Raw genomic sequence first — 53,144 nt, forward strand, 5'->3', positions numbered from 1 at the left:
AGAATCTGACGTTACCAGCAGACAAAATGCAGCTGTTATGGATTCTAATTTTTCACACAGGGAATATTATTATTTTGCTGAATGTTATGATCTTAACCACACTGCTATTTGCCCCATAGAGACTATGTCTGCTCCACGACCAATTAAACTTTTTAAACCAACAATGAACACAAGGGGAGTTAATCATAAAAATCTAATACAAGTTAAGACTACTGCTCATACTGAACCAAAACCCAAAACTTTCAAATGTGGATTATTAAATATCAGATCTCTCTCTTCTAAATCTCTGTTAGTAAATTACTTGATAAATGATCATCAATTAGATTTATTTTGTCTCACTGAAACCTGGTTGCAGCAGGAAGAATATGTCAGTTTAAATGAGTCATATTAATTATCATGTTCCTAGAAGCACAGGCCGAGGTGGAGGAGTAGCAGCAATCTTCCATTGTAGCTTATCAATAAATCCTAGACCTAAACATAGTTATAACTCATTTGAGAGTCTTACTCTTAACCTTTCACATCCAAATTGGAAAACTCAAAAACCACTATTATTTGTTATCATGTACCGTCCTCCAGTCCCTTATTCAGAGTTTTCTGATTTTCTATCTGATTTAGTGCTTAGTGTCGTGGCAAAAACTATAAGGCAAGTTAGGAGGCAAAAAGGCAACTTACAAGTGAAGGATAGCGGTGAATTTAATCAGCAAATAGAGAAACATGCAGAGCAGAACAGAGCTACACTCTAGAGTGGGTCAATCTGATTGACCAAGATGTGTAGGTTGTTCAGCCTTTTATACATACAACTCAACAGCTGGGTTCACACAAAGAACAAAGGGATGAGTCAATGCAAATCAACCTTCATACAATGTGGTCAGGAGTCTTAATTAACAAGTTCATGTTACTTTGTCCTTTTGTCTTCATAGTCTTTTAAGTTCTTGAGATCGATGATTTGTGCTGGTTCCCGTGGGCTCCCTTCTGGAAAGCAAATGTTCAGGTGTAGGTAGTTTTATAGTTGATATCTACCTAATCACTTCTTTGTGTGGCCAGAGACAGGATGTCTTGCTGGGGAGCAAAAGGTGAGGAGACACTGGTGTAAGCAGGTTTGATAGTGGGTCTGTGAGAAGTGTGAAAACAGTGAAACAGTGTTACCTAAATTTTGAAATTTCCCTCACACATCCCCCCTTTTATCATTTTATGATAATTACATGATCAGGATTTAATAAAGCTAAGCAACAGTAGGGACAGTTCATCAGAAATGTTAATTCACAAAGATTTTCAAAACATTTCATCATTATGTTCCCAGATTAGGCCAAATCAATTTAACTCAATGCTATCAGTTTCATTATATGGAGGTTCCCAGTTGGGGATGTGGAAGGACTCAAGGGTAGCACTGTCTCTAAGTAAAGGCATACTTTGTATAGTCATTTGGTGTGAGATGGAATGGTCAATTGCACGCATTATTAGCCCACGTGCACACGGAATAAGGCAACACCCACACAGGGTTAGGGCAGTGATGCCTATAACGACACCTGTGAAAAGGGACAAGATGAAGGCCTTCCATTTTCCAAACATGACATCAAACCAGCCCCAGGGGCTGGTGTCATCATAGCCAGAATGTCTTTTTAGTTCTTCTCGAAGTGACCTCAGTCCCTCTAGTGCCTTTGTTACAGATCCATCTGGAGCTGTGTTGTTTGGGATGTAGGTGCAACACGAGTCTCCAAACATGGTGCAGACTCCTCCTTTGTCTGCAAGCAACATGTCAGTTGCCATTCTGTTCTCCCATGACATCTGCGATGTTGCTGCCAACTGCTCAGCTATACCTCCAACGGCATCATGTGTTTGATTGATGAATCTCTGTTGGTTGTAATACAAGTAGTTGATCCAATCAACATTCTTGTTGGTTGTGCACCACCAGCAAAGGGAGGACTCAAATCCTGCTGCAATCTGGTTGCGAGCCTTGTATTCATTTGGGATTCCCCGTGGTACTCCGATGTCATCAATGTATACTTCGGTGTCAAATGAGCCTAGAGGTTTCTGGAGTGCTCGTCTCATGCGATGATGTGGTGTAGTAGCCCAGTATGCAATGTCTGAGGCCCCTGCTGGGAGTATGTGTATCTCTTGGGCCAACATGACAAGGGCACACACTCCTGTCCAGTTAGCTGGGAGAGATCTAGTTGGCTTGCCACACATCCAGTACACATCTGGCATAGGATTTATTCCTGCATCAAAAGCATCTCTTTTGTAGTGCCTGCCATAAACTCCATCTTCAATAGTTTCCTTGGCGACTTCAGAGCTCTGTGAATGTCCAGGTTTAAGTGGTGGGTAGAGAGTATGTGTTTTTGTACAGTTCAGTGGTGTGATGCCTACTGACACGTTTCCATAGGTCCGATTGAAGCAGACAAACTTAGCTTGCAATGCAGGCTTGATGTGGTTTAGTGTGGAGAGAAGAGGAGGAATGGATATTGCATTGCGATGTGGTGGGCATTTTTTGGAATAAAATGCCATTCGTGTCCCAGGTCGTCTGTCTGGAGGCTCGAGTGATGATACAATCAACCAGACAAACTTTATTAACATTGTCCGTTGTACAATATGGATCCTCAGGAAGTCCCACCAATGATAATTTGGTCTTGTATCCCTGGCAGACAAGACACGAGGAGGTGAATGTGGTCCTCACAGTGTAGTTGATGTATTGTATCCACAGGTTTTCCATCATCCATGACGGAGACCGTGTGGAAGAGTATGGGTCAAGTAAACGTGCAGTCTCTGCCACACTTCTTGTCATCCTGAATGTGTTAGTGAGCTGCTGGGTGATCAGTTCACTTTGCCAACATTCATGGATCATCCACAGGATTGTTGCAGCCACGGTGAAGAGGAGGAAAATGCAGGACTTGATCTTCCACTCTTTTGTTCTGAGTGGGTACAGCTGTGTAGGATTTTCCATCGTTGGGCACCAGATGTCGCCTTTGTCACCTTCCTGTATTCACCCTTCTTGACGTTTGTTGGAGCTTGAAGTGCGGGTTGAGCCCGATCTGCACTTCTCCCCCCTCACCGGGGTGAACAATTCAGGGGACAAATTTGACTGTCTGTACCTTGCTGGTCGTCTTCCACGGCGGTTGTTTCCTTGTCTAGCCGGTGTTCTCCTGGGTGTAGTTCCTTTTCTGGTTCAGGTGTGAGGATCTTCTTGCAGTGGCTGGTGTGGACCCACGTGGCGCGTCCCTCTACTTTCACTGCTGTGCTGGAAGTCAGCAGTACTTGATGTGGTCCTGTGAAACGTCTCTGCCTCCAGTGTTTCCTCCGGTGGTCCTTATGAGCACCCAGTCACCTGGTTTGAGATCATGCAGGGTGGTGTCTGCGGGGGTGGACAGGGCTGCTTTCACCTGGGGACGAAGAACTGAGAGAGAGGCAGAAAGTTTTGCACAGTAATCCAGCATCATGTCTTCATGACGCCCAGTCATCAGACTTTGTTTGATGGGATTAAGCCCTATACTAGGAGGTTTTCCAAATATGATTTCAAATGGACTTAACCCATGTGTTGTTCTTGCTCTCGTACGCATATAGAACAGTACCAATTGTAATGCTTCAACCCATGTCAAACCTGTTTCTTCACAGCATTTTGTTAGTTTTGTCTTGAGGATGACATTTTGTCGCTCTATTGCACCTGCACTCTGAGGGTGATAAGAACAATTATATTTGAATTCAAATCCCAAATAATTTGACAAATCCTTCAACACTTTGTTGGCAAACCCAGGACCATTGTCGCTACTGATCTTTTTTGGAATACCCCAGCGAACAATGATGTCTTTTATTAGCGCTTTTACCACTGTGGATGCATCCTGTTTGGAAGAAGAAAAAACCTCTACCCACTTGCTAAACATGCAAACCATGGTCAAGCAATATCTTTTGTTTTGGCATGGTGACAATTCAATGAAGTCAATCATCCAAATTTCAAAAGGCCCATCAGGTGGGGGGTGACCTTGCAATGGCATTTTAATGGCACCAGAGGGATTGTTTGCGGCACAGATTACACATTTTCTGCAGTATTCAGCTGCATATGTTGAAAAACACATCCCCCTTGCAAGCATGATCTTTACCATGAGCTAATTTTGCATACAAATGGAAATAAGCCTTAGGTAAGCAAGGTTTATCATCGAGGCCAAGCCATACCCCATTTTGTAGTGTTGCACCTGATTTTTCCATAGAGTTTTTTGAGATATGCTTGCCAATGACTGCATGGTTGACAGGTCAGCCTGTGGGTTGAGTTCCTGTGGAAGAGAAAGCAGAGTTAGGTGAAACATTTGTCCCGTCCTGGCTGCTGCTTTTGCTGCGGCATCTGCTGCTGAATTTCCTGTAGAAATGGGATCTGTTTTGTTAGTATGAGTATCAAATTTTATTACTGATATTTGTTTAGGCAACAGGATTGCATTTAAAAGTGCTGCAACCAGAGTGTGGTGTGCAATGGGTGTTCATAAAACACCTGATGTCATAAAACCCCTTTGTCTCCAGAGACAACCAAAATCATGGACGACACCAAATGCATAACGTGAGTCAGTGTAAATATTGACAGTTTTTCCTTCAGCCAATTTACAAGCTTCCGTAAGGGCTATCAGCTCAGCTGCCTGAGCAGACAGGTGAGATGGTAGTGTACCACTGGAAATGACATTATGTTTGGTGACAACAGCCAATCCAACTAGGTTTCTACCCATTTTGACATATCGGGAAGCAGACCCATCAACAATTAACTCAGCATTCAAGATTGGTGTGTCTGTGAGATCAGGTCTGGAATTACATATGGTTTCCAGAACCTCTGTGCAGTTATGAGGATCTCCATCCTCCACTGTAGGAAGAAGAGTAGCAGGATTCAACACATTACATCTTTTCACAGTGATGTTAGGCATTTCCAACAATACTGTGTGGTATCTCAACCAACGCTGAGTTGACAGATGTGCAGTTTTCTGTGTGTGTAATATGTGTGTAACAGCGTGCGGAACCATAAGTATCAAATCAGAATAGCCAACCAAATCACGTGACGCCAAAACAGCTTTTTCTGCTGCAGCAACTGCTCTCAGACAGAGGGGAAGACCTGCTGCTACTGGATCCAGCTTTGATAAAAAAAAAAAAATAAGCAACAGTCACTTTACCCCTGTGAGGTTGGCGTAACACAGAGGTCAACAAACTGAGTAAAAAGCATGTTAGGATTAGGCAGACCCAGAGTGGGAGCTGCAGTGAGTGCTGCCTTAAGATCACTAAACGCTTTTTCTCCTTCAATAGTCCATTTAATTTTATCACGCGCTGAAAGTTGTTTACCATGCACCATAGCAGACAGGGAAGCTTCGCGCAAAGAGTAATTTGGGATCCACTGTCTGCAGAATGATGTCATGCTCATCATCTGTTTTTTTGTAACAGGCTTAGGAATATTTTGAATTGCAAGAATTCGTTTTGGTGACAGTGTTTTGCCCTCTGGGGTGATCACATGGCCCAGATATGTCACCTTTTGCTGCACAAATTGCATTTTTGTGAGACTTATTTTGTGGCCATTATCTGCAAGATGTTTTAAAAGGTGCACCGTATCAATTTTGCATGCGTCTTCAGTTGGACTACAAATCAGCAGATCATCTACATATTGTGAGATCGCTGAGCCGGCCGGCAAATTAAGATCTTGGAGGTTTCTGTTGAGAGCTTGATGAAAGTAACCTGGACTTTCAGAATAGCCCTGAGGACAACGGGTCCAAGTATAAACCTTCCCTTCAAATGAAAAAGCAAACCAGTACTGGCTGTCCTTGTGTACAGAGAAGAAGGCATTGGCCAGATCTATTACTGAGAAGTAAGTTGAATTTGGTGGTACCAGAGACAAAATGGTTTGGGGATTACTTACTTCTGGCGCCCGGGGGTGAACGGCTGCGTTCACCGCCTGCAAATCTTGCACAAAGCGCCACTCAGTTGGTTGACCTTGGTCTCTAATTTTTTTAAACAGGGAATATGGGAGTGTGCACTGGGGAATTGCTACATGGAATTATTACACCTGCTTTTAGCAGAGAATTGAACACAGGCCTTATGCCATCGATGGCTTCCTGCTTTAAAGGATATTGCTTCTGACATGGCCTGTACTCTGATTTTGGATGTACTGTCAGAGGTTCTGCATCTCTCATAAGACCTACATCATATTTATGGGCTGCCCAGAGAGATTTTGGAATTTGCTCGAGCTCTGGTGGTAAACTAGTTTCTGTGATGGTATAGGCTGCAGCCTGTGCGGTGTCATGGCCATTAATGAGCTCAACTGTTCTAAAAGCTTGCACAATTGATTTAAATTGTGTACGATGTACATCACCCTTCCTACTGTATTCCGTCCTAGGATCTGATGCTGTTGGTTGGAAATCCTCGAGGAGCAGCCGGCTCTGCAACCATGGGCCCAGTTCTTGCCAACTCCAGTCAGAAGGTTTAGCCAATGGGATATGTGGAGTGTCCCCCTTAAATAGTACTTCCTGTTTAGAGGAGAGTGAGACAGAGGCAACCGCAGCAGTCATTGTCCAATACACATTTGTCAAACACATCACTTCCGATTCACCATTTTCAACATACCACTGACTTTCATATTCAACATACTATTGACTTTCATATTCAACATACTATTGACTTTCATATTCACCTTCTGGTCCTACATTTACGTGTGCTGTGCAGTGTAGTGTAGTGACTTATGTTGGAATGTTTCTGCTTGTGTGTGTGTGTGTGTGTGTGTGTGTGTGTGTGTGTGTGTGTGTGTGTGCAAAATCTGCAAGCTGCTGTGCAACAGGTGTGTTGTCAACAAGTTGCCATTTATATGCATCATATCTGGGTTTTGTCTTTGTGTGTGTGAATGTGTAGATGCGGGTCACCTGATCTGATTTCTGCTCCTGTATGGGTGTCACCTGATCCAGCGTCTGCTCCCCCTGCTCTCCCACTCAGTCAGCCAATTTCTGGTTTCATCCTGTTTAGAAATGCATCCTTAAGATGGTCCTCATAGGCACTCATGGGGTTCCTTCCCAGTCCATCTTCTGGTGGAACATGACCACTGTGTATGTCATATGCCTCAGTTAACCGTGCGAGAAATGCTCCCACAGACTCGTTTGGCTCCTGCTGTATGGCACTGATCACACTCATGTCTTGCTTAAGTGGAAACTTTGCTTGCACACCCTGCACCAGTAGTGTTACAGCGTTCCTGTATAAAGCATTGTCCTCATGTTCCAAGTCTTGCTGCTTCAGACGAAGCCTGAGATTAGAGTTGGTAAACAAGTGTGTGACCTTGTGAAAATCACATCGCAGCTGTCGTTTAAACAGGTGTTCCAGTTCCTGAAATGTCGGTTTGTAGTCTTGCACCATGTTCTGGAAGTCCTCTCCCCACTTGTTAGCATTTCTTTTGGGTGAGTGACTTTCTCAATTTCTTCTTTAATGTCCAATTCTGTCCAGGAGCGGAAAACAAGTTGGTGGCCATGAACTCCTCCCACCTCAATCATAGGGAAAGTTAGGACATGCATACCATCTCCTATCTGTTCTTCAAGATTGGGGGGAAAGTTCTGTCCTTATGATCTGGTGTGCATGGAGTGTCCTTTCACACTTCCAGGGCTGGGTTCCAGGAGTGATTCCTCAGAGGTGTTGCCCCTTTGTGCCCCTTCTGTGGCTGCTGCATTTTCTGATGGGGGAGGGCTGGCTTGGATTTCCCCCTGCTGTGCTGCTTGACTCTGGTATGGTGGGAGAGGCAGTAGAGGAGCAGAGACCAGATCTGGATCCACCTTGTGAAACTCAGACAATACAGGATACAGAGGTTCAGTGTCAGAACAATCTTTTGTATTCCATAAACTATATGTTCTAGTTCTATTTGTTTGAGCCTTTCATGTACATTTGTATTCTGTCTTCTAAACATTCTACTCTCCCTCACGTGACATTCATCTTTCCACATGCTAAATACCTTCCAGTCAGGTTGGAACACCTTATGCTTTCTTTTACTTTGTTTGGACAAGGACTTGTGATGCTCTGCACTCTCCCTTTCTTTCCTTTCCAGTTTATCTTTTAACTGAGTTAACTGTCTGCTACTCAGACTACCCTCTTTAGAAAACCCCAATTCCCACCATTCAGTCAATTGATTACAACTACCCTTGTATTTTTTTGACATTTCTTCACATAATGGTGACAAATCAGTTGGCAGACTGTGCCCAGGCCAGGTGCTCATTTCTCTAGTACCCAGTACTATACCCATTCCTCTAGTTGCCGTTCCCTAGCGCTACCTTTCCTCGTGCGACTCAGAATTTACTGCGCTGCATACAACAGTAGTCAATAGCACAACGGTTCAACTAAGACAACGTCTTGTCAACTACCCAACCAGTAGTGAGTTTTGTAGAGCTCTCTTACCAAGTTCTGGTCTGCTCGCGTTTTTCTCCGTTGCTGTTTCACCGCCGTATTACGGTCCGTATCGCTTCTGGATTGGATCGGCGGGTGGGCTCCTCAGGAGAAGAGCTTCTCAACCATAGGGAGGAATCAACTGTTACTTGTGTACACTGCTACTGTTCATCCATCAGAGTCCAGACCACGCGTCCAATCCCACTTTTCTGACACCAATTCTGTCGTGGCAAAAACTATAAGGCAAGTTAGGAGGCAAAAAGGCAACTTACAAGTGAATGATAACGGTGAATTTAATCAGCAAATAGAGAAACATGCAGAACAGAACAGAGCTACACTCTAGAGTGGGTCAATCTGATTGACCAAGATGTGTAGGTTGTTCAGCCTTTTATACATACAACTCAACAGCTGGGTTCACACAAAGAACAAAGGGATGAGTCAATGCAAATCAACCTTCATACAATGTGGTCAGGAGTCTTAATTAACAAGTTCATGTTACTTTGTCCTTTTGTCTTCATAGTCTTTTAAGTTCTTGAGATCGATGATTTGTGCTGGTTCCCGTGGGCTCCCTTCTGGGAAGCAAATGTTCAGGTGTAGGTAGTTTTATAGTTGATATCTACCTAATCACTTCTTTGTGTGGCCAGAGACAGGATGTCTTGCTGGGGAGCAAAAGGTGAGGAGACACTGGTGTAAGCAGGTTTGATAGTGGGTCTGTGAGAAGTGTGAAAACAGTGAAACAGTGTTACCTAGATTTTGAAATTTCCCTCACACAGTTCACATCTGGGATCAGACTTATCCCCATGATCCTTGTGGTGTCAGCAAATCCCCTACATAGTTACTAACATGACACTATTTCAAATCATTAAAATGAGATTTAGGTTTATTTGAAAGTGAAAATAATCATGAATTTATCAAAGTCAAAAACAAGGTTTGATTTTTTTTCCCACAGCTTCTTGGCGACAGAAGAGAAACATCCCACTGGGTTTTCATATGCAGCATGTTGTGATCGACACGGAAGATGGAGAAGTGAACATTATTATCAGTATAAAAACTGGATCTGTGAGAAGAAGATTTCCTGCTTCCTCTGATGACAGAGAGGTGTGTAGTGTTGGGATGAAGCTGTTTGTCAAACTCTGAAATGTTCTTCCTGATCCTCAGAGTCATCTCACATTTGTTGACTTGTTCATTCTGTGTCACATGTTCAATCCTCTTTATTCCATAGATATTGTCCCTCTGTGCTCTATGGTGCAGACAGAGTAGTGGGGTTGGAAGTCGTCCACACAACAACTACATGTGGACTTACTAACTCTGTAGTCCCACTAAACTGCTGCAGTCACAGGAAACTCTTTATGTTCATCTTCCAGTGAAAACCTTCATCAGGACACTGAGAGGTTTAGTTATGAAAACAATTTTTCTCCATTGTTCTGACAAATAAATATGTTTTGATCCACTTTTCTATTACCATGTATAGGGGAGAAAAATAATAAACTTGAGAAATATTACACAAAGAAATGTTGTCGACTTTGATGTGAATTAGTTTCCACAGAATCAAACTGATATTTACGACCAAATACAGTCTAATAATTAGTCCCTCTTGATTTCAATCTGCAGTCAGTAAAAACAAACATTGGCCACAGGAATAAGAAAATGAAAATACATCAACATGAGGAATTTCAGATGTTTTAAAAGATCACATCTATATATAGATATAAATATGAGTCAGGATGTAAGAACATGAATCCACAGCACAAACAGAAACACAATGAGATGTGTTCAACCAAATGATGGTGGAAACCAGGCTGGTTTCTATGCAGAGGAGCTGATGAGGGAAGTGGGAACAGGTGTGTAGGAAGGAGGGGACACAGGTGGATCTGGGAGGAGAGTCAGGTGACTGAAGGGATGGAAGTCTGAGGACATCTGGTGGACAGATGGAGAATAGCAGGAGACAGACAAATCTCCGAACAAACAGAGCTTCACTGGATCCTGACTATGTCTGTCCTGGATGAGCAGTATCAAAGCTGGTTATCAGCTGGTTCTGTGAAACCTGGGTTTCCAGAGTGTGTTCATGTGAAAAAAGCAGAGTTGCTCAGTAGAAGTGACACTAACAGAACCATGAATGAAGTATCTAATGTAATATAAGATTAAAGGGAGATACCTGCACAAATGTGCTTAGAACATGAGCAAAACCATTTCTGCCAGGTGAACTGTAAATGATATGATCACATGTTATTACCAGAATAAGAGACTCATGACCTCTGGTGGAGACAGAGCTTCTGACACTGGCCCCAAAATTCTTTGGTGATCATCAGATTTCATGATACCATTCACACAGTCAAGGCAGCAAAGCAACTAAACATCTTTGAACCTCCACCATGTTTGACTGTGGGGACTGTGTTGTTTTCTTTGAAGGCTTCATTTCTTTTTCTGTAAACAGTGTCTTGATGTCCTTTACCAAAAAGCTCTACTTTCGTCTCATCTGTCCACTTTCTTCCAAAAGGATTGTGGTTTTTGTAACATAAGTTCTGGCAAACACCAGTCTTGCTTTTTTATGTCTTTGTGTCAGCAGTGGATTCCTCCTCCGTCTCCTACCATAGTGTCCCTTTTCATTCAGATGGTGACGGATAGTGCGAGGTGACACGTCCAGGGAGGTTAGCTACAGAGCCATGAGCTGTAAACCTCTTGTTGATATTGCACACGATCTCTGGAGATGGACTTTTAGCCTTGAGATTGTCCATGTTTTTCCACCTCTTTCCACTTCTTTCTTTTCTCAATGCTCAGTGTGACACACAACACAAAGGTTGAGTCAACTTTCCTCCATTTTAACTGGATTGTTGTGGATTACTGTGTTGTCCACACCTGTTACTTGCCACAGGTGTGTCTACATACAAATTCTGACAGAATTGCCAGGGTGCTGATATTTTTGACCATGACTGTAGATGAAAATGGTTATTAGTGCTTTACTTCCTCTTCAAATGTAGTAGCCATGGCGACAGACAGGCATCACTGATGAAGCATGAAAACAGATGGTTTCAGGACTAAAGATAAAAAGTAAAGCTAGTTCCAGAGTATTAAGTTGGACACAACATTTTTGGAAACCTAATATCTATAAATTACTGAAATTAAAATGTCAGTGTAACAATAGTTGGAACTTAAAAATGTGAATTTCTGAAGAAAGTGTGATGAAATAAACAGTTTCTGTAATGGTATTAACAACTAAATCAGCTAAAATGATCCAGTAATGTCTACAATTATTATATAAAATAGAAAACAGTATAAGTAGAACTCCAGAGCTTAAGGAGACAAAAGTACAGTTGACAGCAGTCTGCATGCTTCCAGCATTGAACGTTGGATTAAAACCTCAGACTATAGAGAGACATGACTCTGATGCTGAAACAGTTCTGGAAAGTCATTGTCACATTTTGTCAGCTGATGTAAAAGTGACCATGAACATAATGTCACATATTTCCTGAAGGTTTAGATTTTATATTTGACAATAATCTGTGATGTCTTTAAGTCTTTATTAGAATTATGTTAATTTGAATGAAAAAGATAAGAAGCTAATCAATAAATCAGAAAAATATATTTTTTTAAGATTAAAAGGCAAAAAAAAAACTAAAAGTCAAAACATCATCTATGACACATTTTTAAGAGGTTTTCTCACCATCAACAAAACCCTAAAAACTCATCAATCCACTGATAATCAGTTTATTAAAGTCCCTGTTGGAGTCAGTGTGATCATTTCCATAGAGCCACTTTGCATCAGCAGCACCATGCTCCAGTGCTCTGGGAGAGTTTATAGTCCTGAGAGTTGAACACTGGATGACTGACAGCTGTCCTTCATGACAACAGAAGACACAGAAATCCTCCTCATCAAAAACATGACTCTGATCTCCGTCCTCATCTGGACTCTCCTCTGCTGCTGCTTCACAGGTAAAGTCCAGAGAATCCAACTCCTCTCCTCTATCAACATCCGTCCCTCTGAAATGAAGCCCACAAAACCATGATGCTGCTTTCTGTTTTTGTCTCTGTGTCCTCAGAGTCCAGAGGTCAGGTCACAGTGACTCAGCCTGGAGCAGTGAGCTCTGCTCTGGGAGGAACCACAACCATCAACTGTAAAACCAGTCAGGATGTTTATTATAGCAGCCCATATCACTATTTAGCCTGGTACCAACAGAAAGATGGAGAACGTCCTAAACTGCTTATTTATTCTGCCACCACTCGAGCATCAGGGATTCCAGATCGTTTTTCAGGCAGTGGATCAAACTCTGACTTCACTCTGACCATCAGTGGAGTCCAGACTGAAGATGCAGCAGTTTACTACTGTCAGAGTCTCCATAGCATCAACAGTCAGTGGTTGTTCACACAGTGAAAAAGCATCGTACAAAAACCTCCCTCAGTCAGACTGAACAGAAACTGAACTGATGCTGCAGCTGGAAGCTACTGCAGAGACTGATACAGTTCACTGAATGTACACAAACACCAGTTGATGGTTAAAATCTCTAAACATCATTCACTGTATCTGTTATGCTGAACATCAGTGTGTAATATATTTTCAATAACTCATTTATTACCTTGTTACTTTATAATATTCTATAATTATTAAATCTTGATGACTCCACACTGTAGGGACTGATGCAATTCACTAAACACACACACACACACACACACACAATTTTGCAAAACACTAAATAATTTGTCCATCACAGCTTCTAACTGTCTATTCAAACCAAAAAAATTCATCATAATTCTATATTCTCAAAAAGCCAAAAAGGCTGTTTTAGTGTCTCAGCTTCAAATGTTTTCAGCTAAATATAACTGAACAAAACCATGAACAAAGATCAGCATCAGAACCCTTGATGAGTGAAGACAGTCCAAAGATAAACATCACATCCCTGAAATCCTACAAAACTTCATCTTTGTTAACATATGAACTAAATTCAGAATCAGTTTGGATCATAAAAAGTCAAAGATCAGTGACTTCATTTGTTAATATAAATAACTAAAAATCACTGTAACAAACTGTACAATCACACATTTTCTCTAATATTTGACTGGAAAACTAAAATATAAACAGATTCAAAGATCATTTAGAAAACAGCTGTAAACAAAACTATGTGTCCACATTGTCCATCTACTTGTTGTGTAGTGTGACGTCCTCTGACCTCTGTGCTTTAACTTGTTTGCTCTTCTTTCACAGTTACATGTAACTGGTGGTGTTTGTCTCAAAGGCAAAGAAAGTAAAACACACTTGAAGAATTTCTAGACAGTGTGAAATAAGAGACGTGTGTAAGTCAGTTAAAAACTCCTAAAGGATCCACATTAAAGGCCTGGAGAGAGTCTTACAGAAAGGACTGAGGTGGAAACTTTGCTTTTGGTTGAAAGCACTGCTGCACTGATGGGAAACCCCCTGATCCACTGAGGACAGTTCCAGCTGAGTGACTGTGTGTGTTTGCATATGTGTCCTGCCTCTGTCTCCCAGCTGTTAAGAGACCAGTGTTGATCAGGGTCTGTCCAGGCCTTTCAGAGCCACTGACACGCCGGCAGCACAATGATGATGTCTCTGAGTCTACTGCTGTCCACCCTGGGGCTCCTTGTTCAGGGTGAGACTCTCTTGTGAAAACTTTGCTTCAGGATGAAACCAGGTTCACCACAATGATGTTCTGCTCTGATGGAGAAACACTGAAACAAGCAGCATTGACCTTCTTCCATCTGTTGTCCATGTTAAACAAATGATCCTCTTCTGTTTGGATGCTGATCATCTTTGTCCAAGCTGGACTTGTCTCAATAACCCTTCTCCTCTTTTTCATGGTTTCCAGGTTCATCAGGACAAATCACCGTGACTCAGTCTCCTGGATCTCAGTCTGTTGCTCCAGGACAGACTGTCCTCATCAGATGTAAAACCAATAAAGCTATAGGTGATGACATGAACTGGTACCTTCAGAAACCTGAAGCACCTCCAAAACTTCTCATTGTTGATACTACAATCCGTCACTCTGGAGTTTCTGATCGTTTCAGTGCAAGTTATTCTGGGACTGACTTCACTCTGTCCATCAGTGGCGTTCAGACTGAAGATGCAGGAGTTTATTACTGTCAGCAGGGTAACAGCTTCCCGCTCACACAGTGAAACAACGTCGTACAAAAACCTCCCTGAGCTGAAGAGGAACTGATCTGACTTAACAGCTGCACAAAAACTAAAACACTAAAGGTTTGTACAGTAACACAGAACATAACAAATAAATGCACAATAAGTGTTGAAAATAATGTATTTCTGTGTATTTTGCTATAGTACTACAAATAAAAACTTGAACAGTCATTTGTACTGACTGTTTACTGTTACAATGAGACGATGAAATGTAACAAGAAACTTATAATTGAATTAATGAAAGATCTGTATTAATGTCTAAAAAGCAAAGTAAAAAAAAACAACAATTATGAGAACTCCACAAATAAAACTAATTTGATTTAGAAAATCAAAAAACATTTTTAGAAACAAAAGTATTGACACATAACAGGGATTTCCAGAAAACCCAAACACATTACATATTAAACATGATTTAATTAATTAGATCTAAGAAATAAAAAAGTGGTGTGATGACGTTTATTTCCTCTGAGGTTTAGTTTATTATTTATATTCAATACACTCAAATGTACATAATAAATACATAGAAATCATGTTCTTATTGTGTTTTTGTTCCCATCACCTGTGATCTAGGTATTAGTCAGGTACAGTCCACAAGGAAGAAACTGTAAAAGAATGAAACATGTCTCCAGTATTTCTACTTACATACTGTGACTGATACATGTGGTACTGAAAACACTGACTCATGTCAGTTAAAGACACAATATATTTCCATTTAACCATGTAAAGTACTTATAAAACTTTAAAAAGAATCAAGAATCCCATTGTTTGACCGTATAATTGATGATATCCTTCAATATCAACAGGGGCCGACAATTAAACACTAAACATCCATTCACTGCTGTAAATAGACATTTGTTTCTGATGTATAGTATAATGTCTGAAAAATAATAGTAGGCTGCTGAAATTAAAATTTAAATGACTGAAGACAAAGTGATGCACTAAACAATCACTGCAATATCAGCTAAAATGTTGCAGTATTGTCTATAATCATCAAATACAATAGAATACAGTTTTACATCATTTACATACATGAACTTCACTAGTTTAAGGGTGAAAAGTTTTTATTGTTGACATCTATTCTGGTTCCTGCACTAAACATGTACTGCAGTGATAAAGTCACCGAGTCGTCATATATAAGCCTCTGATTTTAGAAATACACAACTCTGACATTGAAAAAAACAAACCCAACCGCTCTCTAGAATTACCCTAAGCACTTTGTAGGTTAGGGTAATTCTTCAGAGCAACTTGGGGCTCAGCATCAAAGGACAGTTTAATGAACAGGTGGACCTGGACATTGAAACACTGACCCCGTGAATAGTGGACAATCTGTTCTAACTTCCAATCCACTACCTCCTAAATTATCAGCCTGTACGCCAATGACATCCTACTATATATAAAAAAAATACACTTCCCTTCATTTTTATCTTAGCAGAAGTTAAGGACATTTTTAGACACTTCCTCTATTTTGCATGTCCAGAAAATCTTTGACATTGATTGGATCAACATTTCACAAAACCGCATTGATGATCAGTAGAGTTCAGACTGAAGAGGCAGGAGTTTATTACTGTCAGCAGGATTATAGCTTCCTGTTTACAAGTGAAACAATGTTGTACAAAAACCTCCCAAAGCTTGAGAGAAAATGATCTTCAACATTTAAAATGTTATTTTTGGAATTTTGTGAAATACAATTATTTGCAAAACACTATAAGGTACTTTATATGAGATATAATAGTATAATAACAGTAATATTTCAGTAGTGAGATGACGTTCATTGGATTAACAGAAAATGCGCCATATGCATCAAAACGAAATTAGACAGGTGCATAAATTTGGGCACCCCAACAGAAAAATCACATCAATATTTATTAGAGCCTCCTTTAGCAGAAATAACAGCCTCTAGACGCTTCCTATAGCCTGTAATGAGTGTCTGGATTCTGGATGAATGTATTTTGGACGATTCCTCCTTACAAAACATCTCCAGTTCAGTTAGGTTTGATGGTTGCCGAGCATGGACAGCCTGCTTCAGATCATCCCACAGATGTTCAATGACATTCAGGTCTGGGACTGGGATGGCCATTCCAGAACATTGTTCTTGCTCCTCTGCATAAATGCTGAGTAGATTTTGAGCAGTGTTTTGTGTTGTTGTCTTGTTGTGAAACTTTGTGACTGATTCCTCAACATTACTCTCAAGAATCTGCTAATATTGAGTGGAATCCATGCGACCCTCAACTTTAACCAGATTCCCAGTACCGGCACTGGCCACACAGGCCCACAGCATGATGGAACTTTGCCCAAATTGTACTGTGGTTAGCAAGTGTTTTTCTTGGAACGCTGTGTTCTTTTGCTGCCATGTATAACTCCCCTTGTTATGAGCAAATAACTCAATCTTTGTTTCATCAGTCTACAGCACCTTATTCCAAAATGAAGCTGGCTTGTCCAAATGTGTGTTTGCATACATCAAGTGACTCCGTTTGTGGCGTGTGTGCAGAAAAGACTTCTTTCACATCACTCTCTCATACAGCTTCTCCTTGTGCAAAGTGCACTGAAATGTTGAACGATGCACAGTGACACCATCAGCAGCAAGTTGATGTTGTAGGTCTTTGGAGGTGGTCTGTGGGCTGTTTTTGACTGTTCTCACCATCCTTCACATTTGCCTCTCCAATATTTTATGTGGCCTGCCACTTCTGGCCTTAACAAGAACTGTGGCTGTGGTCTTTCATTTCCTCACTATGTTCCTCACAGTGGACACTGACAGCTTGTCTATGAAGTTCAAGGCTTAATGAGTCACCAAACCATTTGTGTGATCCAATTAATCAGTGATAAGTAGTTACAGGTATTCAAATCAACAAAATGACAAGGGTGCCCAAATTTATGCACCTGTCTTATTTCGTTTTGATGCATATTGCACATTTTCTGTTAATCCAATAAACCTCATTTCACTACTGAAATATTACTGTCCTTCAGTTATTTGATAGATCAAAATTAAGTTTCTGATCCAAACACCCAAATATTTATAAATGAAAATCATGGACATTGTCAGACCACAGTGCTGACACTGATGGGCTGATAGTGTCTAAATACACACTCTGGATACTTCACAATTCCATATGTTTCTACCACTGTCACAGTTATTATTAGTCCATTATTGAGAGTTATTGTTATCTTTGTTAAACCAGGTATCCTAAACCCCATAATTCATTTTTAACCTTTTGGACTAAGTTGACTTTAGTTAGACTGGAGCAAATGGATCTACTAACAAGTCTATTTTGAATATAAAAGAAATACTAAAATACATTTACAGAAAATGTTTTAATTGTATTTTAAAAACCAACAAATGCTATTAATGAAACCTGAAAGACAAAAACAGAGCAGAGAGAAAGCAGTAGCAGAGCAAAACCCTGGCACAGATCAGGACTGGGAACACTGGTCTTTTGTCAGTGTCTCTGAGACCGGAGTCTGGGAGCCCTGGGTGGCCTCACAGGTGACAGCATGCACCTTCTCCCACTGGTCTGCAGGGAGAGTCAGGGTGCTGCTCCAGCTGTAGAAGCCGTCCTTCTCCAGCACTGCAAGGCTCCTGCTGTCCTCCCAGTTTACTCTGTTGCAACCATCCATCCTCCAGGACAGAGTCCAGTCTGAGGGGACGCCCTTGTTGGCCAGACAAATTACTGTGACATTCCCCTGCTGCAGATCCTTGCTGGAGGGAGGCAGCACTGTCAGGGTGGGACGGACATCACCTGCAGTAGGAGACACCAGTCAGCTTAGAGGACAGCAGCAGACAGTTGGACACCTTTACTGTGTGAGGGTGGATTTGTCCTTGAAGGAGTTTCTGTCAGATGGTTGTTCTGCTCCACCAGTTACTGACTCACACATTGTTTCACTTCCCTTTAATAAACCTCTCATGCAGGTCAGGACAGAAAGAGTCCTCATATGACCTGAGACATGTCAAACTACTAAAGTATAAAAAGGACAAAATAAAATGGAGTTTAAAATCAAAAATAACAGTGTCTTTGTAAAAACTCAGTGAGGTCCTTCATTTGAAATCACTTAGACACTGTTCTGGCTTTAAAGGACACAGAGACGTCTGAAATGTTTCATATCTGACAGCAATAAAAAAATATATTTCTTTAGTGTCACTGAATTATTTTAAAACAGATACAATTGGAGAGCGAAAGGTTTAAGAAATTTCAACATTTAACAAATGAAGTAGAAAGTGAAAGTTTCTATAAAGGTCACTTTGAATGTCACACGTTTAAAGTTAAAAAATGAGCATAAAAACTGACATTTTAAAAATAATTTAGCTCAGCCCACTAAAACATTATCAGAAATGTTTAGACACAAGAACTGTAACCTTAAGTAATAAATTAAATGTAATACTTAAACTTACGTCCAAATTCCAGTTTGGTTCCTCCACCGAACGTGAACCACAGTGATACAAAGTCATTGTGTCGTCGTACAAAAACTACTGTTCCAAAATCAGAGAGCCATGTCTCTCTACAGTCACACGGAAAAAGTCACATTGTGAAAAATATATAAACATTTAAATACGTGTCACAGAACACGACGAATTTGTTGCATATGTGCAATTTTTCAAAATAAATCTATTTTAAAATAAAACACAACAGAGCTGCAGATGGTAAATCAACATTTATTAAAAAGACCTATTCAACAATTATTCTACAAAGTTTGATCTATGACACATTTTTAAAAGGTTTTCTCCAAATTGACAAATCCCTGGAAAAAACTGAATGATCCATTAATAATCAGCCTGATCAGAATGATCCAAGTCCCTGTTGGAGTCAGTGTGATCATTTCCATAGAGCCACTTTGCATCAGCAGCACCATGCTCCAGTGCTCTGGGAGAGTTTATAGTCCTGAGAGTTGAACACTGGATGACTGACAGCTGTCCTTCATGACAACAGAAGACACAGAAATCCTCCTCATCAAAAACATGACTCTGATCTCCGTCCTCATCTGGACTCTCCTCTGCTGCTGCTTCACAGGTAAAGTCCAGAGAATCCAACTCCTCTCCTCTATCAACATCCGTCCCTCTGAAATGAAGCTGTGATGCTGATGATGATGCTGCTTTCTGTTTTTGTCTCTGTGTCCTCAGAGTCCAGAGGTCAGGTCACAGTGACTCAGCCTGGAGCAGTGAGCTCTGCTCTGGGAGGAACCGTCAACATCAGATGTAAAACCAGTCAGAATGTTTATGTTTGGAGCAACTATCAGCTTTTAGCCTGGTACCAACAGAAAGATGGAGAACGTCCTAAGCGTCTAATCTATTGGGCAACTTCTCGAGCATCAGGGATTCCAGATCGTTTTTCAGGCAGTGGATCAAACTCTGACTTCACTCTGACCATCAGTAGAGTCCAGACTGAAGATGCAGCAGTTTACTACTGTCAGAGTTATCATGAAATCAACAGTCAAGCTGTGTTCACACAGTGAAAAAGCCTCGTACAAAAACCTCCCTCAGTCAGACTGAACAGAAACTGAACTGATGCTGCAGCTGGAAGCTACTGCAGAGACTGATACAGTTCACTGAATGTACACAAACACCAGTTGATGGTTAAAGTCTGTGAACATCATTCACTGTATCTTAACATAAACATGAACATAAAGCAACAAGAATTTTTTTTACAAACATTTATTTCTTTCACCCACATACACATTTTTATTTAAGGCTCCAGGTGAACTTTGGACTCAGCAAATGACATTTTGAGGTGAACAGGAGTTGGAAATCGAAGCACTGATCCTGTCAATAATGAAGAATCTACTCTAGCTCCCAATCCACAACTCCCTAAAATATCAGCCTGTATGCTGATAGCATCCTACTATATATAAAGAATTCTCATTTTCTCTTATTTCTTATGTTATTTTTATGTATTTTTAATGTTATTTCTCTCTGATCAGAAGGTAAATCACATTTTCTGGACATGTCCTCTGTTGTGAATATGCTGAAAATCTTTGACATTGTTTGGATCCACTTTTCACTAAACTGAGATACTGTAGAAAAGGTACGAGTCAAACATTTCCAACATAAGATTTTTTTCAACATTTTTTTCTCCTGTTGAATTTCATGATAAAGTGAAGAGGACAGTTCCAGCTGAGTGACTGTGTGTGTTTGCATATGTGTCCTGCCTCTGTCTCCCAGCTGTTAAGAGACCAGTGTTGATCAGGGTCTGTCCAGGCCTTTCAGAGCCACTGACACGCCGGCAGCACAATGATGATGTCTCTGAGTCTACTGCTGTCCACCCTGGGGCTCCTTGTTCAGGGTGAGACTCTCTTGTGAAAACTTTGCTTCAGGATGAAACCAGGTTCAGCACAATGATGTTCTGCTCTGATGGAGAAACACTGAAACAAGCAGCATTGACCTTCTTCCATCTATTGTCCATGTTAAACAAATGATCCTCCTCTGTTTGGATGCTGATCATCTTTGTCCAAGCTGGATTTGTCTCAATAACCCTTCTCCTCTTTTTCATGGTTTCCAGGTTCATCAGGACAAATCACCCTGACTCAGTCTCCTGGATCTCAGTCTGTTGTTCCAGGACAGTCTGTGTCCATCACATGTAAATCCAGTCAGAGTATTAGTAACTACCTGCACTGGTACCTTCAGAAACCTGGAGAAGCTCCAAGACTTCTTGTGAGATATGCTACAACTCGTCAGTCTGGAGTTTCTGATCGTTTCAGTGGAAGTTATTCTGGAACTGACTTCACTCTGTCCGTCAGTGGAGTTCAGACTGAAGATGCAGGAGTTTATTACTGTGGACAGAATGGTTACTTCTTCCCATTCACACAGTGAAACAATGTTGTACAAAAACCTCCCTGAGCTGAAGAGGAACTGATCTGACAACAACTGTAATGAAACTAAAACACTAAAAGTTTGTAAAGTAACACAGAACATAACAAGTCAAAGCACAAAATCACAGAAACAGATCATTTATTAAAGTACTTATTAAAGTAACAGCAGTAAACTGAGTTTTACTTGCTGTTAAACAGTCACTTGTACTGACTGTTTTCTGTAACAATGAGACGATGAAACGTGGATTGAAATAATGACAGATCTGTCTTAATGTCTAAAAAGTCAAAAATCATAGTAAATACATAAATAAAAGTTTCTTTTAATTCCACACATTATAAGACTTTTTTAAATAAACATTTTTGTCCTTTGAGGTTTAGTTTATCATTTATATTCAATGCACTTAAATGAGCATATTAAAAAATAGAAATCATGGTCTTCTTTAGTTTTTGTTCCCATCAATTGTGACCTTCTTGTCTATTTATCCACATATGTACAGCACAATACTAATAACACACACACACACACACACACACACACACACACACACACACACACACACACAGCTTCATGAGGAATTGTGTTGTAACTGTCACATGTGTGTTTCAGACACAGGTTTATAGGTTTACAGTTACGTTTGCATCCCCCTACATCCCCCATGTAAGGAGACACAATCTGAACCTAAACCTACAGTAACATAGTAATAATGTACATTCAGCTGCTACAAATGGACTTTTTCCATCAGACGCAACAAAAATGGTCAAGAAGTTTATTTTAAGAAGTATTTTTTTAAATGACACTATATCACTAAAAAAATGTCCATTCTTCATAAATTATTTAAAAATGAGCTTTAATTATTTCTGATTAAGGATCATTTGTACCAGCTGAATGTGCCGTAAATGAAATGTTGATGGAAAAAAATGACTCGTTTTTCAATCTCACAATAGGAAAATGCAAACTTTGGCATCCAACTGTAGGACTTATTAATTGTCACGCAGTTGTCATTTAATTAGCATCACTCAGTCGGTATCATCAGTACCATGTGTCCACGTGTTGATAAGAGTATGAAAACCTGAAAAATGTGTCTTTACAGTAAAATCTGATTAAAACATTTGTATTTAATTTTGGCTGATTAACTGGAATTTAAACATTTGAAGCAATTGACATCATACTAACGACCAAAGCTCTCAACTTGAGAACCCAAATAAAAGTGGAAGAGTTACAATGTATAAACCTGTAAGGTCCATTGTTCATGTGGGTCTCACAGTTTGAACTAAGTGGCGTTCACATGAGTGGATCTAATGAAACTATGAGCACAGAAACATGAGTTTATTTTCCATCAACACACATGAAAACTACAGACTGGATGAGCAGGTTTTTATTGGACTGAATCAATCAAAGTTACAACAAGCAACAAAACTAAGAGACAAAGACAGATACAGAGAGAGGGAGCAGAGTGACATCAGTAGCAGAGTCCCTGGAACACATGTCAGGACTGGGGACACTGGTCTCTCCTCAGTGTCTGTCTGACCGGAGTCTGGGAGCCCTGGGTGGCCTCACAGGTCACAGAGCCTGCATTCCTCCACTGGTCTGCAGGGATCCTCAGGGTGCTGCTCCAGCTGTAGCGTCCGTCCTTCTCCAGCACCCCGGGACTCCTGGTCTCCTCCCAGCTGCTGCCGCTGCTGCTACCGTCCACCTTCCAGGACAGAGTCCAGTCTGAGGGGAAGCCCTTGTTGGCCAGACACATGAGTGAGACCTTGTCCTTCTGCTGCTCCTCGCTGGACGGGGACAGCACCGTCAGGCTGGGACTGACATCACCTAGAGTAGGAGACACCAGTCAGTTAGAGGACAGAGACCACACAGTTGGACGCCTTGACTGTGTGAGAGTGGGTTTGGTCCTTGAAGGAGTTTCTGTCAGATGGTTGTTCTGCTCCACCAGTCACTGACTCACACATTGTTTCACTTCCCTTTAAGAAACCTCTCATGCAGATCAGGACAGAGACAAACATCAGACAGTTTGACCTGAAATATGTCCCATTAATCTTAACTCTACATTAGTTTCAAATTTGTAGTGGAAACATGGAGACAGAAAAACACCATGTGACAACAATCAAATGTTCTTCATGTGGATTTCAATCCTAATCAAACACATCAAATGATTTAAAATCTACAGCAACAAATAACAAGAAATCCAATAAAGTCATTTTCAAACATCACTAGTTATCGTTACTCTGTTAGAATTTAGTGGAAACAAGTCACATGTAAAGATCAGAAAGCAGTTTTCAATGTGGTGGATTAAAGTAGTTGAACTTTGACCCTGACAGGAACATGGAAAGATACGTTTAGTAAAACTGCTCTGAGTTCACCTCCATGATGAAGGTGGGGAATAAAAACACAAATACTGAATCTGTTCCAAAGAAAACCAGATAATTTCACCTACTGCTACTATTTAAAACACGACTTCACAAGATTTGATTTAGTATTTGATCAGAAACTTACTTCCAACATCCAGTCTGGTTCCTCCACCGAACGTGAGCCACAGTGATACAAAGTGACTGAGTCGTCGTACAAAAACCTCTGACTGTACAGAGACATGACTCTCTGACTTTGTCCAACTGAACTAAAGCTGCAACATCTCAAAATGTAACTTTAACATTTAAATCAGATTTACTGGTTTATCCACTGGTTTAAAAATTGATATTTATCACAACCAGTTTTTAAATTTCAGTTGCTAAAACAACGTTGTCTCTTAGTACAAAATATTTCCTTAACTACAGTGAAGTAACATGGAAACACAAATATTTGACCTGGAAAACTGAATAACAAGGAGAAAAGCTCCTAAAATTTAAGAGTTTTTAAACCTTTGACTTACTTCCAACATCCAGTCTGGTTCCTCCACCGAACGTGTACCACAGTGATACAAAGTGACTGAGTCGTCGTACAAAAACCTCTGACTGTACAGAGACACGGCTCTCTGACTTTGGAACAAACAAACTCAACAAAATGAGTCGTTGGTTGTAAACAGCTGATATGGAAATTGACAATAAGCTCAAAATGTCTTTAATTTTATATTAATAATTAGGAATTCAGGAAAATGGGAATTAAATGTTTTACGTTATATGATAATAAAAAAAACACAATTTTTATTGTTTGTAATTATTACAAATAAGACAAAAGATGTTTTCACAAAACTCATAATTATAATAATAAAAAGATAATAAATAGCCAAAATAAATAGAAACTCGACAATCCACTGATAATCAGCCTGATCAGATTGATCCAAGTCCCTGTTGGAGTCAGTGTGATCATTTCCATAGAGCCACTTTGCATCAGCAGCACCATGCTCCAGTGCTCTGGGAGAGTTTATAGTCCTGAGAGTTGAACACTGGATGACTGACAGCTGTCCTTCATGACAACAGAAGACACAGAAATCCTCCTCATCAAAAACATGACTCTGATCTCCGTCCTCATCTGGACTCTCCTCTGCTGCTGCTTCACAGGTAAAGTCCAGAGAATCCAACTCCTCTCCTCTATCAACATCCGTCCCTCTGAAATGAAGCCCACAAAACCATGATGCTGCTTTCTGTTTGTGTCTCTGTGTCCTCAGAGTCCAGAGGTCAGGTCACAGTGACTCAGCCTGGAGCAGTGAGCTCTGCTCTGGGAGGAACCACAACCATTAACTGTAAAACCAGTCAGAATGTTTATAATGGGAACTATTTGCACTGGTACCAACAGAAAGATGGAGAACGTCCTAAGCTCCTTATTTACTATGCCACCACTCGAGCATCAGGGATTCCAGATCGTTTTTCAGGCAGTGGATCAAACTCTGACTTCACTCTGACCATCAGTGGAGTCCAGACTGAAGATGCAGCAGTTTACTACTGTCAGAGTGCTCACTACATCAACAGTCAGTGGTTGTTCACACAGTGAAAAAGCATCGTACAAAAACCTCCCTCAGTCAGACTGAACAGAAACTGAACTGATGCTGCAGCTGGAAGCAACTGCAGAGACTGATACTGTTCACTGAATGTACACAAACACCAGTTGACGGTTAAAATCGAGATCATTCACTGTATCTGTTATGCTGAACATCAGTGCGTAACATCTTTACAAACACTCATTTATTACCTTGTTACTCGATAATATTCTATAATATTCTATAATTATTAAATCTTGATGACTCCACCCTGTAGGGACTGATGCAATTCCCTAAAGACACACACACGCACACACACAAACACACACACACACACACACACACACGCACACGCACACACACGTTAAAAACATTTCTTCACAATATGTTTGAAATCCTGATTATCTTCACAGGAAAGTCTGTTTCACTTCATTCTCATTCATTCATATCACGTCCATATAAAATCATGTGGTAAGTAGAGGAGCTATTTTAAGATTATGATGATGTTCATAGGTTAAAACATTATTTCTAAATACTCCCTCCATTTTAAATGTTTAGGATTTATTTTCCATCTCAGTCACCAAAGAACCTAACATACATCTCTTTGGTTGAAGCTGGAGTATCCAGACGAAACCCACGCAAGCACAGGGAGAAGATACAAACTCCAAACAGAAAGGTCGCAGCCAGCTGGGAGGAGATCAGGAAGTATCTTATCTCAGCACATAAGATCTGCAAGAAGTGAACTGAAACTCTCTGTGCCTTCATGTTCTGAAATTGAATTTTGGCTCCTATTTAACATCAATGAGGCTGAAGCCAGTGATCAAGCAGCTCAGAGTAATGCAGTTCCCTCCTTTACCAGGTGAGGGCGCTGATCTGTTCACATTAATCCTCCTCTGTTTCAGTTTGTGATCATTTTTGACCAGATATTTAAATTAACACACACTGACCCCCCAGGACTCTGGGCCTGTGCCCACTATAGTCTCATGATCCATCAGTGAGTTCATCTACTTTATCTTATATCAATCAGAGTTTTTAGATTTTATGTGTCTGTTGTACTTTGACAAACTTTGTACTGATGCACTAATAGAAACATCATCTGACCACAACCATTTTCATTGCAGCCTGCTCTGCATTAGTGACACTATGATGTTGTTAAGTCACTGACAGACTGATGGTCTGACACTTTGTATATTGTTAAATGTTTCTTTCATTAAAATGATTTTGTTCATCTGTAAGAAAGAAACACTTCCTGTTTTTTATTTCCTGTTAATCTGCTGTTGTATTTTCATCCACCAGTCAAATGAATAAAATGGTGTGAACACATTTGTTTTTTTGTTACTTCCTGAACCAGACAGAAGGTTGAACCCTGACAGCAGCATCAGTAAAGTAGATCATGTTACTGCATTTCTCTCTGCCACAGGTAGTAGTTTATACTACAGTAGAAGACTTTAAAGTTTTACTGCAGCACAGTAACAGTCAGTGAAGTTCAGCTACTGTCCGTCTGTCTCAGTCGTCTCAAGATGTCTTCAGATATTTACGCCAAACCAGATTTTTCCAAGAAGGTGAGATACAACAGAAAGGTGGAGGAAGATGGAGGAGAGTGGGAGGAAAGAGAGGTGGATATCTACGAGAGTACAGATGATATCAGAGATGATGTCACTGATATTCAGTCACAGGAAGAAGGTAAGTGATTGGACACAGGTGTAAATCTGCTTTGTTGCTCTGTTCTGTCCACACAGCATCTACTGCACATCTGTTCATCTTGTTGCTCTTCCTGAACATTTCTTTTATTCTCTATTAAAGGTTTTTAATGGAAAATATGACAAATCAATATTACAAATAACTTTGTTTGAGTGGCTTTAGATCATGTTAGACTGATATGTGATGTTTTTCCTCCATTTAGAACCTGCAGCCCATCACTGTTCTCTCTGTATCTATATCCTACATGTACAGTTTGTAGGAAACAGCTGCAAAATGTGTGTTCAGTTAGTTGGATGCTCTTCTGCTGACTACATGTAAACTAACACAGGTTTCTGTTGAAAACTAATTTTCAGGGGTTTTGTTGCTGAATGTGTTCAGTTTTTAGCTTCAGTCCTACTGGTCACAGTTTAACATTTATTCAGTTGTCAGATCTGTAGAAGCATCAGCTCTGCTAAAGAGTTTTACCACAGACTGGAACAAACACACAACAGGAAGAAGTGGGAGGTGTAAAGTGACTGTTCAGTTGTACAGTTCTGTGGTCAACTGCAACACGAACATGATAATCTGTCAGATCACTGATCTCTAGTGTTGCTGTGACATTTTGAACAGATGCCACCACAACCACAGACCTGAACCACGATGCTTGTGGGTAAACTGCCATGATTAAAGCTGATGATCAGTAACAACCAGCTTCCATGTTGTTTTGTCTCTGTAGGACCACAGACTCAGAATCATCCTCCAGTCCACAGAAAGTCTTTCAGAGGAGCTGCTCTGTGTCTAGCAGTGCTGTGTCTTCTGATGGCAGCTGGGATCATCGTCCTGTCCACATATCGTAAGATAAACTGCTCTGATTGGTTGTTTCTAGATTTGTACTTTATTGATCCTGAGGGAAATTTAAAGCATCCAGTAACTTACACAGCTTAAAATGCTGAAATACACAAAATAAAATATGAATATAAATAGTAATGAACAGTAACAGTCCAAGTTTTTACTAAGCCAATAAACCTAAGTTAGCTCAGTATAAAAGTGAACATGATGAGACTAATAAAGGTCAAGAGGGCAACAAAGCCAATGAAACCCAGCACAATGACGGTGGACACTGCTGACTGTGTTGTTGCACCCTGGACTTTGGTACTGAGCAGAATTAAACTGATGGCTTGGGGGACAAAAGGACTAAAAGGACTAAAAGTCTTGAAGCTGTTCAGCTACAGATGGTTTGAGCTGCACCATAGCACAAAGTCTTTCACCAGGCTCCTGTACCCCCCCTCCTGATAAACTCTACAATGGCTGTGTCATTCACATGGGACATAACTTGGATTTGTAGCCAAAGTCTGATGTGTACAGGGTGAACAGGACAGGAAAGAGCACAGTCCCCTGTGGTGCCCCCTTTTTGCTGACCACAGTCCCAGAGGTGAACTCCCTCAGTTTGACATACTGTGGTCTCCCTCCACTTATCATCTGGTGTGTTGCTGGTTAACCACGTCTCTGTGAAGCAGCAGACTACAGTCCTTGTTAATCCTCTAGTTTTTCACTACAGCTGCCAGTTCATCAGTCTTCTTGTACAGTGAATTAACATTCCACATAACCACAGATGGAACAGACATCTTATGCCTCTGGTTCTCCAGCTTCATAGCCCTGAGTTTAGTACTGTCCTCCTGCCCCAGTACTTGCACCTCAGCTCACTGTGGATCTTCTTTTTATCTAATTATCTTCATCTGTTTGGTGAGAAGTTCATTATGTTACAGTAAGTAGGAATGACAATAATGTCATTTTTGTGATTAACTGTGAATCTGAAGCTGTTTAAAATACATTTCAAATTCCATAATGAAGCTTCATTTATGTCATTTCATTAAGCATCTTTGAAAAGCTCATTATACCCTACTGACATAGAGTGTGTAAATTATCATGAAGGTAAAGCACCAGGTAATGTAAGTGTGTAGAAATGTATTTGATGTCAGATGTTACCCACCTTCAAATTTCCCCTTCAATTGGTAAAAAGAAGAAAAAAGTTTGAATACCTTGGATTCATAACCAGTACAATGGTACAATACCGTTGGCCTCCATGTTGGTCTCTTGGAACTGTTTGCAACAGTTTTTCAAACTCTCTGTCCTGCCGTGTCCAAGCGGTGCGGTGGAGAAACATGTCCTGAGGCTGTCCACGTGTATGGACATTTAGCAGACTCCTAGAGCAGTGGCAGGTCCTGATCACTTCAGTGCAGCAGTGTGTGGCAGCGATGCAAACACCCACAAACACTAATGAACGTCTTTCTCTAAGCAGCAAATGTCCAGAATCTCCCAGTGTGAGATGTAGTTACCGTCCTCACTCAGTAGCTTGGTGTAATACGTGTCTCCCACATTCACCATGCTAGCATGAAGGAGCTAAGCTAACTACAGTCCACAGTGTGGTGAAGGCCTTAGAGTCTATGAAGTGAATGTAGAGACAGCAAACAGCTCCTACTGCTCCCATACTTTATAAAATACAGATACAGAAACATTCAGGAGTTTAATGAACCAACAACATTACTGGAACTTTACCAAACATGGATATTGTATTTTTGTCTCTTCCCTCAGTCAGGCTCCGTTTTCTGCTCCTTCCTCCTGTTATCTTCCCTCCTGCTTCGTTCTTTGATTTTCCCACTCATCTAAACTTGTTAGGTTGTCCTAAGCATCACTAATTGTCCAACACAAATGACTGACACCTGTCTTGTCCACTAACAACACAGAGAAAAGGGAGAAAGATGCGTTTAACAACCATTCTGAACATAGGATATTTCATTTACATAAGTGTCCAATTAGAACAGTCCACATTCAACAAAAGCTGGAAACTCCCCTTCTGCTCCACACAAGCACTGAAACTTTGATATCACATGGAGCATCACTACTGTTCACCTGATCACAACCTAGCAAAGGAATCTGAACAGGTGCCATTGGGGCAGCGAGGTGTTTCATTCACTCACATACAGATAGTTCACAGTGATCTGTCCTGTCATTCTTACAAACTATGAGATGGTTTAATAGTATGTGTGTGTGTGCAACAGCTCCAAACTAACTGAGTGGGATAAATAAAGCTGTATTTTATTGTATTGGTCAGAGTAGGTCCAGTTCTCTCCTTCATGACCTTTGTGAGCCGTTGCACCACTTGCTCTGTCCATGTTTTAAACTGTAATTTTTACATTTATTTAAAACTTAGATTTGTGGATTGTGAACAGAATAATGAGTTCAAACTCCAGCAACAGCTCACACATCACATTTCCTGTCAGAAACACTTCTTGTTTTTATTTAGTTTGATCTGAGACAGGAAGTCAGCTTTTTACACCTATAATTATATGCTAATGATATGCAGGCACACAGTTAATGAACCTTATATCTGCTAATGAACCTTATATCTTAGTACGATGACCAGGAAACATTTAAAAATATGAGCATGAGCTGTGTTTCTCAATATTTTTGAAAGTTTTCCAGATAAAATTCAGAAATAGTCATTCAATTATATTTACAACAAAAAAAAGAACAGTGAAGCCTGGTCACAAAGAGTCACTGGTCACTTAGTTTTTAGCTCTTTAATTCATCAACATGTTGACAGAAATTCAATCTGAGTCTGATCTGAGGGTGAAATATATTAGAGGAGAGAGAGAGAACATGGAGGTGGAGATGATGGTGGATGGAGATCAGTGTGATGATGTTGGATCACAACAAGCTGGTGAGTTTGAGTAATTATGTTCACTATTATTGTGGGAACTCAAATAACTTTTACAGCTTCAGTCTCACTGTTAAAGAACAAAGTTCCTGTAACAGTTGGTGATGTCATTATCTTGTCATCAGGAGTCATTTAATACCTGTTTATATCCTGTGTTTCTTTGAAATGATTGATCATGTGTGTTAATGTGTGTGTGTGTGTGTGTGTTAATGTGTGTGTTTGTTAGTGTGTGTGTGTTAGTGTGTGGGTGTGTGTGTGTGTTAGTGTGTGTCTGTGTGTTAATGAGTGTGTGTGTGTCTGTGTTAGTGTGTGTGTGTGTTGGTGTGTGTGTGTGTTTTAGTTTTAAAATGTGTGTGTGTGTGTGTGTGTGAGACTGTGTGTGTGTGTGTGTGAAACTGTGTGTGTGTGTGTGTGAGAGACTGTGTGTGTGCGTGTGTTTCAAAATGTGTGTGTGTGTGTGTGTGTGTGTGTGTGTGTGTGTCAAAATGTGTGTGTGTGTGTGTGTCAAAATGTGTGTGTGTGTGTGTGTGTGTGTGTGTGTTTCTGACCTGCTGCCAGTTTTTATTTACAATAAAAAGTCACATGAATATGGGAGAATTTTGATGAACTATAACCAGGAGCTTTAATCTCAGTTAAATGAACAAAAGAAAAAGATGTGAATGATTCAAAAAGCTTCTGCATGAACAATGAAATGTAAAATAAACAGTTACATGTTATTGAAACACAACAAATAAATTCTGTTCATAGAAAATATGAACTTTAGTTCCATTCAAACAATGTTTGTTACAACTTTTCTTTTCCTCCAAGTTGTAACAGATTCAAATGTTCCTTCAAACAGAGTCACATGATGATGTTACTAGAACAGAAAAACTGAATGATGAAAGAAGAACTGATTATTGAATTTCTGTTAGGACTTTGTCACCGAGCTGAATCAGCATGAAGAGTCCTGGATTGGTCTATGGAATCAATGGTCAGACACAGAGCGAAAATATCAATGGAAATGGTTGGATGGATCACAACCGACAGAAACGTGAGACAGATTCTCTATATAATATATAATACAGTGACATCAGTCATTTTTAGGAGCTAATAGGATCATGTGATAAAATGTAGGACAGTGACAAAATGATCCAAATCTCTTTGGAAAAATCTTTCTATGAACTCTCTTCATCTCCAGTCTGTGATGAGCTGCAGTAACAATGAGTCAGGATTGAAACATGGTTCAAAGCTCTGGTCACAGTTCAGAGGATTGAATGTGTGTGCTGCTCTCTGTATCCTCACACAGAACAAACATGGTGGAAGAAAAACTAGCTTCAACATTTAGAGTCAAACTTTCTTGAACTTGATCTCAGCATGAAGGAGCAGCTGCCTCTTCTCTGCTCTTTAGAAAGTGAAGAACAGATGAAGGAAAAAGCTGAATATGATCATTAGTCCCAGGGATGGATTCAGAGAGCAGCTTTCCAACCACTTTTTCCTGCTGCTGTCTTTTCCTCAGAGACAAAGCTGAAAGTGATGTGAGGAAACCTGTTGACAAAGTGAAAAGTCTAACAGACAGTGACTGGGCTCAGAGAGAGAAACACTACTGAACATGTGCAGTGGCTTTAAAAAGCAGGAATCAGAGCAGGAAGACACTAAATGCTGCTGGAGTCTGAGCAGAGTCACTAACTTTGATTGGAATGAATGGAGGAGATCTCAGAGTCCTGGATCCAGGTTTCAGTTCACATCTGGGATCAGACTTATCCCCATGATCCTTGTGGTGTCAGCAAATCCCCTACATAGTTACTAAAATGACACTATTTCAAATCAATAAAATGAGATTTAAGTTTATTTGAAAGTGAAAATAATCATGAATTTATCAAAGTCAAAAACAAGGTTTGATTTGTTCCACAGCTTCTGGGCGACAGGAGAGAAACAGCCCACTGGGTATTTTGCATCATGCTGTGATAAACAAGGAAGATGGACAAGTGAACGATATTATTATGATAAAAACTGGATTTGTGAAAAGAAGATTTCCTGCTTCCTCTGATGACAGAGAGGTGTGTAGTGTTGGGATGAAGCTGTTTGTCAAACTCTGAAATGTTCTTCCTGATCCTCAGAGTCATCTCACATTTGTTGACTTGTTCATTCTGTGTCACATGTTCAATCCTCTTTATTCCATAGATATTGTCCCTCTGTGCTCTATGGTGCAGACATAGTAGTGGGGTTGGAAGTTGTCCACACAACAACTACATGTGGACTTACTAACTCTGTAGTCCCACTAAACTGCTGCAGTCACAGGAAACTGCAGCTTCACTTTGTCTTTACTTGGTTTATTGATGAGTTTGTTGCTTCTTTATTTTCTGACACACCTGGAGTCAACAGCTGATTATTTTGAGAGGTTTAGTTTGGAAAATAAATCTTTTCTTGATTGTTCTGATAAATAAATATGTTTTAATCCACATTTCTATTGTTAATTTTTAACATGTATGGGGGAGAAAAAAAATAAACCTGAGAAATTTTACACAAAGAAATGTCGACTTTGATGTGAATTAGTTTCCACAGAATCAAACTGATATTTACGACCAAATACAGTCTAATAATTAGTCCCTCTTGATTTCAATCTGCAGTCTGTAAAAACAAAAATTGGCTACAGGAATAAGAAAATGAAAACACATCAACATGAGGAATGTAAGATGTTTTAAAAGATCACATCTATATATAGATATAAATATGAGTCAGGATGTAAGAACATGAATCCACAGCACAATCAGAAACACAATGACATGTGTTCAACCAAATGATGGTGGAAACCAGGCTGGTTTCTATGCAGAGGAGCTGATGAGGGAAGTGGGAACAGGTGTGTAGGAACGAGGGGACACAGGTGGATCTGGGAGGAGAGTCAGGTGACTGAAGGGATGGAAGTCTGAGGACATCTGGTGGACAGATGGAGAATAGCAGGAGACAGACAAATGTCCGAACAAACAGAGCTTCACTGGATCCTGACTATGTCTGTCCTGCATGAGCAGTATCAAAGCTGGTTATCAGCTGGTTCTGTGAAGCCTGGGTTTCCAGAGTGTGTTCATGTGAAAAAAGCAGAGTTGCTCAGTAGAAGTGACACTAACAGAACCATGAATGAAGTATCTAATGTAATATAAGATTAAAGGGAGATACCTGCACAAATGTGCTTAGAACATGAGCAAAACCATTTCTGCCAGGTGAACTGTAAATGATATGATCACATGTTATTACCAGAATAAGAGACTCAGCAAAGTAACAGTTTTTTACTTTGACTGTTCTGTCAGTGCTTGTGTGGTTTCCTCCCACAGTCCACAGACATGTATGTTAGGTTAACTGCTGACACGAAATCGCTGTAGGTGTCAATGTGAGAGTGAGAGTTTAAAGAAGCTTCAACATCCAGGACGTCTTTTAGAGTTTGATTATCTTGCAAGAGAGAAGTTCATCAACCGAGTTTCAAGTCTCCATCCTATGCAGTTCTAAACTTCATACATCACACATTAGTTTTATATCTTTCTGTTTCTGGGCAGAACATTCTCCACAGGTGTTCTATGGGATTCAGATCTGGACTCATTGCTCGCCATGTCAGAACTCTCCAGCACCATTAGAACCATTTCTGGGGGCTTTCTGAAGTGTGTTTCAGGTCATTGTCCTGCTGGAAGACCCATGACCTCTGGTTGAGACGCAGCTTTTGACACTGTTCCCAAAATTCTTTGGTGATCATCAGATTTCATGATACTATTCACACAGTCAAGGCAGCAAAGCAACTAAACATCTTTGAACCTCCACCATGTTTGACTGTGGGGACTGTGTTCTTTTCTTTGAAGGCCTCATTTCTTTTTCTGTAAACAGTGTCTTGATGTCCTTTACCAAAAAGCTCTACTTTTGTCTCATCTGTCCACTTTCTCCCAGAAAGATTGTGGTTTTCGTAACATAAGTTCTGGCAAACTCCAGTCTTGCTTTTTTTTGTCTTTGTGTCAGCAGTGGATTCCTCCTCTGTCTCCTACCATAGTGTCCCTTTTCATTCAGATGGTGACGGATAGTGTGAGGTGACACTTCCAGGTAGGTTAGCTACAGAGCCATGAGCTGTAAACCTCTTGATGATATTGCACACGATCTCTGGAGATGGACTTTTAGCCTGAGATTGTCCATGTTTTTCCACCACTTTCCACTTCTTTCTTTTCTCAATGCTCAGTGTGACACACAACACAAAGGTTGAGTCAACTTTCCTCCATTTTAACTGGATTGTTGTGGATTACTGTGTTGTCCACACCTGTTACTTGCCACAGGTGTGTCTACATACAAATTCTGACAGAATTGCCAGGGTGCTGATATTTTTGGCCATGACTGTAGATGAAAATGATTTTCAGTGCTTTACTTCCTCTTTAAATGTAGTAGCCATGGCGACAGACAGGCATCACTGATGAAGCATGAAAACAGATGGTTTCAGGACTAAATATAAAAAGTAAAGCTAGTTCCAGAGTATTAAGTTGGACAGAACATTTTTGGAAACCTAATATCTATAAATTGCTGAAATTAAAATGTCAGTGTAACAATAGTTGGAACTTAAAAATTTAAATGTCTGAAGAAAGTGTGATGAAATAAACAGTTTCTGTAATGGTATTAACAACTAAATCAGCTAAAAAGATGCAGTAATGTCTACAATTATTATATAAAATAGAAAACAGTATAAGTAGAACTCCAGAGCTTAAGGAGACAAAAGTACAGTTGACAGCAGTCTGCATGTTTCCAGCATTGAACGTTGGATTAAAACCTCAGACTATAGAGAGACATGACTCTTTGATACTGAAAAAGTTCTGGAAAGTCATTGTCACATTTTGTCAGCTGATGTGAAAGTAACCATGAACATAATGTCACATATTTCCTGAAGGTTTAGATTTTATATTTGACAGTAATCTGTGATGTCTTTAAGTCTTTATTAGAATTATGTTAATTTGAATGAAAAAGATAAGAAGCTAATCAATACTTTAATAAACTGATTGATCCACTGATAATCAGCCTGATCAGATTGATCCAAGTCCCTGTTGGAGTCAGTGTGATCATTTCCATAGAGCCACTTTGCATCAGCAGCACCATGCTCCAGTGCTCTGGGAGAGTTTATAGTCCTGAGAGTTGAACACTGGATGACTGACAGCTGTCCTTCATGACAACAGAAGACACAGAAATCCTCCTCATCAAAAACATGACTCTGATCTCCGTCCTCATCTGGACTCTCCTCTGCTGCTGCTTCACAGGTAAAGTCCAGAGAATCCAACTCCTCTCCTCTATCAACATCCGTCCCTCTGAAATGAAGCCCACAAAACCATGATGCTGCTTTCTGTTTGTGTCTCTGTGTCCTCAGAGTCCAGAGGTCAGGTCACAGTGACTCAGCCTGGAGCAGTGAGCTCTGCTCTGGGAGGAACCACAACCATCAACTGTAAAACCAGTCAGAATGTTTATACTTGGAGCAGCAACCATGCTTTAGCCTGGTACCAACAGAAAGATGGAGAACGTCCTAAGCTCCTTATTTATTATGCCACCACTCGAGCATCAGGGATTCCAGATCGTTTTTCAGGCAGTGGATCAAACTTTGACTTCACTCTGACCACCAGTGGAGTCCAGACTGAAGATGCAGCAGTTTACTACTGTCAGAGTTATCACTACATCAACAGTCAGTATGTGTTCACACAGTGAAAAAGCATCGTACAAAAACCTCCCTCAGTCAGACTGAACAGAAACTGAACTGATGCTGCAGCTGGAAGCTACTGCAGAGACTGATACAGTTCACTGAGGACACACACACACACACACACACAGACACACAAAAATCAGTTGATGATTAAAGTCTATTGTGATAAACATGAATATAAAGCAACAAAAACATCTTTACAAACATTTCCTTCTCTATTAATAGTAGCTTAATAATTACATGTATATGAGAATATAAAATCATTCACAGCATTAAGTTAAATAATTTTGTTTAAATAATTGTAACTACCTTATTAAAACCCAGTCTAAAGATAAGCATCACTTACACCAAATTCCAAAACACTATATCTTTGTTAGCTCCTAAGATCTAAACAAAATTCAATATTCAGTAAAGATCAGTGACTTCATTTGTTCACATACATGTAAATATAATCATCATAACACAGTTTCACTGATGCTACTTCAAAGCTAAACTGCAATGAGATTAAAAGAAACAGCATTTGTCCACATTGTCCATCTACTTTTTGTTGTGCAGTGTGATGTCCTCTGACCTCTGACCTTTAGCTTGTTGGCTCTCCTCTCACAGGTACATGTAACTGGTGGCAAATAAAGTGACAGACGCCAAAAACACTTCCATATAACTGATTTCTTTACTAACAGGAATTTCAGATGAGATGTGGAAGTTGGTGAATGTTGCTGTGAAAACTCAATAAAGGCCTGGAGAGAGTCTTATAGAAAGGACTGAGGTGAAATTTTTTATAGTGGTTCAGAGAATTGGACCCAGGTTTTTGGAGTTCATGGCCCCGTCCTGTACCTGTACCTGTAGCAGGAGGCCAGAGGTCGTCACATGAGCATTTATGGCAGATGGAGTCGACCAGTTGTCATTGAACTTTTCAGAGTCTCAGGCCTCTCAGCACTTTATAATACGATAAACTTTATTGTCTGTCCCAACCGGAGACAGTAATTCCTCTTTGACAAAGCTCCACACTTCACACGTACTACGTACAATACAGATACAATTAACACAGTTCAAAACAACAACCAGATAAAATGTCTACTTTTTGCTTTTCAGAATAGTTATTGTTCTGGTGATGAATGATTTTTTTCCAGTGGGACTTTATAACACCTGACCGATGGCAGCAGCGGGAAAGAAATGTGTAGGGGATGAGAAGGGTCCTCAGTAATCCGGGTTGCTTTCCTCACCACCAATCGGCTGTAAAGCTCAGAAAGAGGAGTCTGTGGTGATCCGGTTCTCTTGCTGCCCTGATTAATTAAAAGTTTGGTTTTGTGTTAAAAGGTGAAATTATAATAGGTTGTGATGTTGAAGATGAGGATGGATTCAAAGAGTGATGTGTAAACCAACGTTAATATTTTTTATACACTGAGTCAGCATGTTGTGTGAAGGACAAGCAGGTGTCAATCTCTGTCCCTAGATATTTAAAGGATTGCACCTGCTCCACCGACTGGCCCTGGATACTCAGTGGTTGAGTCAGCAAAGGGGAGGTTTTTCCTCTGGCCCCAAAGCACAGTTCTTTTGTCTTTGTTATGTTCAGCTCCATCCTGTTGACCTCCTGCTGGTGTTGAGACAGAGTCTGGATGTCAGTCACGTGAGCCACCAGGGCCATGTCGTCTGCATACTTTAAGAGCTTCATTCCTCCCTTGTTGCAGCAGATATTATTTGTGTGGACAGAGAAGAGCATGGGAGACAAAGCACATCCCTGAAGCAGTCCTGTGTTTAAAACCAATGTACTGGATTTAAAACCATTAAAAAGCACATGTTGTGGCCTGTTCTGTAGAACATTCTTTATCCATAAAAATAATGTGGGTGCACATGAAGACCGGAGAGGCAGTGCAATACAGTGTCCGTCTGTACTGTGTTAAAAGCAGAAGAAAACTCCTTTTTGCAGTTTGTTTGCACCAACATTAAACAGTCCCACAAATGTCATTGTCTCCATATCAGCTGCTGAATGGACCATGTGTGGTGATTCAGATCCTTTCAGGGGAAGTCATTTTGGGACTGACTTCACTCTTTGCATCAGCAGGGTTCAGTCTGTAGATGCAGTTTATTAGAGGAGGGGGACCAATGTCAACAATTAGTGGCACAGAAATTCAGTGAAGAGCTTTGATTAAAGCAGTTTCTAAGTAAGACCACCACGTTAAGACTGTCAGCGTGAAAATGTGTATTTAAGGGAGATATTTTTCTTCATAAATATATTTGCCCGTAGTTGCCCATCACCTTTCTCACAACAACAGTAAATACATACATTTAGTTTCAAATATATGATTAAGTTGACTGTGTTTTCTGTTTGCTGCCAGAACCTTTTTTATTGGACTGTGAATTGAAAAATGGATCACGAGTCTTTCAAAATCTCCCATTTTCCTCTGTTTAACTTATACCAAGACGTCTGTATTTATCAGTCAATGCAGTTATAATACTACTGTGTATTATTTGGAGACAACAATGTCTCTGGATTAACAGGACTGCTGGGTAAACTAAAGAAATGTCTTTAACCCAGCTTCTTTGTGAGTATTTGTAATAATGGGATCACTGAGATCTGCTGCACTTTGAATTCCCAACTTCTGTCACTTATGAAGTGTATCATACATAAGTATTCAGACCCTTTGCAACAACACTTGAAATGTAGCTCAGGTGCCTCCAATTTCTCTTGATCCTTGCTGAGATGTTTCTACACCTTGACTGGAGTCCACCTGTGGTCAATCAAATTGATTGGACATGATGTGGAAAGGCGCACACCTCTGTATAGAAGCCCTCACAGCTGACGATGCAGACTGTCTCAGAGCAAAGGGCCTTAGTCAGAGCGGTGACCAAAAACCCAATGGTCATTCTGACTGAGCTCCAGAGATTCTGTGTTGAGATGGGACAAAGTTCCAGAAGGACAACTGTAACTGCAGCTCTCCACTGATCTGGGCTTTATGGCAGAGTGGCTAGAAACAAACCCCCCCCTAAGTCCAATCACATGAAACCTGCTTGGAGTTTACAAAAAGGACCTGAGACTGTAATTGATGCCGAAGATGCTTCAACAAAGTCCTGAGCAAAGGGTCTGAATACTTATGTACACGTGATATTTCAGTTTTTCATTTAAATAAATTTACAGACGTTTCTAAAATTCTGTTCCCACTTTGTCATTATGGTTTACAGAGTGTAAATTAATAAGAAAAAAATGGAAATGAAACAAGTGTAGCATGAGGCTGTGACATAACAAAATTAAAAAACAGTGAAGGGGGTGAAAACTTTCCAAATGCTGTGTGTCAGCATCTCATCTGTCTTTATTAACATATAAATGAGACATGGATCCTCGTCAGGGCCAGAGGTTAGTAATAGTGATAAATGTTGATATAAAACGTGTCGTTTAAGGGTGTTTCTACTTCCATTTATGGCAAATTGTGGGAGTGAAAATGAAGCTTGTGCATGTTCACATTAAAAATGTGGTAAAAATAAAAGAATCTGCATCCTTCTGTCCTGCTCCACCAGTCACTGACTCCTACATTGTTTCACTTCCCTTTAAGAAACCTGTCATGTAAATCAGCACAGAAAGAGTCCTCATATGACCCAAATCACCCCAAACTACTAAAGTTTTCACAGCCCAAGTACATAAAACTAAGTTAACTAAGGAAAAAAGTGTCTTTATAATGTAGAAATTACATTATTCCAAAACCCTTGCTGTTTAAAAAATTCACCATAAAGTTTGATCTCTTTACTGTTTAAACATGGTAAAAACTATGAGGTACAATGTACAAACAGAACATGTTATGTTGAACCACTTTAATTGGTTTGTTTCTCCAAATTAATCTACGTTTCTACACTAAAATCTCAAAATCCAGTCTTTAAAATTTTTTCTGGAAAACAGAGTTATAGACAAATAAATGTGCAAAAAATAAAACTATTAAAGACAAAAGCGAAAGTGTATAACTGTAATCTTATGCCCCCTGACATTTTTTCACTGCTCCCCTAAACCAAGCAACTAGATCTGACATTTGTTCAAGGGGTTTTGTCACAACTTTCATTTCAATCATTTCCATAGAGCCACTTTGCATCAGCAGCACCATGCTCCAGTGCTCTGGGAGAGTTTATAGTCCTGAGAGTTGAACACTGGATGACTGACAGCTGTCCTTCATGACAACAGAAGACACAGAAATCCTCCTCATCAAAAACATGACTCTGATCTCCATCCTCATCTGGACTCTCCTCTGCTGCTGCTTCACAGGTAAAGTCCAGAGAATCCAACTCCTCTCCTCTATCAACATCCGTCCCTCTGAAATGAAGCCCACAAAACCATGATGCTGCTTTCTGTTTGTGTCTCTGTGTCCTCAGAGTCCAGAGGTCAGGTCACAGTGACTCAGCCTGGAGCAGTGAGCTCTGCTCTGGGAGGAACCACAACCATCAACTGTAAAACTAGTCAGAGAGTGTATGGTGGGAGCAATTTGCACTGGTACCAACAGAAAGATGGAGAAACTCCTAAACTGATTATTCGATATGCCAGCACTCGAGCATCAGGGATTCCAGATCGTTTTTCAGGCAGTGGATCAAACTCTGACTTCTCTCTGACCATCAGTGGAGTCCAGACTGAAGATGCAGCAGTTTACTACTGTCAGAGTTATCATGAAATCAACAGTCAGTATGTGTTCACACAGTGAAAAAGCATCGTACAAAAACCTCCCTCAGTCAGACTGAACAGAAACTGAACTGATGCTGCAGCTGGAAGCTACTGCAGAGACTGATACAGTTCACTGAATGTACACAAACACCAGTTGATGGTTAAAATCGAGATCATTCACTGTATCTGTTATGCTGAACATCAGTGTGTAACATCTTTACAAAGACTCATTTGTTACCTTCTTACTTGATAATATTTTATAATTATTAAATCTTGATGACTCCACCCTGTAGGGACTGATGCAATTCACTAAACACACACACACACACACAATTTTGCAAAACACTAAATAATTTCTCCATCTCAGCTTCTAACTGTCTATTCAAACAAAAAAATTCATCATAATTCTATATTCTCAAAAAGCCAAAAAAGGCTGTTTAAGTGTCTCAGCTTTAAACGTTTTCAGCTAAATATAACTGAACAAAACCATGAAGACAAAGATCAGCATCAGAACCCTTGATGAGTGAAGACAGTCCAAAGATAAACATCACATCCCTGAAATCCTACAAAACTTCATCTTTGTTAACATATGAACTAAATTCAGAATCAGTTTGGATCATAAAAAGTCAAAGATCAGTGACTTCATTTGTTAATATAAATAACTAAAAATCACTGTAACAAACTGTACAATCATACATTTTCTCTAATATTTGACTGGAAAACTAAAATATAAACAGATTCAAAGATCATTTGGAAACAGCTGTAAACAAAACTATGTGTCCACATTGTCCATCTACTTGTTGTGGAGTGTGACGTCCTCTGACCTCTGTGCTTTAACTTGTTTGCTCTTCTTTCACAGTTACATGTAACTGGTGGTGTTTGTCTCAAAGGCAAAGAAAGTAAAAGACACTGAAAACACACTTGAAGAATTTCTAGACAGAACATAAAGTGTGAAATAAGAGACGTGTGTAAGTCAGTTAAAAACTCCTAAAGGATCCACATTAAAGGCCTGGAGAGAGTCTTACAGAAAGGACTGAGGTGGAAACTTTGCTTTTGGTTGAAAGCACTGCTGCACTGATGGGAAACCCCCTGATCCACTGAGGACAGTTCCAGCTGAGTGACTGTGTGTGTTTGCATATGTGTCCTGCCTCTGTCTCCCAGCTGTTAAGAGACCAGTGTTGATCAGGGTCTGTCCAGGCCTTTCAGAGCCACTGACACGCCGGCAGCACAATGATGATGTCTCTGAGTCTACTGCTGTCCACCCTGGGGCTCCTTGTTCAGGGTGAGACTCTCTTGTGAAAACTTTGCTTCAGGATAAAGCAAAGTTTCAGGTTCTTCAGGTTCAGGTGCTTCAGGTTCACCACAATGATGTTCTGCTCTGATGGAGAAACACTGAAACAAGCAGCATTGACCTTCTTCCATCTATTGTCCATGTTAAACAAATGATCCTCTTCTGTTTGGATGCTGATCATCTTTGTCCAAGCTGGATTTGTCTCAATAACCCTTCTCCTCTTTTTCATGGTTTCCAGGTTCATCAGGACAAATCACCCTGACTCAGTCTCCTGGATCTCAGTCTGTTGTTCCAGGACAGACTGTGTCCATCACATGTAAATCCAGTCAGAGTATTAGTAACAACCTGCACTGGTACCTTCAGAAACCTGGAGAAGCTCCAAGACTTCTTGTGAGATATGCTACAACTCGTCAGTCTGGAGTTTCTGATCGTTTCAGTGGAAGTTATTCTGGGACTGACTTCACTCTGTCCATCAGTGGAGTTCAGGCTGAAGATGCAGGAGTTTATTACTGTCAGCAGGGTTACAGCTTCCCGTTTACACAGTGAAAAAACGTTGTACAAAAACCTCCCTGAGCTGAAGAGGAACTGATCTGACAACAACTGTAATGAAACTAAAACACTAAAGGTTTGTACAGTAACACAGAACATAACAAGTCAAAGCACAAAATCACAGAAACAGATCATTTATTAAAGTACTTCAAATAAAAACTGAGTTTTACCTGCTGTTAAACAGTCACTTGTACTGACTGTTTTCTGTAACAATGAAACGTGGATTGAAATAATGACAGATCTGTCTTAATGTCTAAAAAGTCAAAAATCTTAGTAAATATATAAATAAAAGTTTCTTTTAACTCCACACATTATAAGATTTTTTTAAATAAACATTTTTGTCCTTTGAGGTTTAGTTTATCATTTATATTCAATGCACTTAAATGAGCATATTAAAAAATAGAAATCATGATCTTGTTTAGTTTTTGTTCCCATCAACTGTGACCTTCTTGTCTATTTATACACATATATACAGCACAATACTAATAAAACACACACACACACACACACGCACACACACACACACACACAGCTTCATCAGGAATTGTGTTGGAATTGTCACGTGTGTGTCAGACACAGGTTTATAGGTTTACAGTTACGTTTGCATCCCCCTACATCCCCCATGTAAGGAGACACAATCTGAACCTAAACCTACAGTAACATAGTAATAATGTACATTCTTCATCAATTATTTAAAAATGAGCTTTAATTATTTCTGATGAAGGAACATTTGTACCAGCTGAATGTGCCATAAAAGATATGATGATGACAAAAATGACTTGTTTCTCCATCTAACAATAGCAAAATGCAAACTTTTGCATCCAACTGTAGGACTTATTAATTGTCACGCAGTTGTCATTTAATTAGCATCACTCAGTCAGTATCATCAGTACCATGTGTCCACGTGTTGATAAGAGTATTAAAACTTGAAAAATGTCTCTTTACAGTAAAATCTGATTGAAAACATTTCCATTTATTTTTGTCTGATTAATTGCAATTTAAACATTTCCTCAACTGACATCTCTACTAATGACCAAAGCTCTCAACTTGAGAACCCAAATAAAAGTGGAAGAGTTACAATGTATAAACCTGTAAGGTCCATTGTTTATGTGGGTCTTACAGTTTGAACTAAGTGGAGTTTATCATGAGTGGATCTAATGAAACTATGAGCACAGAAACATGAGTTTATTTTCCATCAACACACATGAAAACTACAGACTGGATGAGCAGGTTTTTATTGGACTGAATCAATCAAAGTTACAACAAGCAACAAAACTAAGAGACAAAGACAGATACAGAGAGAGGGAGCAGAGTGACATCAGTAGCAGAGTCCCTGGAACACATGTCAGGACTGGGGACACTGGTCTCTCCTCAGTGTCTGTCTGACCGGAGTCTGGGAGCCCTGGGTGGCCTCACAGGTCACAGAGCCTGCATTCCTCCACTGGTCTGCAGGGATCCTCAGGGTGCTGCTCCAGCTGTAGCGTCCGTCCTTCTCCAGCACCCCGGGACTCCTGGTCTCCTCCCAGCTGCTGCCGCTGCTGCTGTCGTCCACCTTCCAGGACAGAGTCCAGTCTGAGGGGAAGCCCTTGTTGGCCAGACACATGAGTGAGACCTTGTCCTTCTGCTGCTCCTCGCTGGACGGGGACAGCACCGTCAGGCTGGGACGGACATCACCTACAGAAGGAGACACCAGTCAGTTAGAGGACAGAGACCACACAGTTGGACGCTTTTACTCTTTGAGAGTGGGTTTGGTCCTTGAAGGAGTTTCTGTCAGATGGTTGTTCTGCTCCACCAGTCACTGACTCACACATTGTTTCACTTCCCTTTAAGAAACCTCTCATGCAGATCAGGACAGAGACAAACATCAGACAGTTTGACCTGAAATATGTCCCATTAATCTTAACTCTACATTAGTTTCAAATATGTAGTGGAAACATGGAGACAGAAAAACACCATGTGACAACAATCAAATGTTCTTCATGTGGATTTCAATCCTAATCAAACACATCAAATGATTTCAAATCTACAGCAACAAATAACAAGAAATCCAATAAAGTCATTTTCAAACATCACTAGTTATCGTTACTCTGTTAGAATTTAGTGGAAACAAGTCACGTTTAAAGATCAGAAAGCAGTTTTCAATGTGGTGGATTAAAGTAGTTTAACTTTGACCCTGACAGGAACATGGAAAGATACGTTTAGTAAAACTGCTCTGAGTTCACCTCCATGATGAAGGTGGGGAATAAAAACACAAATACTGAATCTGTTCCAAAGAAAACCAGATCATTTCACCTGCTGCAACTATTTAAAACACGACTTCACAAGATTTGATTTAGTATTTGATCAGAAACTTACTTCCAACATCCAGTCTGGTTCCTCCACCGAACGTGAGCCACAGTGATACAAAGTGACTGAGTCGTCGTACAAAAACCTCTGACTGTACAGAGACACGACTCTCTGACTTTGTCCAACTGAACTAAAGCTGCAACATCTCAACATGTAACTTTACCATTAAAGTCAGATTTACTGGTTTATCTACTGGATTAAAAATTGATATTTATCAAAACCAGTTTTTAAATTTCAGTTGCTAAAACAACGTTGTCTCTTAGTACAAAATATGTCCTTAACTACTGTGAAGTAACATGGAAACACAAATATTTGACCTGGAAAACCGAATAACAATGAGAAAAGCTCCTGAAATATCAGAGTTTTTAAAACTTTGACTTACTTCCAACATCCAGTCTTGTTCCTCCACCGAACGTGTACCACAGTGATACAAAGTGACTGAGTCGTCGTACAAAAACCTCTGACTGTACAGAGACACGACTCTCTGACTTTGGAACAAACAAACTCAACAAAATGTGTTGTTGGTTGTAAACATGTCTCAGCTGATATGGAAATTGACAATAACTTCAAAATGACTTTAATTTAAAATTAATAATTTAATTACCATGAAAATGTTAATAAATATTTTACTATATATGATCATATAAAAATTAGTTTGTAATTATTATATATAAGAAAAAAGATGTTTTCACAAAAGTCCCAAATAATAAAAAGATAATAAATAACCAAAATAAATAATAATTCATTAATCCACTGACAATCAGCCTGATCAGAATGATCCAAGTCCCTGTTGGAGTCAGTGTTATCATTTCCATAGAGCCACTTTGCATCAGCAGCACCATGCTCCAGTGCTCTGGGAGAGTTTATAGTCCTGAGAGTTGAACACTGGATGACTGACAGCTGTCCTTCATGACAACAGAAGACACAGAAATCCTCCTCATCAAAAACATGACTCTGATCTCCGTCCTCATCTGGACTCTCCTCTGCTGCTGCTTCACAGGTAAAGTCCAGAGAATCCAACTCCTCTCCTCTATCAACATCCGTCCCTCTGAAATGAAGCCCACAAAACCATGATGCTGCTTTCTGTTTTTGTCTCTGTGTCCTCAGAGTCCAGAGGTCAGGTCACAGTGACTCAGCCTGGAGCAGTGAGCTCTGCTCTGGGAGGAACCACAACCATCAACTGTAAAACCAGTCAGAGAGTGTATGGTGGGAACGATTTAGCCTGGTACCAACAGAAAGATGGAGAAACTCCTAAGCTTCTTATTTATAGGGCAACTTCTCGAGCATCAGGGATTCCAGACTGAAGATGCAGCAGTTTACTACTGTCAGAGTTATCATGAAATCAACAGTCAAGCTGTGTTCACACAGTGAAAAAGCATCGTACAAAAACCTCCCTCAGTCAGACTGAACAGAAACTGAACTGATGCTGCAGCTGGAAGCTACTGCAGAGACTGATACAGTTCACTGAATGTACACAAAAACCAGCTGATGGTTAAAATCGAGATCATTCACTGTATCTGTTATGCTGAACATCAGTGTGTAACATCTTTACAAAGACTCATTTATTACCTTGTTACTTATTCTATTCATTACACAAACACTGATTATGAACATAATAAAATCCATCAGTATCTTTGATATTATATAATTTACAACATAAACAACATTTTAAAACAGTCTCCTCTGTAATGGGAGCTCCTCCTCCTCCTCCTCCTCCTCCTCCTCCTCCTCCTCCTCCTCCTCATCCTCTTACACGTCGTCGTCTTCTCCCTTTGCCTGCAACATGCAACATTTACCATTAAATGTTCAATGACATTCAGGTCTGGGACTGGGATGGCCATTCCAGAACATTGTACTTGCTCCTCTGCATAAATGCTGAGTAGATTTTGAGCAGTGTTTTGTGTTGTTGTCTTGTTGTGCAACTTTGTGGCTGATTCCTCAACATTATTCTCAAGAATCTGCTGATATTGAGTGGAATCCATGCGTCCCCCAACTTTAACCAGATTCCCTGTACCGGCACTGGCCACACAGGCCCACAGCTAATGGATCCTCGCCCAAATTTTACTGTGGGTAGCAAGTGTTTTTCTTGGAACGCTGTGTTCTTTTGCTGCCATGTATAACTCCCCTTGTTATGAGCAAATAACTCAATCTTTGTTTCATCAGTCCACAGCACCTTATTCCAAAATGAAACTGGCTTGTCCAAATGTGTGTTTGCATACATCAAGCGACTCCGTTTGTGGCGTGTGTGCAGAAAAGACTTGTTTCACATCACTCTCTCATACAGCTTCTCCTTGTGCAAAGTGCACTGAATTGTTGAATAATGCACAGTGACACCATCAGCAGCAAGTTGATGTTGTAGGTCTTTGGAGGTGGTCTGTGGGCTGTTTTTGATCGTTCTCACCATCCTTCACCTTTGCCTCTCCAATATTTTATGTGGCCTGCCACTTCTGGCCTTAACAAGAACTGTGGCTGTGGTCTAACATTTCCTCACTATGTTCCTCACAGTGGACACTGAACTTTTTGTAACTGTCTAATTTCATTTTGATGCATATTGCGCATTTTCCGTTAATCTAATAAACCTCATTTCACTGAAATATTACTGTGTCCTTCAGTTATTTGATAGATTAAAATGAAATTGCTGATCCAAACACCCAAATATTTCTAAATGAAAATAATGGACATTGTCAGGGGTCCCTAAACTTTTGCATACAACTGTATGTTTACTATGGCATTCAAACTGGTCTCTGCAGCTACAGGTTTTTGCAATTATTAGGACAAAGTGGCCAATTTATTAAAAGCACTAACTCATGTAGATGTGTGATGGAAAATTAAGTATTATTAAATGATGATTACATTTTACTCTTAGCTAGTTATAATAGGAACTTGTACTCAGTGTACTTTTGAAGAATGTTTAAAAGATTGTATGTTGTTCAAACTTTGTCTCATATACATGTTTTGTCTTGAAGTGTTTGCAGAACTGCTCCAAGGTCAGTTATTGTCTAACAGCAGATGATCCCACACTGCAGTGACCCAGAGTCACTTCATGCTCACAGGTGCTTATCAAAGTGCTGAAAAGGGAAAAGGTTTCCACAAAAAGAGAAAAGGGCTGAGAGCAGTAGCCTGAGGGTGGAGAATGTTCTGTCCAGCAACAGAAGGTTAGAAAACTAATGTGTGATGTATGAAGTTTAGAACTGCATAGGATGGAGACTTGAAACTCTGTTGATGAACTTCTCTCTTGCAAGATAATCAAACCCTAAAAGACGACCTGGATGTTGAAGCTTCTTGAGGTGTCTGAGACCAGATATTGTCATTTTTGCCATGACAACTTGGTGTTGTCGGCAGGATCTGTCAGTGGTAACTGGAGGAGCCAGAGTGAACAGTGGTTTGCATGCACCCTGGAAAAGAAAACAAATTCCAGTCTCAACCTCCACTAAAAGAATCAGTGCAGAGAAGGAGAACTCAACACAGCGGCTCCTATAGTGACTGCTGCCAAATTCATGAACTAAAAATTAAAACTGGTCAACATGGATACTGGTGAGTTGAAAAGAAGTTCCTAAATTATTTTGTTGAGCACAAGTTGCCTTTCTTTGTTGAATTAATCTGAATAATCGAGCGACTCTTAGTCAATTGGAGAGTATAAAGGACATTGACAGCTAAGTGTAATTAATCAAGAACTCCTAGTTAGTTGGGGAGTTTAAAGGGCAACAGCCAAGTTGGAAGAAAGGGCCAAAACATAAAGCTGGTGTATTGGGAGCTTTAAAAAAATACCCTCACCCTCACAGAGACGTCTGTGTTGAAACCCGTGCACGGACGGGGGCTTGGACCCCGTAGAGTCCGATTGTTGAGATTATGAAAACCAAGTATGGTGACAAAAGTCTTAAATGTTTGAAAATCTGGATTGAGGACTTTGGCTTTCCTCCAGGAGGTTGCTTTAATAAAATAAGCAAACAAAATTAGAGGAAGAAGAAAAAAAAAAGTTAAATCAAGAAAAGAAACTGAAGGCTAAAAAGAGAGTGAGAGAAAAAAAAGACAAACGGATGTGTAACTTACAGGTTGTGGTTGAGGTTGTGGAGGACGATGGAGAGGCAAAGGACGAGGAGTTGGATGTGGCTGACGTTCAGTAGCTGCAGATGGATGCCACACATGTGGGCAAAGGGGACATTGTGCACAGGTCTGTCCCTCTGGGATTGAGGAGGACATAGACCCAGAGATTGTCCTGAGAAGTCATCGCTAGTGCCAAACTGATGGGAGGAGGAAAAGCTGGTGCCCCGGAGACAGTTGCTGGTGACTGACCAAAAGGAGGGAGGTGATGCACACTGACACACACTGCAATGAAGACATGCTCACACACACATACACTGATTGGCAAACTGCAATGAAGAAATGCTTGCTGAGACCTGCACTGATAGTTTACCAGACAAAAGCAATGAAAAACATAAAAAAAACAATCCATCCGAGAGCTCTGGAAGTATTAAATCCACAACCAAATAACTTCTTGGTTGCTGAATTGGATCCTGTATTTTTCTCATTCCTTATGTATGTGGACTTGTTTGTTTTCTCCTTTAAATTTTTTACCTGGATGAGATTTGTTTCATTAAGTGAGTTTTTGGGAGGTCCAGGTGTTTTCCATCAGCTGAAATCTAGAAACATTGCATTAACCAGCAGGATCAGCTCTGCTGCAGTACACTGATGATTTTATGATGTGCAGCCTGTCTGAGAAAATCAGTATGTTTACATTATAATTTACCTAATGTAACTTATTGAGGTCATGTGATCACAGCTGATAACCAAAAAATACATTTCTAATCTCTTTAACCAAGAAACTAATGATGAGTTTCTCGGTCTGACGTCATACTGAAAACAATGGATTCAAAATGATCAAGACAGAAAGGCTCCAAATGTATTGTTCCATGGAAAATAACTCTCAGCTTATGATCAAATAATTTGAGCACCATAAGCAGACTCCACATTAGTGTTACCCAGTCCCTATGTTCACTTTGTTAACCAGGGACTGGGCTGTATGACATGTGTTTTGTTACAGGACCATGATGGCAGATAACAACATTACTTTTCAGCTGAGCTGGATCCTGTAGATGATGGATTATGATGCCTGCAAAGTGTTGGTTATGCTGATCTAACTCTTTTGCTTCCTTATGCAGCTTCTCTCTCTTATCCCAGGAGCAGAAAACTCAACCTTTCTACAGTGAGATCAGTGTTACTTCACATGTCTAATCTAACTGTTAATGGATGTAATGTTCTTAACTCAGTTACAATGTTACTTTTTCCAGATGGTTCTGCATCACACAATCCCACCACTGGAGAGAACCAGTGAGATTTTGCTGTTGTTACATAATGTGATGTTTATCATGTTATTTGGTTTAAGATGCTGAATTTGTGGCTCATAGAAGAAGAACTGAAGACAAACAGTTAGATTTAAGATTTTAAACTTGATTTTTGAGTTGTTCACAAATCTGGAACAATCTGGACAAACAGTTCAAGGAATCTGATAAAAATCATATTTTCTTAACATAATAATGTTGCTGCATAGCTTGATATAAATGTCTGTGTGATAACACTGACTTAGTTTCAGCAGGAAACACAAAAGTGGATTCTGTAGCTAAGAAAGCTGCCCAACAGGAAGTATCTCAAACACACACACACACACACACACATGTTTCAGACATTTTATCGTCACTCACTGTTGTAAAACAATTTTCTATCCCTAAGAAAATCAGGTGAAAAGAGGGGGTTGCAAATTCCAAAAGTTCCAAAAGTTTTCTTAAATACTGATAAAGCTGACACACAGGTTGAACCATGTGTCCAAAGGGGGGAATGTTATCTGTGTGACATTGCTAAAACCACAGGGAGCAAATCCTCCATCTGTTAAACCATTTGACCATGTGATGATTGATTTCATTGAGTTGATGGCCAATTGAGAGAAGAGATATTGTGTTGTTATGACTGACATGTACTCAAAACTAAATTGGTACGAAGAAGAAAGTCTCCTTGGACTGAAGTTTCTCCGGTTGTTTTAATGAACATGGCGATAAGGAGGAAAAAATTGTTTGGAAAATCTCCAAATTTGAGAAAATGACATGTTGCAGTATTGCCAGACGTTGTCTTCTGCTTTGTCTCAAATACATTAGCAGGTGAATGACATTCTTTCTATTCCACCTGAAGGATTATTAGGAGGTGGAACAGACCCTTCAAATGATACAACACAGCAGTGAAAGACGTGGATACACGCCACCCACTGCAGGAAGGGGCCAAAGCCTGTGGACAAAGAGGACAAGTGCAAGTGCCTGCACTCTGAGTCCCCAAGCCGCGAAGAAGGAAAGCAACAGTGAGAACAACACCATGGAGGACAGAATGAGACTCCTTGTGCCAGAGTACACTGGTCGAGTAAAACACATGCTTTGAAAGACGTGTGGTGAATCTGAGGAGGAAAAACCACCACAGATTCGATCCCAGAACGGTGATGTTTGGAATCGAAGGTAGGAATCAAACGTGACATCTCCCCTCTCTCCAGGGAGGAAGTGCAATGTCCATAAAAGATCATTTAATGAAAAATTAGAAACCGAATAGCTGCAGGATTTAAGTCTTTGTGCCATTAATAAAAATGTTGATTGGATGAATTACATATATTATATTCACCTCTGATGCTGTAGAACGTCTGGTGGAGCAGCTGGCAGAACAGGATGGACATAGACCTGCTCCTTGCTGAGAAAGAAGGTGTTTGTGTGATGTTTGGAGACTCATGTTGTACTTTCATTCCTAATAATACTGCACCTGATGGAAGTGTCACCAGAGCACGAGAGGCTCTTAGATCCCTCAGGGAGGAATTTGTATGAAACTCTGGTATAAATACTGGTTGGATTGATCAGATATTTGGTAAAGGGAAACCTGCTATATTGTCTTTGCTTACTTCTACACTTGTGCATTCAATATTTAACATTTTGCAGATGTTGTCTTATCCCATGTGTAAGAGGTCTAATTATACGAGTCACAGAGTGCTATGACTCATCAGATGGCTCTCATTGATAGAACATCTGCAAAGAATTTAGTTCCTCTTTTACAACCTGATGTTGACCTGTACACAGATTCTAGTGATGAAAGTCACTATGTGTAAATATGCTATATACTTTCTAATCTGTGCTTAGCTCTGTAGCCCAGTGATGTCTATGTCACACAAAAACAGTGCCTGAATTTCTAATACAACATTATGAGGATGTATATTGAATCTTTATGAATTTGTGCATCTTGTGTCTTTTGTGATTAAAAAGGAGGAAATTGTGATGGAAAATCAAGTCTGATTAAATGATTACATTTTACTCTTAGCATTTTACCTGGTTATAATAGGAACTTGTACTCAGTGTACTTTTGAAGAATGTTTAAAAGATTGTATGTTGTTCAAACTTTGTCTTGTATATATGTTTTGTCTTGAAGTGTTTGCAGAACTGCTCCAAGGTCAGTTATTGTCTAACAGCAGACCATCCCACACTGTAGTGACCCAGAGTCACTTCATGCTCACAGGTGCTTATCAAAGTGCTGAAAAGGGAAAATGTTTCCAGAAAAGGAGAAAAGGGCTGAGAGCAGTAGCCTGAGGGTGGAGAATGTTCTGCCCAGCAACAGAAGGTTAGAAAATAATGTGTGATGTATGAAGTTGAGAACTGCATAGGATGGAGGTTCGAAACTCTGTCGATGAACTTCTCTCTTGCAAGATAATCAAACCCTAAAAGACGTCCTAGATGTTGAGGATTCTTTAGTGATTACACTGGAGGTGTCTAAGACCAGATAGATGACAAGATGTCATCTATTGACCTGGTATTTTCAACTATAAGCACATTCTCTGCTTTACCCTCATTTAAAACTCACTTTCTGCTACCCACTTATATTTGCACTTAAAAAGCCTGTATTTACAAGAAAATGATTTTTAGACCACAGTGCTGACACTGATGGGCTGATAGTGTCTAAATACACACTCTGGATACTTCACAATTCCATATGTTTCTACCACTGTCACAGT

The 53,144-nt window shown here is 40.1% G+C and overlaps 1 long non-coding RNA gene and 5 gene segments (V, D, J or C); 3 read left to right on the forward strand and 3 right to left on the reverse strand.

Annotated features, from left to right (window-relative positions):
• Positions 1 to 13,668: 13,668 nt before the first annotated feature.
• On the forward strand, positions 13,669 to 15,339 carry LOC137133628 (immunoglobulin kappa variable 6D-21-like). The segment is given in 2 exon segments: positions 13,669 to 13,964; positions 14,181 to 15,339. Coding segments are annotated over 2 exon segments (360 nt in total).
• Positions 15,340 to 17,800: 2,461 nt separating this feature from the next.
• LOC137101385 (Ig kappa-b4 chain C region-like) lies at positions 17,801 to 19,017 on the reverse strand (the record flags this gene model as incomplete). The annotated part of the segment is given in 2 exon segments: positions 17,801 to 18,240; positions 18,891 to 19,017. Coding segments are annotated over 2 exon segments (453 nt in total), but the record flags the coding sequence as incomplete, so codon positions are not given.
• A 493-nt stretch (positions 19,018 to 19,510) lies between these two features.
• Positions 19,511 to 22,542, forward strand: LOC137133563 (immunoglobulin kappa variable 6D-21-like). The segment is given in 2 exon segments: positions 19,511 to 20,775; positions 20,992 to 22,542. Coding segments are annotated over 2 exon segments (363 nt in total).
• Positions 22,543 to 22,662: 120 nt separating this feature from the next.
• Positions 22,663 to 45,515, reverse strand: LOC137134114 (Ig kappa-b4 chain C region-like). The segment is given in 2 exon segments: positions 22,663 to 23,117; positions 45,501 to 45,515. A coding segment is annotated over 1 exon segment (258 nt).
• LOC137134406 (uncharacterized) lies at positions 26,598 to 33,117 on the forward strand. The gene is made up of 3 exons (XR_010915433.1): positions 26,598 to 26,898; positions 27,632 to 31,643; positions 32,504 to 33,117. It is a non-coding gene; the product is annotated as an uncharacterized lncRNA (long non-coding RNA).
• Positions 43,992 to 45,509, reverse strand: LOC137101393 (Ig kappa-b4 chain C region-like). The segment is given in 3 exon segments: positions 43,992 to 44,446; positions 45,128 to 45,248; positions 45,501 to 45,509. Coding segments are annotated over 3 exon segments (459 nt in total).
• Positions 45,516 to 53,144: the final 7,629 nt, after the last annotated feature.

The sequence above is a fragment of the Channa argus genome, chromosome 1, assembly GCF_033026475.1.
Source record: "Channa argus isolate prfri chromosome 1, Channa argus male v1.0, whole genome shotgun sequence".
Taxonomy (NCBI): domain Eukaryota; kingdom Metazoa; phylum Chordata; class Actinopteri; order Anabantiformes; family Channidae; genus Channa; species Channa argus.